The 65,884-nt window shown below is 39.6% G+C and overlaps 1 long non-coding RNA gene across 1 annotated transcript; it reads left to right on the top strand.

Moving 5' to 3' along the window:
- The first annotated feature begins 19,562 nt into the window (after positions 1–19,562).
- Positions 19,563–27,529, top strand: LOC143267588 (uncharacterized). Its single transcript, XR_013042870.1, has 3 exons — positions 19,563–19,678; positions 20,076–20,139; positions 26,374–27,529. It is a non-coding gene; the product is annotated as an uncharacterized LOC143267588 (long non-coding RNA).
- Positions 27,530–65,884: the final 38,355 nt, after the last annotated feature.

Below are 65,884 nucleotides of genomic sequence, written 5' to 3'. Positions count from 1 at the left end.
ACACTTAATGTCCTTTCCATCCCTTTACATTCAAGGTTCTAGAGTCAGGTGTTAGGACCAGCAGAAGTTTCTGGGGAAGAGACAAGAGACAGTTACTGTCACATCATGCTCTTAGTTTGTCTTCCTTCAATCAATACATCAACATGATTATGTAGAACAAGAAGCAATGGTGAGTCGTGTCAGCATTAAGAATTATATCCTGATAATGTCTGGGTGTAGTTTAATTATAATTTGCTCAGACTCCTCTCCCATAGAACTGAGAGGGGAAGACGCAACTTAAAGGGGGAAGTGGCTACATGTGCACCCCATAACCACCATTCAGGAGTGCATAGAGCAGACTTTGAGGAAATAAACCCTTAAATTCAGCAAGTTACCACTTAGATTCATCAAGCCATTCAAAAGTTCCCAAATGGATGTAGGGCCACTGCCATTACAGGGCATTTCAGAAAGAGACACAGTTGTCTTCACAAATGTCACAATAAATGAGGGCAACAGTGAGTTCAGCAGGACCAAATAACTGGACTCCTAAGCAAATTAGAGTGGATAAAGTAACAGAAGTGAATTAAAAGTCCAGAATAAGAGAAACATGGTGTATGTAGCAACCAAGTGGCTGCATTTAGAATACAGAAATATTATGAGAAATCGATAAAGACTCATAGTAGAGACTTTAGCATGAGATGAGCAGAAAAGGGGCTACAAGAGTTCAATGGAAAGGATGCTCCAGAATGGTGAAATGCAAACTGAATCAACAGGAGACTCTTTGTCACCCTCTGATTGGGTGAAAATGGAAAGACTGACCCTACTTAAACAAAGGGTCAAAGAGTACCCACTCCCCCACAGTTGGGCAGGAGCGACTACTGCAGTGCCCACTGCACATTGGCAGTACTCATGACTCTTGATAGCCATCCTGAAGAAACACTTACACTGGACATAGAGAATCAAGGGTGCAGATTCTCATTGCATTCCTGCTTATAAAGAAGAAACTGTTTGTGCAGTTTGGATGGATACCAATTAATAATGGAATAGTCATTACTCTTGAACATCACATAGACTGCCAGGTGGCTCTAAATAATGAGATAGGTTTATAATGACACTTAAAACTCTCCGAAATGTGTTATTTTTAAGCAAGAAATCTATTTTAACTGGCAAAAAAAGAGGTAAAATCAAAAAGTTCCACAAACAAAACTGGACCAAGATTCTAAACCCAGGCTGGAAAAAAGCAATGTGCTTCGTCTAAACTGTGGGTGGGAAGAACCTGCACAGAGAGTATGTGCCTGAGGCCAGAAGTCAAAACAATCTCATTTGGTCTGCAGAATTTGAATGAAATTCATAACAGAATTGGTATGTTGCAAAAGATTGGAATGACTTAAAGAAAGAAAATAATGAACATGCTGGAGTGACCTGGGCACTCTCCATGCTATACACAAAACCCAGTCTTCCAGAGAGGTAGCTGAGGAGGTAAGGAGTCTTGCTACCAATTCTGAAAAGCTAAATTCCATCCTTGGGACCCATGTGGTCAAGATATGACCCAACTGTGACAACTTGTCCTCTGACCACCACATACATGCTGTGGCATGAGAGAACACACACACACACACACACACACACACACACACACACACACATTATAAATGTGATAATGAAAAACATCTCACATGGGTGCTAATTACTGTTAAACTGATTTCTGTATTTAAAATATTAATCATAGAAAATATGATTACAAAAATTAAAAAAAGAATATAACATTTGCATACAGCCTGCCTTTGTAAACATGGAGTATGAAGTGGCCTTTACCATAAAACACAAGAAAGAATAAAATAACAGCAGCCATCTGGCTTGTCAGGCTGCAATATCCTGAATGTATAAATTATTTGTTATAAGTACAATACTCTATGTGTATCCAAGATGTCAATTGCTTTTGAAAAATTAAATAGGTAACAGAGAGCCGAGTTGTTGGATTTGCAGTACTAGGGTTTGGAATCTACCTACTTCACATCAACAGATTCATAAATGAATTCAAGGTGATCTGGAGTACAAGAAAAGGAGTTTTGGTGACAGGCAACAATGATCAGTTTGGGTTAACTAAAGTAAATATGGAAGGAATTGGAATTATGAAATGATACTTAGAAAAAGAGCAGCTGAGATGTCAGTGCTTCTGTCTGCATGCTGGTAACTCTGCTACCAGACTAGACATCACTCATCTGTTGCATCTACCAGTCAGGAACTGTAAAACTAGCATGGGGCCTGATGGTATAGATCAATGGTGGAGCACTGGGATAAGACCTTGGGTTTTATCCCCAGTGCACTTAATGAACAAATAACAAATAGCATGCATTCACTAAGTCATGCAATATTATCAATGCTGTTATGCCTTTTAAACATAAGTAGTCTTGTGTTTTATTTTAATACATATTATCATGACTGTTTCACAGGTAAGCAAACCACTAATGATTAAAATGGATAACTCAGGGTGGGGTGTCCAAGCCACATAATCGGTTCCAGGAGCCACTCTCCTTAGACCTCAATGCTCTGCTTCTGAAGTGGCAAGCGAGGCCTCAGTAGCTTTGGTGTTCAAGTCATGGTGACCCATTCTGAGAGCGTACATCCTTACCTCTCTGGAATCTGCTGCTTAGGACAGAGGGTCACATTCTACTTCCTACACTCATCTTTCAAAAACATCACCATGCTTGCTCATGATCTGTTTTTTCATCTGCCTGGAGAAGAAGATGACCTTGAAAAACACAGGCAGACAACATCCTGACTATACTGGCCCAGGTCCCTGGATAAATCTTTGAAGCACAATCTCTCCATATCTAATGCCATCATCATGTAAGGAAGAAACACCTCTTATGAAACAACACTGAGCTTTCAAAATGCATCTATTGTAACAACATAATGAATACACATAGGTGGGGAAAGTAGAGGACAAATCATGTCTGAGATCTCCCAATGGAGGCAGCACACCAACCTAAAAGAAGAAAGCAATTAAACCCATGTGGAGAATGTCTCCCCAAGCTGACTGCATTTTCAAAGGAACCTGTGTGTGAAACTGCAAAGTCTTTTAAGGAAGCAAACTCTCAGGATTTCCCAGGTCAATCAGTGTGCATAAACCAGAAAGGCCAAGGCCAGAAGCATGATGGTACCATCATCTTTGTTTCCAACACTGATCCAGCATGTTTTCCCAGTTACTTGCTGGTTACTCAGGACTATGTTAAAGCCAGTGGGGATGCAGGCAATTGAAATTCAGTCACGGGTGATTTTCTGAAGTTTTCAAAAACAGAAAGAATGGACTTTAGTCTTGAATGAGGTGATAGTTTAAGTTCATGAAAGTTCTCTTACCATCATTGGTATTTCTTATGAGTTTTTTTTTTTTAAAGACTTATTTATTTATTATGTATACAGTGTTCTGCCTGCAGGCCAGAAGAGGGCACCAGATCTCATTATAGATGGTTGTAAACCACCATGTGGTTGCTGGGAATTGAACTCAGGACCTCTGGAAGAGCAGTCAGTGCTCGTAACCTCTGAGCCATCTCTCCAGCCCCTCTTATGAGTTTTTAATTTGAACATGGGGCCAGCAAGATGGCTGAGAGGATAGGTACACTTGCTGCCAAGCCTGAAGACTTGAGTTCACCCTCTACTGTTGCTGGAGAGCTTCTCTCCAGGTTCCCCAAGCCCCGCAGTCCCACAATCCACTTATAAAATAATTACTCAGACGCTTATATCACTTATAAACTGTATGGCCGTGGCAGGCTTCTTGTTAACTGTTCTTTTATCTTAAATTAACCCATTTCTATAAATCTATACCTTGCCACGTGGCTGGTGGCTTACCAGTGTCTTCACATGCTGCTTGTCCTGGCAGTGGCTGCAGTGTCTCTCCTCAGCCTTCTCTTCCCAGCATTCTCCTCTCTCCTTGTCCCACCTACTTCCTGCCTGGCAACCTACTTCCTGCCTGGTCACTGGCCATCAGTGTTTTATTTATATATAGAGCAATATCCACAGCACTCTACCCCAAAACCTACATAGTAGAAGGAGAAAACTGACTCCAGAAGGTTATCTGTCCTCTGGTCTCCACAGGGATGCCACATGCCACGGCATAGCCACACACATGTGAAGTAAGTAAAAAGAAAACATCTTGAAGACACAGTGTGGAAGGCTTTGTCCCAAGCTGGTGGCACTACTAGAGTGATTGGACCATGAGGGCTCTGATGGTCGCATTGATTGAATGGACCACTAGAAAGTGGTAAAAAGTATGAAGGATAGGGCATGAGCAGAGGAAGTGGGTCACAGGGTGACAGGGATGCTTTGAAGGTATGACCTGTCCTTAGACTCTCTGGCACTTTCCTCTTCTCTTTTCCTTCTCTTTCTGCTCCATCCCGCTCTCTCCCATGAGATTCTGTTCTCTGTTTCCTCTGTTTTTCCACCATGCTTTTCTACCATTAGGTTTCTGTTCCGCCACAGGCATATATACAATGGAATCAGTTGACCATAGACTGAGGCCTCTGAACCTCCCAAGCCAAAAATAAATATTTTCTCCTTCAAGCTTTCTTCGTTACTTTTCACAGTGGCAGAGGACTAAAAACACAGTAACTGATGTGCCTATGATCCCGGGAACATTTGAGTATCTAAGTATCAGGTGTCAGAGTGATGGAGACATCACCATTCATATCCCAGACTGTTTCTTCTGCAACACTAGCTTGTCTGTTTACAGTTGATCCAATTCATTCATATTCAATGTTGCTGTGTGCTGCACACATTCATGTGTGTTCTTCTGTGTAAGGATCATGAAATGTTTCTAAGGTGGGAATTATAATTATTTACAAGGTTGGTTCAGAGAGTAAAAGTTCTTAAATCTTTCAATGAAAAAGATTTAAGCACAGAATTGAATTTAGCATCACACCTTGGGATCCCAGGCTATGTCCACACCCCCACAGCTGTCACTCACCATCTACTTCATGTCTTTCTGCTGAAATCTTTCTCACTCTTATTTCCCCTCCCCAAGTAGCTGTTTTCCTTCTGAAACTTGCTTCTTGAGATTGAAATCTCAAGCTGCAACACTCACCTCTTTCTGCTTCCACAGACCTGAGAAGGAGGGAGGGAGGGAGGGAGAGAGAAAACAGAAAATAGCTCAGCAGATGTTTCTGGATAAATGTTTTTTTTTTTAAGTGCAAGTTGCTAATGTGGAAGTTTATTTTGGGGCCTGCCAAAGTTAGCAGATGTTGGAGAAGACGAATACCTGTTTAGACAATTATAGGAATTTATAGCAGGTTGATACAAAGAGCCATTTTTTTCCACAAGATAATATAATCTGATTTCTTATATAGATTAATGCTTATTCTGGGTTAGTTCTTATAGGTGGATTTGGGCACTACATTTATTCTTGAACTTTTGTACTTACAAAAATGAGGCCATGCAAAAGGATGAGTCAAAATAGCCCACCCATACCTTCAGGTACAGGCTGGAGAATATAATTAGGTAACAGGGTGCTCAGAAACCCTGACACTTATGGCAGAAGCGCCTATTAATTGCTGGTATGTTGTTTTTGGGCATAAATATTTACACTTCATTTCTCATTAAAATTCTACTTCTTAAAATATTAAGCCCAAATGCTCTGATTTCTGGATAATTAATGACAAACTACTACATCAGACTTTCAGAGAACTGAAGGTGTGCGATTTTCACACTGGGCATACACGCCATAGGAACAGGGCACACCTAACAGTCTGTTGGGTAAATATACGCTGACCATCAACATGTGGTGAGCTCTGGAGTGCTAGAATTCAGAGGAAATAGGAAACAACTTCAGCTCTTCAGCATCTTTAGTCTTCTGAATCTCGAGCAGCAAAGCCGAGAGGTTCCATGCATCTTGTAGAAAGGTTTCCTTCCAGATCAGAAGAGGTTGTTGGAATGAACTTCAGACACATTTCATGGCTGCCTGACTCCACAGGAGGAATGTGTACCTGGGGAAATTGCCATTCGATAACAGGAATAGTAGAACAAGAAGATCATGATTTGAGATTATTCAAGATCAATGGGTATCACTGGCAACAAAAAGTGTATTTTGCAGATTTGGTGGACACAGAGTTGTCCCCTCCTGTTGCCCGCCCCCAAAGCTGAGGCTTATGGTTGGACAGCATCTGATGTTATTCACTGGACTTGTATCACTTCTTTGTACCTCCAGTCAGTTCCTAAGAATCACTAGAAACCTGAGTCCTCACTGTGCAAACCTCACATAGTGACCAGCTTTAGCATTTTCCTGCTTGAGGGACGGCATCTGTTCAAGTACCTGTCATTGGCAACCCATTTCTTTCACACTTATTCCCTCCCAACCTCAGCAACCATGTAAGCAGTCTACACAGCTACCTTAAAACCACATATTTACACCCTCTTCTCTCTGGACCATGGCTTCTACTTTTGTTTAAAAGTGTTTAGCTATTTTTGAGGAACATGCCCTGGTGAGCACAAATAAAGGAAATATTATCTGGCCTGTTTTTTTTATCTTCTAGGAGACCAGGTGTTTCATCTACCACTGCAATTAATTTATAGTATCAACTATACATTTGCATACACATCCATCCACCTAGCTGTGGCATCTCAATGGCACCATACATATTTTTGGAGCATCTTCCCAGCACATAACTTGCATATAGTTGTGTACCACTGCATATCATCTGTCCTGGATTAATCAGAGCACTCCCCTTCAGAGGAAGAGGCTCCAAGCTACTTTGAACATCTCAAACAGAGTGGAAATGCTGGGCTGGCTCTGTTCTGAGGCTGAATCCAAATTCCCATCTTTAGGTCTTGACATCTCAGGTCTTGTTTTACTCCTCACCAAGGCCTCATTTTATTCAATCACAATTAAAATGGACTTTTGTATTGTCCTGATGGTGTAATGTCTTGAGATTATATCCTGGTAGTTAATGACTTAAAGATGAGAGAACATTCGGGTTGGTTGGATGGCTTAGTGGTTGAGAGCACTTACTGCTCTTCCAGAGGATTCAAGTTCAGTTCCTAGCACCTTGTCGGGGAGCTCACAACCATGCATAATACCAATTCTAGGGAACCTCACAACCTTTTCTGAACTCCGTGGATAATTACACTTACCTGCACATACCTCAACACAAATGCACATGCAAACCACATGATAAAAATTTAACATGAAGAGAAAATATCCATCTCCAGCAGAAGCCTCTGGACAGCTAGGATCAGGTTCCAAGCCCATGTCTAAAACATCTACTGAGTTTGGAGGAGAGGTGAATATGGGCAGGGAGAGGTCTGGGTAAATCGACCTCTCATCCCAATGGCTATAGGGATGTCCAGGGTAGGGATAAGGAAGAACATTATTGTGTATGACCAAAAGGAAGCAGAGAAGGCATCCTTAACAGACAAAATGGCAATTGTTCATTCCAATTACCTAAGCATCATTTGTGACACATACCTAGTGCTTAACAGATGTTCATTGCCTGAACAGACTTGCAAAATGACATCTGTGATGTGAATGCTTACACAGTAGCCCAGCCCTGTGTGTTTCATGAGTCTTTTCTTAAGACACAGATGGGTATCCAGCTTTGACTGTGGGGTCTTCAGTTTGCAGAATGAAGTTTTCTCCTTATGCTAAGATCTTCTCTGCTGCAGTAATCTGAGGCAGGGGTGCTGCTTTTTGACTGCTGCCTAGAGATACAGACAGGAGTTTGCTTCCTGTAAAGTGTTGTTTGCTGTGATAAAATCACCTCCACTGAGTGTTCCTATCTTTAACGCCTGTTAGAAAATCATGTAGTGCAACTGCAGTGAAGACATGATCCTGAGCTGAAAGTGGCTGGCAGCTCAGGGGCACCTATTGAGGAAATGTGGGGTACACTGTAGGGATGTCTTCAACAGCAAATCACCATGGATGCACTGCGTCACATATATAAAAGCTTTCTGCTTTTCATCATTAATTCTCTACACATTTGGGTATTCAAAAAACTTTGATGTTATTCAAATCCCAGAACTCAGAAAACATCATCTCTATTGCCTATTCATTCCAAGTTTGCTGACCACCCAGGAAACATACATTTTCTTTGGGCTTTGTAATACACAATATCACACAACCCCTGCTGAAAATTTAAAGTCTAATTTTCTCTTTGCAGTTTCGACATGTCTGCTGTGTTTGGACGTGTTAGACATGCTCTACCTGCCAGCAGTTAATGTGCTTAGAAGCTTGGTCCCAGTGTGAAACTACAGAGAGGATCTTTAGATGGAACCTAGTTAAGGGCCATGGCTAGTGGAAAGTGATGAGACCACAGTAGGCCTACTTCTAGTATGGATTAATGCCCCGTAGTAGAGCTGAGTCAGGAGGTCTTATGGAGCTGCATTAGTTTCTAGAGCTGAGAATGAAGATGGAGTCAGTTTGGCTATCTCAGGTTGCTTCTGCTTTCTCATGAACAGCTTCAAAGTGTGTCCACTTAGCTGCCATGCTAAGATGCAGCCAGGAAGTCATTATCAGACATTGATGCCAGGCTGCTTTGACTTCCCAACACCAGAATTAGGAGCCAATAAAACTCTTTCCTTTATATCTTATCCAGTCTTGGATATTTTGTGATATTAGCAAAATTAGCCGGCTCTTACCAAAAGAACTTGTACAGTAGCCTTTTCCAAGAGCCTATTTGTTTTCTATTTCTAAGGGGTTTTGTACCCAGTTTCCTCCAGCAAGAACTCTTTCCTTCCACTTGAACCTGCTAGTATCCTACCCATCCCAGAAGGCCCAGAAAAGGATGGCTTGCTCTGTCAACTTGTCCTATTTTCCATCTAGTCTCCTTTAGTGAAAATACTTCCTTTCTTTGATCCGCTGAGCTCTCACAACTCTTTGACATACTTTGAATGGTGGTGAACGTGCTGTATTTCTGTGTTTTAGCTATTTGGGGATTATCATATCCCTCCCTCTGGAATGCAAGCACGTTCGCACCAGGACAGGCTGTTCTGTGCTGTGGGGCTTGAATGGGCTTTGCAGCAAGTCAGCCATGATCAGATACCGACCCTATTTCCTAAGACTCTGGGGAATCGAGTCTCTTCAGTACCACCAGGCTCTTCTCAGGCCTGGCGTCAGCTAGGTAGAAAGTCACAGTGAAATCGGCTAAGCAAAGCTTGTGGCACTGACCTTTGACTTCTGACAGTTTCATCTCTTGCCATTGGGTGACTAACCCGAAGAGGTGCTGAAGCTGTTTGCCTTTACAGCACTGCAAACAAAACCCCATTTTTACAAGGCACCCATGGCTGACGTCGACTGCTGCTTCTCTTTGGCCCCAATTTTGTCTGTTTTAAAGACTCTGTGGGGGCATTACTGATGCTTGCTAAGCTAGACATACTGAAATCTAAATCCACGTTTCATCAAATATTGTACCTAGGACCCCAATAACAAGGCAAGAATAATCAAGGTTCACCCAATCCAAAGTCCCTTTCCGCTTCTCTGAAATTCCTCTCTGCTACACACCCGTAACATGCCCATGGCCCGATCTCCAGGCAGCCTCCACACTGCCTTCTGCTGTTGTATATCAGTTTGTATGTCCTAGAATTTTACAAAGAGAATTTACAGTTTGTTTTCACTTCTGTCCTGTCTCCAGTCACTTTATGTATTTATTTTCAAATTATTTACACTGTACATGGTTCATAGCATATCAATAATTGATCAATTTTCATTACAAAGTATTACTCCATTGTACAGATATAACACATTTTGTTGATAAGTGTTTTATCTTCAGATTTTAACTATTACAAATAAAAATTCTAAGCACATTCCAGGCTCTGTGAACATTGTGTCCTTTGTATAATATCTAGGAATGACATTAGTAAGTCATATAAAAGAAAGAGCTTAACACTTTTTAGAATTTAGCAAACTACATTCAATTATTATACTACTTTTTATTGCTGCCAGTTGTATCTGAAATCCCAGGTTCTCCACATATTTGTCAACACTTGGGATCATCATCCAGATTGAATATTTTGGTAGATGCTTCCCTTATCCCATGGTGATTCAATCAATTTGTAGCAGGAGCAAATGATATCCAACATCTGTATGTACTCTTAGCTGTCATCCATATGTCTTCTTAAAACAGTTTATCTGTTCAGGTCTTTGTGTTGTGTTTTAAATTACTTTGTTGTTTTCTTATCATTGAGATTTAAGGATTCCTCCATATGTAAGATAAAAGATGTGTGTCAGATATATTTTTATCCCATTTAATAGCTTGTATTATTGACATTCATAAGCAGATTTTCCATTTAATGAAATTTTTATATAAGCTGAAGTTACAAAAGATTTGGCTTATCTTTTGGAATTTTCTGGTTATATATCTGATATTTAGGAGCATGCCAAACTTGCTTTTATTTGTGTGCATGTTATGAGGAATTGGTTAAAGATTATTTTTATATGCACATGCATTGTTTTCCATTTGCTAAGGATGTTTCTTCCTGAAAAATGTGCTTTTGTAACTTTGTAAAGCACACACATATGTGAATGTGTAGCTCACACTTCTTTTCTAATGGTCGACATGCCAGTTTCTATCTACTCTCCATAGGGCTTTTGTTATCTTAGCTTTGCTACAAGAACCAAATGAGCTATGAATATTTAGTATTTGTCTTCCAACTTGGTGACTTTTCAAAGTTGTTTTGTTTTTGTAGATTATTTATACTTCCACATAAGTTTGTCAGCTTCTATCAGCTTGTCAATTTGTGAAAAATACAAAGTTTACTTTGGATACTAGCAAGAATTGCACAGAATTCATTGAACAACTTTTGAAGCATCATCTTAATAAAGTAGAGAAGGGGACTGGAGAGATGGCTCATCAGTTAACAACACCATTTGTTGCTTTTGCCAAGGACCTGGATTTTATTTTCAGCACCCACATGTGGCTCACAACCATCTGTAACTCCAGTTAGAGAGGATTTTGTGTCCCTTTTAATCTTTAAGAGGCTAGGCATACCCATAGTGAGCACACATGTATGCAGGCAAAACACCATATGCATAAAATAAATAGTTATGAGTATTTTAATAATGTGGGCAACTAGTTATAGTCAGATAAGCTAGCATTCCCTAATTATCCAAGCTTGTTTGGATTTCCTTCAGAATGATTCCTAATGTCCCTTGTAAGATCATTTAAATCTCCTGTCATATTGTTCTCTTTAGGATCTTTTTATGCCTAAGTTCACTCAGTGCCACTCTTTGCCACCTTTCTTTCAAAAATTCTGTCTTGTCAAAACTTTTTTAACTTTTTTAAAAAACTTGTTTAAAACTTTTCATCTACCTGAACTATCAGTTGAGTCCTGGAAACTCCTGGGGAATCCACCTGGGATACTCGTAGAGATTCTTTGTTTCAAAGAAATGGAGAAAGAAATGGACTCATTCTCTCAATTGCTTGCTCCACAAAGTTCTACAAAGTGCTGCTTCTGGAACTTTCTTTTTGGTCAGTTTTGGTATTCCATACATATCTACTAGGTTGCCCTTTTCTTTCTCTTTGCATGTATCATTTATTCACATTTTAAACCTCTTTAAATATACTTTTGTCTTTATTTCCTGCATGAAATGTTTCTGCAAGTAACCTATAAGCTGAGTTGCATTTCTGAGAACTGGCCCTATGACTAAATGCTAGAGAAGAACTTTTTCAGCCAGATCAATCAAGTGTCCCATCACTAGGTTATCTCTATCCTAGCAACAGATTGCATCAGAGCGCTGGACTCCACTTATTGAGATGTTTATTACTGTATTAAAGAATCTCTTGCTAGAATGGCTAAGATCAAAAATACAAATGATAGGTCATACTGAAGAGTCTGTGGAGCAAGGGGAACACTCCTCCATTGCTGGTAAGAGTGTAAACTTGTACAACCACTTTGGAAATCAATATGGTGATTTCTCAGAAATTTGGGAATTGATCTACCTCAAGACCCAGATGTGCCACTCTTGGGTATATAACCAAAGAATGCTCAATCATACCACAAGGACACTTGTTCAACTATGTTCATAGTAGCTTTATTTGTAATAACCAGAACCTGGAACAACTTAGATGCCTCTCTACCAAAGAACAGATAAAGAAAGGTGGTAAATTTACACAATGGAGTGTTACTCAACTGTTAATGACATCATAAATTTGCAGGCAAATGGATAGAACTAGAAAAAAAATCACTCTGAGTGAGATAACCCAGGCCCAGAAAGACAAACATGGTATTTACTCACTTATAAGGGGATATTAGCTGTAAAGTAAAGGATAACCATGCTACAATCTACAGATCCATAGAGGCTAGCTAACAAGGAGGTCCCAAGGTGGAATGCATGGATCTCCCTGAGAAGGGCAAATAGAAGAGATTTTTGTGGGTGGCCTGGGGACAGGTAGGGATGGGAACATGAGGGATTGGGTTAGGGACTGTCTAGATGGGGAAAGTACTGAAAGAGCTGACTGGAAATGGGGACATTTGGGAGTCAGGTAGAAACCTGGTGAAAGGAAAACTTCTAGGAATCTGCATGGATGACATCAGCCAGGACTCCTAGCAATTGTGCATATGAAGCCTGACCTGGCAAACTCCTGTGACCATGTTAGACTTCAAGTGGAGTAATTGGGACACCAACCCAGCCACATAACCTTTGACCTACAGTCTGTCCTATGTATGGGATGTAAAAAGTGTAAGGTTAATGCAGATATTGTGGGAATAACCAAACAATGACCGGTCCAGCCTCAGGTCGATGTCATGAGAGTGAGCCTATGCCTGACACTGTCTGGAGTGCCAGAACCCAGAGGCTGGATGGCCCAGAGACCTAGAATAGATCCAAATATGATTGGAGGGAAAAAAGTCAATGTAATGATTTCTAAGTATATTCTGCTATCCTCATAGATTGATGCCTAGCCCAACTGTCTTCAGAGAAGCTTCATCCAGCAACTGATGGAAACATATGCAGACCCCCACAGGCAAACATTAGGCCAGGTTTGGAGAATCCTGCTAAACAGAGGGAAAAAGGAGTCAGAGGGGTCAAGGACATCACAAGAAAACCACAGAATCAACTAAACTGGGCACATAAGACCTCCAGAGTCTGAACCAACAACCAGGGAGCCTTCACAGGACTGACCTAGGCCCTCTACATATACATTACAGAACAAGTATAGCTTGGTCTAATTGTGAGACTCCTAACAGTGGGAGCAGGCGCTATCTCTAACACTTTGGCTGGCTTTGAGGGACCTATTCCTCATACTGGGTTTCTTGCCCAGACTTAATATAAGGGGAGGAGCTTGGATATACCACACTTTGTTGATACCCATGGGGGCCTGCCCCTTTATGAACAGAAACAGAGGAGGAGTGGATTTTGGGGATAGAGAAGGGGAGGTGGAAAGGGAATAGGAGGAGAGGAGGGAGGAGAAACTGTGGTTGCAATGTAAAATTAATAAATTCAATTTTTAAAATGTCTTGTTAGCCAGTGAAACATAAGTTCTCTGAGAGGGTAACTCCCGTCTCCTTATCCCCATCATATTCCAAACCTAGAACAGTGGCCTGGTGCCCAGTAATCCCACTAATATTTGTCAGATGACAGGCCATGCCAATTGTAAGAATTATTTAAAAGTAGGCTCTGTGTGTGTGTGTGTGTGTGTGTGTGTGTGTGTGTGTGTGTGTGTGCGCGCGCGCACGCACATAAGCAGAGTGACTTAGAAAAAGGACAAACTAGTTTCACTGCACCCTTCGACTTCTCTCAGGACTCCCAATCACACCTCCCTCCAAACTCCCTGTCCTACTCACATAATTTTTAATTAGTTAATAAAAAAATTAAATTCATATAATTCATTTTTGACTCACTGAGTCCAATAGCATTGCCTTTATGCACATGGACTTGGGGGTCTCCCACTGGAGTATGGACAATCCACCGGTGTCCACATTCTTCTCAATAGATGCTCCTTGTGTCAACTTGGCCAGTTACAGTAACCATTCCTAAACCAATAGATAGTAACGGGAATGAAATTACCAAGGCTGGCTTAAACTAGTCAGCCTATATTTTCATCCAAACCCTCCCTCCTCCAACTATGGGTTCCAAGAAAGCTTCTTCTCTACCCCTCCCAAATAACACAGAAATTGTCAGCAGTTGAGTTCTGTCATCATAGAACACAGGGATCATGCCACTGTGCAGGCCCCAGCAGGTGGTTTAGATAGGATGAGAGCATGTGTTCCAAAGCTGTAAAAAACTCACTTCAGTTCCCCTAAACAATCTCTATATGGCTCTACACATTTGCCAGAGTGTGAGACGAGCCTTCTGAAGCCATCTGAGTTAAGCTCCGGGTTTTACTTATATGTGTCTTCTTTTCCTGTGTCTAACATCTCTTATTTGCGGTCTTCCCTTCTGGTATCTTGCCCACCACACTGGTGGATGTTGTCAGTTGAAGTACTGTGTCTACAAACTTCCAGCAAGCTGGCAATAGAATTTCTCAAGTGCAAACATATTTCATTTTTTTTCTGTTTAAAAATGGAAATTTGATCATAGTACAGTTCTTGTGATTATGTATCCATTCAGAAGTATTTTCAGTTGACTCAATTCAAAATGAATTCACACATCTCACTAAATATTTTGATCAAAACGACTGTGATGTTTAATTTACCTTTCCTACAACTTTGAGTTCACATGTAAATCTATATTATTTTCTCCAGGAATGATTCCTAAAGATAACTTAAATAAATTTGGTGTGGATGATATAGAAAGCAGAATCTGGAAAAATTATTCCAAGTCAAATTCAGTGGATTAATTGGAGCTGACCCATTTCAGTCCACAAGAGATGACTGAGCATTGTCAGCTCCTGACTTTACATTCAGCTTGAAATTCACTGTTACGACAGGATATCCACCATGGAGACTGGCAAGATACTACAGTGAAGTGTCTGCTTCTTTTCTGAAGCCCTTCTTGTTAAACATTTACCAGCATGTTAAGTAATTAAAAATGTGAAGACAAGGCACCCTATACGATGTGGAGAAGATCTATAAAGACTAAGGATAAACACTACTGGAAGGTGATACCTCACATACTGAGGTGCATTCCTCCTGAAGTATGGTAGATGCTTGGAATTAAGACTCAAGCATGGTCACTCTGCCCAAAAGAAGTAAAACTCACAGGTCTGGAAATACAAAAGTGAGGGTAGGAATGTCCTCTTTCCCCATGATTCTCATTGACCTGTTTTCAGACATTCCTTCTTGCCACAGCCAGGAATCACAAGTAGAATGCCACTAGATCTTCAGCTATGACTATCCCCTGTGAACTTTAGAATCTTCATTCACATGAGCAATAGGCAAAGGGCTACCCGGCTTTCCATAATTGACCCAGATCTTCACAAGAAAGTGAGCCTGCTCCTGAACAGTAACAGGAAGGTGCACTTGGGGCTTAAGGAGCCATGCTTTTATGAACCCATGACTGGTGACCATAAGGACCATTCAAACACAGAAACCTGACCCAATGTATTAGTGACCTTTCTTACTGCTGAAACCAAAGACTTGACAAGATGCAAGCCAAGGGAAAAATGGTATATTTTGGTTTGCATTTCACAGTCCATCATGGTGGGGAAGATGCAGCTGCAGGAACAGAAGATGGGTCTCAGCTGAAGTCACGATCAGAGAGTGGACAGGAAGTGAGGCTGGGCTAAAAATCTCCATGTCTTGCTCCCAGTGAACAACTTCTTCCAGTGACAGTCCACTTCCTCAAGACTCTATCACCTTTCAAACTAGGTTGGGCCCATGTCTTCAGACACATAAGCCTCAGGAAGACATTTCATGTTCAAAGCACGCCACCAGCAAAGAGATCATCCTAGAGATGATGCAGTTCATTGTGTCTATACTGAGAGTATTTTACAGCCATGGCCTCTCCCCAGAGGACCATAGAGTACACCATGAGATGCTAATCTGTGAATTTGAAATATTACAAGTTATATAAGGCAGCAAGCTCAGTGCCCTGTGCATACTACTGACACCGGCTAGTTTCAGTGTTGTTGCTATTGTCATGGTTACCGCCATTATTACTTCATGAGTGCAGGTGACACCAGGCTTCTTAAGAAACCGAAGAGGGCCTATTCACAGCTATTTTTGCTAGAATTAGTTTATCCTGACCAAGATACCATGAGAAGAACTTAAAGGTGCCATCTCTTATACCCGAAATACCTAACCCTCAAGATTATTTCTCAAAGTTATTGGTAATAGTGTTTATTTTCTATACCGTTTTTATTACCTATTGTCATAATCACTAGGAAGACTATGATTAGCTCTGTTATTATTACATCTATTGAACCTCACGTCTGGAGCAAAGACAGAGTAGAGCTTTGACTTTCCTTTGCTTTAAACATCATGACCCAATTAAGAGTAAAAGTTTCATTTCCATTGACTTTAGTTGATAACTATCTGACAAGTCCATCTAAACAGGTAAATGGAGGGGTGACACTGGCCATTTCTGTGTTCTTTTTTTTTTTTTTTTATACAAAAATCAACAGTATGGAGTGCTTCATAGGATTATTTAAATGTACCACTGGGATGTATCCATAGGATAATATATGATGCAAGGGACCATGTGCTGTGTGGGATACTTCTTGTGCCCAGAACAGCTTTTGGCTTCCTATCATGCTAACATACAGGTGAGGCATTAAGTCACAGAGATTCTGAATTACCTGTGCCAGATCATTGACTTTCTATATGTCAGAAGAACTATTTCTCCAACATTAAATTAATGGGTTATAATTTACTGTATGTTTTATTCTTCATAAAGGGACTTTTTACACGGCTCAGAAAAAGAAAAGCACCTGTAATTCAAAGTCTGCTTAAGAGTTCTGAAGGTGACATTCAGACCCCATGGCATGTCAGATCTCAGTGTCTGCTCTAGTCCCAGTTAGCTGCTGTTCTCACTGTGTCTTTTTGAACAGCCTATTTTGGTCCCAAAGCCATCAGCAAACTTGAAATAACTGAAGCATGGGACAGGAGCTTAAGAACAAACCGGAATGAAACACTTCAGAGACAGGTGTCCTTCGTGTGATGGGACAACTTGCAAAAGTCTGGACTCCAAAGGGGACTTCCACCAGGCCCTCAGTTCAGGAGCAAATCAAAGGTTCAGACTAGTTCCTTTCTGCTTTGTCTTTTTATTGTAGGGTGAGTCATGCTGTAATGTGAGTCAAATAACTCACACGGGGTTTATTTTTACTGTTTATTTTTGGTTATGGTAGATCTTTTTTACTCAATTGCACACAGGAATGAAAGGCCAATTTTAAGCTGCATTTTGGAAAAAGCATGCAATTGTAGGATAAAAATATCGATTTTTTTTGAAGCCAAAATTTATGTGCAAGTCTGACTTGGATACTTTCTGTTTGACCTTCATTGAATCCCCTAACATCTTGGAGTCCCAGCTCTAGCTTACATTAAGGGATATGTCAGGGATTTCACAGGGCTAGCATGAGTTTTGTTTTAAGCTACAGAGTTCAAGAGTCTCAGCAGGATATTATATGAATATTGAGTCTTCTCATTTATCCCTCATTTTCTTTTCCTCAGTGCAGCCAATACATGGTAGGCTTTACTTTGAAAAGAGGCAACGGCCTTTGAGACAAAATATTTGGACTCTCTTCCAACCTCTGACTTTACCTAAATAGATTGTAGTAGCGAGATGAGATGAGATGTTTTACAACACACAAAGAATGATTTTGGTCCTTTAGAATGTTGAACATCCTCTTGACCTATTAGCCTGACTCTCATCCGGCTTCCATGATAATGGCAAATGATTAGGGCACCAGGCATGACATAAATAGCTCAGGATCTGACCCCCCAAACCAGCTTATGTGATCTTGAGCAAAAAGTCACATGCTGGGCACTACTGACAGTTTAGAGAAGTTCAGATAGTGCAAGTGATGTGGGCAGAAGCCATGAAAGTCAAGAGCCTGGAAGATGATGAAGACGTAGGTATATGCAGGATGTTATGAAAACACCCAAATTCAAGGGGAAAAATAAGCAAGAACTTGTCTTTTCCTTTCTCTCAGATGCGCAGTTAAGAAGGTCTGCTTTCACTGTAGAACACATTTACATTCTTCCTTGTAGCCTTAAGTGAGCCAGTGAGTGACTCAATTAACAGTAGAAACTGTTTTAATAGTAGATTTGAAGTTTCCACTGTCTCAGCCAGGATCTGACTCACCAAAGACTATCTTGGGAACATGGCCATGCCACTTGAACATAAAGAAGTATTAGGTCTGTAGCTGAATGGTATATTTTTATAGCCAACAGGTACCATTTAGCAGATATTCCAAAAAAAAAAAAAAGAAGCAAATTGTTTATCAAGACAATATTTTTTAGTAAAATCTAGAAAAAAATCCCTCCAAAATACAACTTAATTAAAAGTAAGTTGGGGGAATGTTACTAATCATTCAGGAAAGTATCATTTCTTCCTTTTTGCTGTCTCTGAGACACAGGAGCACGGGACTAAACTTCCAACAGGAGCCTTTGCTTTATATCAAATTAACCACATGCCCTACTGTCATTCAAAATCATTCTGGGTCTCAGTCTCCTCCTTAGTAAAAAAGAGACAATCATGAGACATTATGCTTTGAAAAACTCAGCAGTATTACACTAAGTAATACAAATTTAGTAAATAGTCTCTATTAGTTATAATGATGATGAGTAATATATATTATTTAACATCCGTTCTACTTATTTTAAATGAAGTCTGTCAGGAAGACTCGATGCAACTTGGCACTAACATGTGGTTATAAATTGGGTTAAGAAATAGGGCAGCTAAAACAGATATATGAGCTAATGGCCCAGGAGGAAAATGGAGAGGGTGTCTTTAATATTTTCAACTCTCACTATTCTCAGCACATAAATGCCTCCATGGACTGTAAAAAGAGTGAGCGGAACTTAAAAGCGTAACTATGGGACACTGAGGGTCAAATTGTGCTCCTCTGGAGGTCTTGGGAAGATGCTGTCTCTACTACATTAGGCAGGTGAGTCTTGGGATGCTAGTCAAGGCAGCTTATAGATGGCCTCCCTGAATTAGTGGGAGGATTTTTAGACAGTAGCTCTTGCTTGACATAATAAAAGCTTTCACAGATGTGGCAATCTCTATTAATCCAGGTGCCAAATTACACGTGGTTATAAGTGAATTCATGTTACTAAGATGTTGCATGCCAGATAAAACATGGAGCCAAGCTGGTTTAGTAACTCAAAGAAGCATGAGCTATAATGTACCCTGGATAAACAACAAGGACAAAACATGGACAAGAGCTGGTACTGCCTAGCTATGGACTTTACCTGAGAAGAGCAGAGGAAAGGAATATAAGGCTCTTACACAGCAGCCTTGGCAAGTATGAGATGCTTATCCAGTAGTGGTACTATGGTTGTCAACTTTGGAAATTCAATGTCTTTAGATCCAGCAATTCAAAAAATCTATTATTTGATTGCTCTATGCTTCCTCATAGTGTGTTAAAGAACTAAGGTGGGGAGGACTTAAAAAGACCTCCATTGTGATAATTCCTCGCCACTCTTTATCTAATTACTATCTTCAGTGCCGTCAAAAAATACAAATTTATCAGCTCACACACAGGTATTTTTTTTTTAGGATTTTGCTAAGTCTTCTGCTTCAGGCTCTATTAAGAATCTATAAACAAAGGATTCAAGAAAAATTAATAACCTACTCAGAAAATGGCTTTGGAGACCGGTTTCTGTCTATGAGGTAGGAGTAAAGGTGTGGCCTTATTTCAGGCAGCAGGCAGACTGAGAACTTAAGGATCTTTGACCTAAATTCATGACAAAAATGAAAGAATTCTGACAGGAAGTGCGTGTCACTGCATGGGCTTTCTCTCTGTCTTTGTGTTTGCTGCTAAGCAATGATACAAGACACATCAGAAGACGGCTTGCTTTTGGCTTTTCCAGGATACAACAAGCTGAATTTCATCTTAAAAGATATTTTTTTTTCCAAATTTAAGAAATCTCCCAGTTATTTTTGTTTGGACACACATCTAGTTAATTCTTATTGCCCAGCATATATGTATTAAGCAGTTTGGGTGACTGATATATCATGTGGCCCTGAAAATACCAATTACTGAGGTGTTTCTGTTTCCATTTTTCAGATGCTTGTGCCCAGCTATGATATTTCCCCCTTTTATTTTGTAGTCTATGTTAATGTGTGTGACAGTAAGTACTTATTTTTTTAACTTTACTTATGATGTTAAATAAAACAAAACAAAAGTAGAAAAATGAAGCGGTACACAGGAAGTACAGAAGAGTATGGTCACACCTAACTGTGAAAGTGTAGAAGGATCCCCTTCTAATTCACTCACATGTTTGCTAGGTAACTCTACAGCACCCATTGACCAGATGCCTTCCTCACATTTGCCACCTCCTTTTTTGAAAAGAACATTCAATAACAAGAAAACTCACTTCATGAATAAATAATAAGAAAATAAAAAGGAATATCAAAAAAAAAAAACTAAGAGTGCTGAGACAAAAGTTAGTGTTTTTAACCTGGTCACTGAAATTGTACCTACTACTTCTGATAGATCATATTCATTATATACAGATTACTATATCTTCCTTACCTGCAGCAGGAGGGAACAGATGAAAATTAATATCAGGAGTGGGGTTCTCAGGCATTAATTTAAAAGACTTTCTATCTTGATCCACTCAATGTACTGAATTATTATAATTAAACACATTTATTTTTCACAGCTTTGAGGATCAGAAGTCTAATATCAGAATTTGAGCATATTTGAAATTTGTTCAGCAGTAGTACCTTCTCCCTGAATCTTCATACAGTGAAAGAGCAATTTTACAGTCTGGGGTCACTTATTGGCTTTTGTTTGTTTCTCTGTTTTTTGCTTTGTTTTGTTTTTTAAAAAACAAGGTCTCATTATAGAATCCATGTCATCTTAGAACTCTCTGTGTAGACCAGTCTGGCCTTGAATTCGTAGAGATTTGCCTGCTTCTGATGCCTAAGTGCTGAATGAAATGCATGTGTCACAATACTTAACCCTGTAGGGTTTTGTGGTTTTTTTTTTTTTTTAAATGAAGTGCTTACTACTAATCCTGTTCTGAAGAGAAGAACCATCATCACAACAGCTACCCAAAGGTACCACCTTGGAGTACCATTGTTTCTGGGGCTAGGATTTAGCGAGAACATACCACCACCTACTGCATTTGATATTGGAAAACTGTAAGGATCAGGGCCTGTTCCCCACCCCCTGCCCCGTTATATGAATTATAGTACCTTTCAACAATTCTCATTTTGAAAATCTCTCAGCTCAACACTTTTGTCCCATTCTTGGCCATGGTGTTTATTATACCAACAGATCAAGCTAGAACAGTGGTATATCCACTTAGTGAGGCTGAATATCAACTCTGCTTTGTGGATAATGACACAGATGACCAAGCTGAGGAGCTGAGGAAGTCAGTCCAAGGCAATGTGACAGAGGAACAGCAGACACAAGAATTCAAATGCAGGAAGTCTGCTTCTGACCATAGAGCAATTGCCACTCACTGTCATTGACAAGACATACACACTCATACACAAACACACACACACATTCATACACATTCATACACACATATACACATACACACACATTTACACACACTCAAACATATACACACACAATTCATACACACATAGACACATATAGAAACTCACATACACACATATTCATACATTCATACATTCAAAATCACACACACATACACACACACACACATTAACACACACACACAATTCACACGCTCATACACACATATAGAAACTCACATACACACATATTCATACATTCACAGACACGTTCCTACACACACACCCTCACACACATATACATATATATACACACACACACACATATATATATATACTTCAGTATTCATGCTAAAAAAGATGACGAAATTAAAAGACCTAGAACTTATAGACAAAATATTCTTGCATAATATTTCTAAATCAGCTCTCAGGAGGAAATAGAAAGCCTTGAAAACTCTATTAATATGTATATATGTGTATAATTAATGAAATACACTTTCAAAATTAAAAGTGATGATGTAACTAAAAAGTTGATTGAAGGAAACAAAAACTATTTAATAAGAACAGTACAAAATAAAACCTAGAAACCCACCAAAACTAATTCTGGTGCTCTGAAAAATCCCTGGCAGCAATTAAGATAAGTTTCTTATAAGATTAGCCAGAGTGAGACAGAGCAATTTAAAATAATTGTAATGAAAAATTAGAATTGCAAAATAATCTAGCAGTGTAGAAATGACTAAAATTATAAACAGAATATATAAGTGCTAAAGAATATTAGGAAAAATATCCTAATGCAATTTTAAAATTTGGATAAAATAGGCAAATATTTTATCAATGGGTATAGGTACGTGCATATATATTAATATATACATGTGAATATATGCACAAATATTTACATGGAAGACATATCCAAATATCTCAAAATATATGTGTATACACACACACACCCTATGAAAACCTCACTCATTTCATTCTTTATAAGCATGATTATTTGTAAAAAATAAATAAAAACAATTTTATCACAGAAACTGCCAGCATCCAATGGTTTTACACAATTTTAACTAAATATTAACAAAGTGCATATGAATTTTGTAAAACTATATTATGACCAAATTAGATATTTCTGAAATTTAAGGCTAATTCAATATTATTTAAGTTATTATCACAGTTTGCAATATTAATATATTAAATGATAAGTTGTGGCTGTAACCACAGATGCAAATAAACATTTACTATATTAGCCTATGATATGAATCCTAATAAATGTGACTGATTTATAAATCTAGAATATCAAGCATTATTTTTATGACAATGATGAACATTTAAGCTGTGCTTACGGTATTCAGTATCTAAACAATTTGATACTTCTTTAAACATCATAGCACATAAGTTTCTGAATATGAATCTGATGTGTCCGTAGGTATGAGAAAAATATCACAGAGAAAAACATACATATAGCAGCTATGAAAATAAAGTTCTCAGATGAGGATATGGCAATGGTCAATGAACATTTCAAAAGATGCTTACTGTTGTAATCCAGGAAATACATACAAAGTGCAGTATGTCATATTTATCAGGTTCACAGATAAGTCTGTCATTATCAAGTGTTGATGGGAATGTGGTTGAGCAAGAAGTCTTCCACATTGCCTATGGATGTGGTTGTCTATAGGCACCTTTGTAATAACTGGATAGGTCTCAGTTTTAAGTTGTGGTGAAAGTAGTGTTACCCCAGTGAGCATCTACATCATGAGACACTGACATGTGTACAGTGATATAGATATACTGAGGCCAACACTGATGAAGGAATCCACAAGGAAAGCTGAAGTGTGCACAGTGCAGCAATCTTCAATCCTTAACTGCAGTCTCAACCAGCCAGGGCGCTTGTGAAACACAGCTCCTGGAGACTCGTGCCCATAGTGCCTGATTTAATAGGTCTAGGCAGGACCTGAAGACTCTTATCTTTAACCTTCTCACCCATGATGCTATTCTTGGAGGCAGTTCTGCACTCTGAGTACACAGGAATCACTAAGAGCCACCATTTAGTGCGTAGTAACTCTAGCAGTCTTCTTTAGGACCTTGTGGAGTAGATCCTTCTTATCATTTCCTGCTTACAGGAGAACAAGATCATAGAGTCTACTGTGAGTGGAAGCAGTGAACTCAAAGAGACTGGCCCTGGATCTGTATGACTGAGCAAAGATACTTTGGTGGAAAGGTGGAGAAATACATTTTAAGTAGAACAAAATCCTGGCAGTGTCAGCCCTTGCGACTTGGTCAAGAACTAGAGGCAAGGCCAGGGGATGCTAAACTAGAACACTCTGGGCAGGAATAAAGCCTGGATGAGTGGAAGGCAGCAGGGTTGTATCACAAAGAGTTTTAATTTCTGGATAAAACTCTTTGTATCTTATATTGAAAAGCACCACAGGAGGAATCAAGCAAGAGGTGGCAAGAGTTTCCTGTGCTTTTAAAATAGAGGCTTGTGGAATGGGCTGAGAGAGGAATCACGCTCCCCAGCAGTGTAGCTACTGATGTATTGTCTCAGCTCAAACAGATAATCATCCACCCACACTCATACACGCAAGGGGTCACAGGTCACAGCAAAAGGAAAGTCAAGAAAGTGGGGGGGTTTCTGGAATTAAGGGTTCGGTGGAAAGAGAAGTTATGAGAGCGTAATGAAGTATGCATTCTCTCTCTCTCTCTCTCTCTCTCTCTCTCTCTCTCTCTCTCTCTCTCTCTGTGTGTGTGTGTGTGTGTGTGTGTGTGTGTGTATGCCTTTGTCTGTCTGTCTATGTATCAATAAAAGGATAAATTCTAAACAAAAAGACAAGAAAGAGTGAACAGCCAGAAGCTATCATGGTCCTTATTAATATAGTTTGAGTTGAAATTTTCCTACAGGCTCCTGAAGTCAACGGCTTGTGGCATTATTTGAAGGTTGCGAAGTTTTCAGGGGGTCGCGCCTAGCTTGGAGAAAGCCTCACTGAGAGTGGGGGTGGGGGTTGACGGTTGTGCCTGCCTTGCCTCCCATCCTATTTCCTCTGCTTCCTCTTCCACCATGGTAAAAAGCTCCCATAACAGGCTTCTGAAGCAATGAAGTAGCCATGTCTTTCCCACTGTGTGGTGGACAAAAATCCCGCTGAAACCTTGAGGAAAAAAATAAACTCTTCTTGTCTTGTTTTTAACCTGGTATTTAGATCACAGCAGCACAAAGGCAGCCAGTACAACATGATGACTAGCAACAGAAGTTTGTACCACAGAGCTGAGAACACACAGAGAGATAGAGGTATACACAGGCACAGAATCAGCAGGATCTGCTGGCTGGCTTGGAACACAAGAAAGAAGGGCTTTAAGGTGCATGCCCAACTCCAGACTTGCACTTTTAGAAATGAGGATGCCAGAGACTGGAAGGAGGAGGCAGACGATTGGATAAACAGGAAACAGGTTTTGCTCAGTGCTGGATCCAAATTCCCAGGAGGTCTTGGAAACTCTTAAAGCCAGACATTGCTTTCAATGGCTTTCCATTCCACAACAAGTGGCACACCAGTTCACATGACAAATATGGAGACTAGCAATGGAAGTACACAAAATACCTTCTCTCGTGCAATTTACATTCTATTGGGATGTGACTGCAAAACCAAAATGGATGAACCACCTGTAGCCACTTGGATACCCTTGATTCCCAAACAAAACGGGAAGTTACGGTGATAGGGTGGGTTCACAGGATCTGCCTCCAAACCACACAGCTTGGAAGCCATGGCCCTCAAAGACAAACAGTAACTTTATTTATGTCTGCAGCTTTCAGGCTTGCGTCAGAGTCTGGTCCATAACTAGTATTCAATAAAGACTTGCTGACGATGCCAAAGAGTGTGTTCAGCAGTTTTCACTCATGAAAAATGCTGACTCTGAGAAGTGTTCTGTCTGTGCCGAGGATAGGGACAGTCCGAGGGACCTCATCATTGAGCTGGAATGGTTCTTCCACACTTAGGGACAAAATTCCAGTGACCTACTTAGCTTCTCAAGTCAAAATAGGAAGTCACCCTGCACCCTGCAACATACTGTGATATAAAATGCTAAGATTTCCCTCTCACCTACACACAAACCCAACTAAAATCAAGAAATATCATTGCAATTTGCACAATAACGTGATGCCTCAAAACTGTATAATTTCTTCATACATTTTGCTGATGACATGCATTTTTGACATCCTATTATTTTCAATCGTATGTTATCATCTGGTACGATGCCATCACAATTCTGTCATGGCTTACTTGTCAGAAATACGCTTAATTTTGCACTCCCTAAAGCTGTGAGTGTTCTCCTGTGGAGGAAGCTGTCCTTATGTGCAGCAGCATCCAAACTCCGAAGAGTAGTGATCTGATTCACTCTTGTGACAAGCCTAGAATACGGTTGCTATTATTATATCTGTTATGCAGATGGGGAAGGAGGAGTGTACATGGGACAGATGGGGAAGGGAAGGCATGCATGGAGCAGATGAGGAAGGACAGGGAATGCATGGGGCAGAAGAAGAATGACAGGGGGATGCAAGGGGCAGATGGGGAAAGGCAGGGGCATGAATGAAGTTCAGAGGAATAGCTCACACTGTGGGAATAAAATGCCACAAGGTTTGTTTTTGCTGTTTCCCAAACTTACAGCATTTTAACTTTCATGATTTCTTTGGTGTGTGTCTCAGTTAGGGTTTATATTGCTGTGATAAAACAGAATAACCAAAAAGTAACTCGGGCAGGAAAGGGTTCACTTCACCTTATAACTTATACATCCATCGCTGAGGAATCTAGGGCAAGAACCTGGAGGCAGAAACAGGTGCAGAGGGAATAAAGGAGTGCTGCTTACTGGCTTGCTCCTCGTGGATTTCTCAGTCTAATTTCTTAAGGAACCAACAACCACCAGCCCAGGGGTGGCACCAGCCACAGTGAGCTGGGTCTGAACCCTCCCACATCAATCACCAATCGAGAAAACACACAATATGCTTCCCCTCAAGCCAATCTGGTAAGGGAATTTGCTCAATCAGGGGTGCCTCTTTCAATACGACTTTAGCTTGTGTCAGGTTGACAAAAAATAGCTCTTGTTGCTTGCTCTGCAGCTGGGGTCCCACTGTCTCTGATCCCGGGGGGCAAGGGATGAACAGAACCAAATGACACGGGCTCTGGGAGGCTGTAAGCAATCTCGTTTATTAAACAAAGGACTGAATTATTTATGTGTGTATTTTTTGGTGGGTTCTGCTTCCAGTTGCCCTGTTTTTTTTCTGGTTGGCTGTGGGTCATATGTCAACTGTGGTCATCTTGAGGGTCCATTTTCAGGGTCCTCTGGGTCAGGATACTACGGCGCATGTCAGAGCACTTTGTTAGCTTAAGGCATGGCCCAGTGTTTAGGCCTTATCTGCCTCAAGTTCTGAGATCAGGAATGATTTTTTGCTCACTTGAGTCATTTGGGTTCGCTGTTGCTGTTTTGCTTTACTTATTTGAGAATTTCACGTGTGTGTATAATGTGTATTGATCAAATCCATCCCCATTTCCTCCCCCTCCTACTGCTTTTCACTCTCAACTTCATGCACAGTTTTTTAAGTTTCAGGAACTGTGCAAATGTTTATTATATGAATAAATACTTTATGAAAAATCAGAGGAAACATTTTGTCAACAAATAACATTATCAAACTATGTTATTTTAACCAAAGACGTGTCACCTGCTTAGTGCTCTTGCTTGTCCATGGTTAGAGGATTACCTAATAGAACATAAGGAGCCTCTCAGGGACTGCATCCCAGAAATAAACTGACTCCCTCTCTCCCCATAAGCCACCATTTGACAATGCTGTCTCATCTAGGGTGGGACCCCATGAGTCCTCCTCCCTCCATGCTGGAATTTTATCTGGCATGACCTTGTGCAGGTCTTGTGTATACAGTTACCATAGTGCTTCATTTTTAATGAAAGGGCCAAGAAGTGTTAAGAAACTATCTGTTGTTCTTTGAGCAACTGGTGCATGCATTGTACTTTACTGAGAAAACTCCATTTATTCCCCATACCTTACAGAGGTGCCGTAACAGTGTCCAAGCGTCCCATTTGAAGAAAAGTATGAAGAAGGTAAAAAATGCTCAGTGACTTGGTCACAGCTGACTTTCTAGATATGAGTATCACAACTCTCTAAAAATTGCTTTTCTCTAGATCTTTTTAATATCTCTAAAAATGTCACAAGTAAAAATGATGGTTACATTACTTCCTGTTGGATTTTTAAGAGATACTTTGCTCCAGTTGCGATTCTTACCATGGTAGCACCTGACATTTCTGTCTGGCCCCACTACAAGTAAAAAGAAATCCATGGCTCCTGTTATCCTCCTATTCACTGTTATCAGTGGTATCTCTAGGATTTGTTTAACTACTCCCCTTTCTCTGTTCACTGATGTATTCAGAACTGAATTAGCAGTGAGTACACAAAACCAGAAGGGTAGCAGCCTTTCTCTTAGCTCTGAATATCTAACCACTCTGAGTAAGCATGAACCGGTAGCTGGGGCTGTTTTCCCATCCTAATATTTCCTTTATCCCAATGTCCTCATTAAGAACATTTAAAAAATTCTCTATGTAGTTCTATAACCTACTTTAATATCATTTGGATACAGAACTGAGTTAAATACTAGAGAAATTATTTTTTTCTCAAGGAAAAGAGCCATCTTGAAAGGCAAATCTATTCGTTGGTTGACATTTCCCAGGTATTTTCCAAAATAGATAACCTCTAAAAGGCACTGCTGACAATAAGTGTCGAGGTAAACACCCACCTCCTGTTGTACAGATGCAAGAGATGATGAGGTCATGTTCAAGGTTTCCAGCTACAGACTATCTGCCTCTGAACACCACATCCCCCTCCCATTAGGCTAACCTCCCTCTTCAGGTTGAACATCTTAATTCCTTAAAAAAAGCTATGTGGGGAGGCTGTGAAGGAGAAAGAGCATTAAGCTAGGAATGAACAGCCACCAAGGGGGGTTCCTTGTAGGTTGAGTTTGCAGTTCTATCACATTCAGCCCCCTAAGATGGGTGCCATGACCCGATAATATGTGTTGTTGCATGGATGATTTAAGGAGGCAGGCGATTTCTGAGCTCTGTGCAGATCCCTTCCGTAGCTGCAGAATGGAGGCGTCCCCAGGAGGCTGCCCTAGAGCTGGGCCTTTTCTGTAGGATCAGCACACTTTCAAATGAACTGGCCCCACAGAAGAATGAATAAGGCTTGGCTGGCTGAATTGCATCAAAAGCAATTGTCACCAGTGCACAGGACAGAAGGGAAAAACTGGTGACAGCCTGGAATATAGCTCAAGTTGTGTTTCAGAGGTCACAAGAGTCGATTCCATTGCCTGCTCTGCCATTTATGGACAGTTCATCTCCCCCTTCTCTCTCAACTTATAGTTTATTTTCAAAACAGTAGAAGGCCATTGAAAGAAAATAATAATATTCAAAGAAGCAAAGTACATTAAAACACATAAAAATATAGTATCTAATCTTTCAGATGCTTACTCTTAACAGATCATAATTTTCTCAATCTTTCCCTATGTAATTAAAATTACAAAATAAAAAATGGAATACAGTGTACTCTTTTCTGCCCAAGGACAGCTATTTTTCTTTAAAATATTTTTTATTCAGACTACTGGTGGCTCAGCCCCTCCCTGGCCCCACCCATGATGAAACAGGCTAAATAACTGGAGGGAAATGGTAGACTCAGTATCAAGAAAGGAGCCCCTTATTGATTAGCTTAGACCAAGGTGGTCTCCTGATCAACTGCCTGACTACCATGGGCATCCAAGAGGGACAGTTCTGTAGGACCATGTGTCACAAGAAGTATTTGAATGTTGGCTCCCCTGTTATTACAGTAATAAATGACGACACTGAAGTCCGGTTTTACAGAGCTAAAGTCAAAGTGTTAACAGGCCTCCTCCAAATTCAAAGGTTATTTTCATTTCTTAGAATAGTGCCCCTCCCTCCTTTTCAAAGCCAGCAAAGTAGTATGTGAGTTTCTTACACTAACAATCTTTCTCTGACTTCTGGTGGAAAACTTCTTCTCTTTTAGAGGCTTATGAGATTAAATTGTGCCCACATAGATCATCTAAAACAATTACTCCATTTCAAGGACTTTAACCATAATCGCATCTGCAGAGTTACAGGTCGATGTCTTTAGAGAGCACTGTTTTGCCAACTGCAGCTGGCAAATGTCTTCTACTGTAAGACAGTCACGTCTATTGCCAGTCTCCCATTACAATGCACTGGGATGACTGTCAACATATGTGCTTCATAAGCCATTTAATTCATTCTCCAGAAAAAATTAGTCTAACTAAATTTTTGCAAAGGTTTAATTATTGCCTTGAAGGAAATTACTAATGGCAAAATGGCTAGATTAAAACATAAAACATTGTACTGAACAACACAGTTTCATTATGAAGAAAACAGATGAGCACAGCCCTTCTAAAGAGCAAAGTTTATGTCTTATGTCTGGAATTTGATAATAAATAATGTGGGAGCCATAGTTCACATATTATTGATACTGGACTTTTAGCTGTTTTCTTCAATTCATTTCTCATTTCTAAGACACTATCTCCTTCTCATCTGTCTGTCTTTTCTTCCTTTCTGTATTTTCCTTCCTTCGTTCCTTATTCTTCACTATCATACTTTGCAACATTTTACTTTAATACATGTAAGTGAATTGTGTAAATGAAGTTTTTTTACATGTAGAAAGGCAAAGCTGAAAATTAAGCTCCACCAATTAATAGCAATGCATACTTGGAAACAGCCTGGTCTTCATAGACTCATGTGATGAAAGCAGTGTACATTCCTTTTGCCAAACATCTTTCAGATTGCTTTAAACATACCATAATTTTAATGATTTCTAAATTCCCATGAATTACTCTCTGCTATATAATTAAGAAACAGACACAAAGAGGCTAGGTAAGCTGTTCAAGGTTACACAGCAGAGTAAGCAGTAGAGTCAGGATTCAGGCAACACAGTCCCATTCTGGAGCATCTTATTCTGATTTTCAAAATTTCATCCTTCCTAATCCTTGATGCATGGTGGCCCTTCATCCTTCCCTACACAAGGAAGCGTAATGATGTTCTGACCTTGAGTGACTCAATATATCACTTTATCTGGAAATAGGGACATTGTTGATATAATGTTTTAAAAATGAAGCCACACTAAGAGGAGGGCTCCTTAGCCAATATAAGCAGTTCCAGTGTAAAGGGGAAATCTGGACGCTGAGAAGACCATGTGAAAACAAAGGTTGATACTAATGAGATGTCTACAAGCCAAGGAAGAACAGAAATGGCCAAGAAGCTGCAAAGCTGGAGAGCCAAGAGGCAGGTTGCCCTCCAAGGGTTTCAGTGAGAGCGTAAGGACAGCCTGGATCCTAGAGATATCCCTTCTGAATTGTGATGGACAGTTTGAAATGACAGTGTCATGGAAGTTGGAAGAACCTGATATAGTCCTCATCTGCACTGTGCAGATACCTTGTTTACTTAGAACTCATGAATGATGGGAATTCCGCAAGTCAAGTCCTATCTTCATTTTTTTTTTTTTTTATCTGACAGGATGTTTGTGCCAGGATATCAACTGTAGAATCTTAGGGAGTAAAGTTTACCATCTAACCATTTCTACATGAACCCAAGCATTCCAGCTTGGGCAGATCTTCACTTCAATATCTTTATTTCACAATATCCTCCTGTATTACATGCAATTATTTTCATATGCTATTTTCAATTTATACCTCCTTGTTTACTAATATGCATAAGAAACATAGACTAAAAAAAAGTGCTAGATAAAGACATAACTTTGATAAAACCACCAGTCATGGTTGGTGGGTGCAAAGCCGGACGCTGGCTACATTATGTATCTGACATAGTGGGACTTCTTCCCCCCAGTGCCCAAGACAGGAAGCAGTTGTTTCCTCTCTCCATTTTTGTGCTAATCTTTCCTGGATCCTAGTACTATCTAGGCCAGAAGCCCCAGCATATGCCAACTGAAACTTATTCCTAAGTTAACTGACATGTCATGAAAAGTGCCACGGTACAGAGTATCTATTTCATGCATATGTGAAATTGTCTATGGACCCATCATCCTTCCCACATTATTATTTTGCAAAATATAAAGCCCACAAGGAACTTGCTGACTGAAAAAAACAACTTAGTGGGGGCAAAAATAGACCACAATCACACTTTACTAGTAAGAATATTGTAAACTGAAATGAGTTTAATTTAATTGGCCTACAGAAAATTGTAGCTTAGTTTATTCTTTCCTAAGGATGTTCTTGGTAATATCTTTGATAAAATTCAACATAGGTATGGAAAGATCATAATTCCACATAATAAAGGCATAGTTAATTTAAGTTTGCCCACAGAAACCACAACTACATTAAAAATTCTACCAGGCTGACTGACTGAATAGGATGTCAATGATTTTGGAGAGTGAGAGTGTTGTAGGTTCAGAGCCTAATTATCTTGGGACATCTTAGTCCTTAAATAGCAATTTATTGCCTACTTCTGTATGTGACATAACATCCTGTTGACTACTGCATAAACTCTTTTAGAGTCTATGAACTTATCCTATTTCTACTAACTTAAAAGCTAAGATTGTCATCATCAGGAAGCATCTTAGGCATGTTGAAGAGATTTCCTGAATTTGCTGTAACCCACCTGCCTAATGTATCAATATATATTTGAAATCCAATATATTTGAAAAGTGTTTCAATTTATTGCTTTCGTTGTTGTTGTATTACTGTGATGAATTCATGACTCTGGTACTATATTAGTGCATATTAGTGGTAACTTAAAACAGTATTCCTGGGCTGTGGTTACTTATATTTGGTTCTCAATAAATTATTCATTATTCTCATTAACACTAGACCTGTGTTTTTGCAGTGATTGAGAACAAACTCATAGACAATATCAAACTAAATTAGAAAAAAAACTGAGAAAATTCCTCTAAAGTTAGAAATGAAACAAGTTGTTTTTAGAAACTCTATCTACTTCAGCCAGAAAAGTAAACAGAAAGTATGAGCATTGGCAAGGGGAAGTCAAATCATCCCTGAATCGCAATGAAATTATTTTGTATTTTCAAAACTCTAAGGATTCCAACAAATAACTTTTAAAGCTGAAAAAAAAGTTAATAAAATAGGACATAAAGAGTTTTTTTTAAATAAATATAGCACATTTTCTAAACACCAATAATGAACTAAAGAAACAATTACAAAGAAAATTTGAGTTATAAAAGCTATAAAAAAATATGTAGAACTAAGCCTCCTCCCCCTGCCCTGCAGTGAGAATGTCCTCTACAATGAGAATTACTAAACACCAGAAAAAGAAATTGATAAAACTGAAATGTAGAAAGACCCCTGGAGCTCATGGATTGGTAGAATCAACATTCTTAAAATGATAGCATCCAAAGGAATTCAATGCAGTCTCTACCATAATACCAATGACATTCTTCAAAGAACCGAAATGAAATCATTCAATACATGAAAGGGCACAAAAGACCCTAAACTGTCAAAGCAACCCTAAGCAAAAGAACAGTGCCAGAAGCAGCATAATAACCTGATTTCAAAATCCACCACAGCACTGTAGCTGCAGCAGCTGCAGCAGCATTGTATGGGCAGAAATATAGATACACTGACCAAGGAAAGAGAAGAGTAGACCCAGAAATAAATTCACACACCTCCAGCCAACTCGTCAGCTGAGATGCCAAAAGCATGCACTCAAAGAAAAACTACATCTTTGGGAAATGGGCTCCGGAAAGTGGATATCCATGTAGAAGACTGAAACAGTCCCCTTTAGGGGTATTTGCTCCACCCATGACCTTGGGCTATACAGCCCTGAAAGAGGCAGTGCTTCTTGCCATCATACATTACCTCTTAAAAGGAAAGGAAGAGGGGTCATGAGGTCCCTGCTTCCTGTTTCCTGGAAAGATCGGACTGCCAGGTAGATTCACTTCCAGTCAGAACAGAGGACAACTTCAGGTGTTTACTCGATTCTGTATTCATGAGTGTATTTCCTCATTTTATATCCTAATAAATTCCCTAATACTCCTAAGCAGACTTCAGTGGATTTCTCACTTTCTGTGGTACCCAATGAGGGGCATGAATCCAGGACCCAGATATCAAGAGTCTCATGCTCTATAGACTTTAAACTTCGTGTTTTGATATTAGTAATATTCAAGTTTTTCACAGTGAAAAATAAATCTTTCAAATAGCAATTCCTGAGGTCTCCAGAAGGAAAATGGAGCCTCACAACAATGACTCTACCCAGTCCATAATGATGCCATTGAACCAAAAATCACCACTCAGTGATCAGCTTTGAACTGCAAACTCTTCAGGACAGTTCCAAGATGAGATGGTCCATCATATTCCACTGCTAGCCAGAACTTCAGGTAACCTTACCCATTATTCTGAGACTGGCTACAAACTTTATAGCTAGCCCTCTTGAGACTTAACCATTTAGCTTTCTTACAGGATCCCACAGAGGTACCATAACCCCCTAGACAGCAGGAAGCAATTTTAAGAAAACGATGCCTTCTCTCCAAAAATATTATGTTTTCTTAGTGTTATGGATAAGTTGTAACAGGGTTGGGGTTGGAACAATAAAATTTAAACTCAGGATTCTCTTTCAGAAAAGAAAACAGGATGGGATATTAATGTATAGGATATTAAGGTAGATTATTTTTCAACTAGTAAATTAATTTAGCAAACTATCAGCCTTAGATAATTTGCACTGATATGGATTCTTGTATATTGATACAAATGTAAACTACTTTTCTATTCTAATTTAAGATAATTTGTATATTGATACAAATTCAAAACTATAATTGTCATATTGTATACATGTTCCTACTCCTATTTGAAATATTTTGTATATTGATACAAATGTAAAATTATATTTGTCTTACTATCTGTATATTCTACCTCTGTTTAGGATATTTTGTATATGAATACATATTAAGGATATCGTTGTCATATTGTGCTATATATTTATACCTCCATTTAAGATATTTTGTATGGCCGGGCGGTGGTGGCACACACCTTTAATCCCAGCACTCGGGAGGCAGAGGCAGGCGGATCTCTGTGAGTTCGAGGCCAGCCTGGACTACCAAGTGAGTCCCAGGAAAGGTGCAAAGCTACACAGAGAAACCCTATCTCGAAAAACCAAAAAAAAAAAAAAAAAAGATATTTTGCATATTGTCACATTTTTGAGGTCATTGTCCTTATACTGTGCACCTGTTTACAAATTTGGTTACCTTGTTTATGTGAAGCATTTTTCCTCAGGTTATTTATGTAAATAAGACTTATAGATTAATAATCACCCATGCTTGTCACTCCTGTAGTTATGTTAGTTAAGTTTTCTAGATTTACAGAAACATATGTCAGATGGATAGGTAATCTTCAGACACTTCATAGACCTAGAGAATATGGCATTTAAATGTTTTGATAACTTAGAATTCTATTGATGTGGGATACGATTTTTCCTAGCAGCACTGATCTACTCCCAAGAGAGTGTTAGACTTCAAAGACACTCCATATGGGAGTTTGTCTTTTTCGTGGCAATAAATGGCCTGCTAGGCAAAGAACTTCCCTTGCCTCAACTGCTCACAATATGTATGCTGTCCTTTCTGGACAAGCAGGACATAAGGAAAAGTGACTACAGAACCTTGTCAAGACAGGGTAAGACAGTCTTTCAAAATTCCTGCTTCTGAAAATGGTCTGTCATGTATTCTAGGCCTGTAGCCAAAAAATGGATACCTCAACAGCATTGAGAAACGTTAGTTGACTGTCTAGGCTGCCAGCTGTCTCTGTCAATTCTTGCAATTTTCAGAAGTTGCTCGCTTGTACTTCCTGTTTACTCATAATATTACTTCCCTTCTCAGGTCTTTGAAGGGGTTGAAGACTAGATATTTACAATCCTCTTGTATATTAGCTAAGAACATATTGGGTACTAGAGTTCGATTCTTCAGGATAGAACAACTATTGGAGTAATCTCAGTAATTTGCCATTTACCTATGATTTGGACATCTCTGGACATTTAGCATGTGTTTCTTGTTTGATATTGTTCTTGTTGGTTATAGTTCCATTTTTGTCTATGTTATTACCTTACCCTTCTCCTGGATAATACTTGATAATCATTCTAATTGTGTGTAGTTTGCAGTAGATTTAGAACATTCTGATTTAGACAAAATAGGAAACTGTAGTGGTATTTGCTCTGCCAATGACCTTGGGATACATGGCCTGAAGGAGGTGGTGCTTCCTGCTCTCATATATGACCTCTTAAAAGGAAAGGAAGAAGAGTCACAAGGCCCTTGCTTCCTGCTTCCTGGTGTGATTGGACTGCCAGGTGGATTCACTCCTGGTCATAACAGAGGATGACCTTAGCTCTTTACTCAGTTCTGTATTTGTGAGTGTGTTTCCTCAATTTATGTCCTAATAAATTCCCTAACACTCCTTAAGCAGACTCCTGTGGATTTCTTGCTTTACACCCTATTCTTCAATCTGTGTAAAATTAACTCAGTGGACCAAAGGGTTATCAAAAGTGTTAGAAGAAAACATGGCAGACATAGTTGAAGATATTGGCACAAATAATAATTTCTTAGATAAAACTCCAATAGCTTACAAAACAGAACATAAATTTACAAGTGGGATTTAATCAAATTTTAAAAAGTTCTGCACAGCTAAGGAAATAATCTAGAGTAGAAGTTCTTAACTTGTGGGTGAGAACCCCTTTGGCAAACCTCAATCTCGAAAAATATTTGCATTATGATTCATAACAGTAGCAAAATTACACTTATGAGGCAGCAAAGAAAATAATTTTATGGTTGGGGTCATCATAACATGAGAAATTGTATTAAAGGGTTGCAGCATTAGGAAGGTTGAGAATCACTGATCTAGAGAGTGAAGAAATATTCTATTGAATTGTAACATTTACAATGTAAGCACATTTCCTGATGAAATTTTGAGTATCTTCTGCAATTTATCATGTACTGAAACAACAACAAAAACCCCACATTGGTTGTATGAATACACTTTCACACAATTGTGAACTCAAAAAGCTCAACTACCTCCAATTAAGACTGTAATGTAAAGACTGTCACAGGCTTTGAAACTCTGGGCAAGTCACTTAGCCACCTGGGGCTCCCACTCTTTAGCTGTGAAATGGGAATCTCTTCCCCATAGGAAGTTTGTACAGAAAGTGATTCAGTGTCTCCTAGAACCTGTGAGCACATGGTAAATGTTAGCCCTTTCCTGGTGCCTGGACTTTTATTGCCAGCTAATTGGCTCAGACTCTGAAATTGCCATCCCCCAGAAGGAACTCTGATGTCCCTAATGAATTAGAGTTCAGCATTTCTCCCTCTTCTGGCTCTGTAATTCACCATGACCTGAATGACAGAGCTGTGGGAACAAGAAGATAAAGGCTCTCCTAGGGTATGTGAGAGCAAAGCAGGAGGTAGAGATGATTCCTCTATGCTCAAATCATGTCTGTCATCTTCTTGACCCATCTGCTTTGATAAAAGACCTGGGAGCTCCAGCTGCACGAGTCACTGGTTCTGGCTGGGAAGTGTTCCTCTTTTCCCAACATGCCTTGTCTTTGTTGTTCTTGGGGCAGGGTGGGTGAAAATATGGACAGACCCAGTAACCATAGATCAGCAATTTAGCAAACAAAAGTGATGTTTTATTTGGAGGATTACATGCCTCTCTAAAGTGTCTTGACACAGAAAGCTCAGATAGCCAATAGTCACTGTGTATGGACGTTGACTCTAGACTTTATAAGCAAAGGTATGATGCTGAGCTGTGACACCCATAGTTCCTGGGATAGTGAGGGCAAGCAGCTGATATTCTCATAGACCCATGAGTCACAGACATAAGTTGGAACATCCTGTACTCTCCATGATTATCATAATTAGTTAGATGTGATTTCCATCACACAGTTGAGCATGGAGTCACTGAGATGGATCGTTCACTTCACACCTTCCTCTAGACAATGTAAAATGGGATTTAATTCCTAGTGCATCACATTTCTCTACATGAAATTCTTCTGAACTTAAGGCATAGAATATAGCTTCTCATCCTGTCTCCCCTGTAGATCTGAGTAAGCCCAAACCCACTCCTGAGATACCATAACTCTTCCAAAAGAAAGGTGTTAAAATTGACATGTTGATCATGGCTTCTAGCAGTGTCTGTGGTCATGTTGTAGTTCAGTCAGATAGAGAGTGAGTGGGACCTTGTCCATACATCATCCCCATTTCTGGTTTGCCAGCTGAGACACAGATGTCCATCCAGACACAAGAGATACAGTGAACACCAAATAAATAGGACTCAAAAAGGAGCTCTCCATGTCAGATAACAAAATAGACAGAAAAAGAAAGTTCATTGAATACTGTAATAAAGAACGGCCAAGACACATATAAATGTAGGTCTATGAGAATAACCACTGACTTCTCAATGGAAACCTTAAAAGTCAGAAGGACTTTAAAAGATGTATTTCAAATTCTGAAAACCCACAACTGCCAACCCAGCCTAATACACCCAGAAAAAATCATCTATCATAATTGACAGAGAAAGAAGAACTTTGCACAAGAAAAACAGGCTAAAGGAATTTATGAATACAAAGCCCACAGAGGTCACAAATGGACTGTTTCCAATAAAAGAGGAAGATAAAAACAAACCAGAGGCTTCAAAAACAAACAAACAAACAATGTCAACAGTTGTTAAATGAAAGAGACTTTAGAAAATACCAAAAAAACCCTACAAAAATCAAAATGACAGGAATTAATAAATATATTTCAATAATAATGCTGAATATTAGCAGTGGCAATTCTGCTATAAAAAGACACAGACTAACAGGCTGGACTGGAAAACAAGTTCCCATTTTCCTGCCTCCAGAAGGAAACCAGGATTGAAGAAGATCTTCCAAGAAAGTGGGACCAAATGTGTCACCATTCTAATATCTGACAGAATAGACTCAAACGAAATTTAATCAGAAGAGATAAAGAGGGCCACTTTACAATGATCAGGAGAACAATCTATCTGTAAGAAATTTTAGTTCTAAATATACATTCACCAAACAGAAGTTCATCTGATTTCATGAAACTACTAGATATAAAATCACAGAATAATCCCAACACAAAAGTGGTCAGTGACATCAATGCTCCATTCTCACTATCAGATGGATCGACCTGAGAATAAATAAAGAGAGAAACACTGGAATTAAATGATGTTGTACATCATTGGCCCTAATGAATCTCTGCAGAAGAGTCCACCCACACTACAGAATATGCATTTTCCTCAGCAGCCCATCAAACCTTCTCTAAAATTAACCAGATATTAGTGTACAAAGTAAATCTCTACAAATACTGGAAAATTGTAATAAGTATTTTTATTCTTCTGATCACAATAGAATATGGCAATTAACCAGTAGCAAGAGGATTGATGAATGTAATATAGAGAGCTTAAAAATTAAACATAACAAAAAACTAAAATGCATCAAACTACAGAGTTGTGGAGACCAGTGTCAACTGATACATTTACAACACAACTCCTGCTCCTAAGGTTCAGGGATCATTGGAGAAGAGGAGGTAGAAAAAATGAGACAGAGGAACAGGGAGATTGCTATGAGGTCATGTTTTCTATAAATGTTGGAAGCTACACTCATGAAGTACCACCAAAATGATTGTCTAACACCTGACCTTAACAAGGATAACACTAATAGACAAGCTAACATGATATGGGAAAATCTTACAAGGCCTCAACCCTGGACAAAGAACTATAAGGAGAAATAGTTTCTCCCAGGGAAGAGCATGTTTATCCAATACCAAATGATCAGGCCTGAAATTATAGACATATTAGAACATTATAAGCACTGAGCAGGTTGTATTGATGTATTTAGGAATATATATATATAAATTGTGTGTGTGTGTGTGTGTGTGTGTGCGTGCGTGCGTGTGTGTGTGTGTGTGTGTGTGTGTGTGTGTGTGTGTTTGGAGGTAAGAAAGGAAAAGGGAAAATGATTTAATTATACTAAAATCTCAAAAATAAAAATAAAATAACCCAAAACATTTAAAATTGGCTGTGGAACTGAACAGTTTTCAAAAGAAAAAAAAACTTTTAAAAAGTGCTCAACTTGCTCATAGAATCCCTCCTCTTTTTCTCCTACTGAACTCCTGGAGCTCTGCCTGGTGTTTGGCGGTGGATCTCTGCATCTGCCTCCATCAGTCACTGGAGAAAAGCTCTGTGATGACAGTTAGGATATTCACGAATCTGGTCACTGGGGCAAGTCAGTTCAGTTCAGGCACCCTCTCCAATATTTCTAGTAGTCCAAGCTGGGGTCATCCTTGGGGATTCCTGGCAACTTCCCTAGCACCAGGTTTCTCTCTATCCCCATGATATCTCCCTCCATTATGGTATCTCTCATTGCCTTCCCACTCCATCCCTGTTCCAGCTCAACCATCCTATTCTCTTAGGTTATCACCCCACATCCACTACCCTCCATTGCCCACCCTCATAGCCAAATCACTCATGGATATCTCATCTATTTCCCCTTCCCAGGGCAATCCATGTATTCCTCTTTGGATCTTCCTTGTTAGCTAGCTTCTCTGGAGTTGTGAGTGGTTGTCTGGTAATCCTTTGCTTTACTTCTAGTAAAGTAAAGTACCCCACTTATGAGTGGGTACATACCATGTTTGTCCTTCTGAGTCTGGGTTACCTCACTCAGGATGATATTTTCTAGTTCTATCTATTTGCCTGCAAATTTCATGATGTTATTGTTTTTCTCTGCAAAATTGTGTCAGGGAAACCTGCAGACATGACCAAACCAAACTAATGGAAATGCATGAAAGTTGAATCAATGGCTGTGGAGCCTGCTTGGGACTGGACTAGGCCCTCTGCATAGTGAGACAATTGAGTAGCTTGATCTGCTTTGGGGGGGGGGGCAGTAAAATTAGAATCTATCCCTGGTGCATGAGGGGGCTTTGTGGATCCCACTACCTATGATGGGACACCTCATGCAGCTTTGAGGCAGGGGGAAGGGCTTGGACTTGCCTCTTACTGGATGTGCTTCCCCATGTGAGGCCTTGCCTTCTTATAGGGGGGAGTGGGGACTGGGGGAAAGAGGGAAGAGGGGGGATCTTTGATTGGTATGTAAAATGAATGAAAATTTTTTCTTAATCAAAAAAGTGCTCCATATCTTCAGCCATCAGAATAATGCAAATTAAAACTATATTGAGATTCTATCATATTCTAGTAAAATTGTTAAACCCTTGTTCATTATTTGGGGAGGGTAAGTTTGTACAGCCACTATGGAAATATTTGTAGAAGTTCTTCTAAAGGATGAAAATAGAACTGCTATATGACCTGGCCATCCCACTCCTTGGAATGTACCCAGATGACCCTAGATGGCTCTAGAGAGACACATGCTCTTCCATGAATTGTTGCTCTGTTCATAATAGCCAGGAAATGGCAATAGCTTAGATGTCCATCAACTAAAAAATGGGAATTAAAATGTGGTACATATGCACAATGGGGTGTTATTTAGTGGCAAATGGTAATGAAATTGGTAGAAAAATATGGGTTCCCAAAGCCAGATGAGCAATGGTAGAGTATTGCCCTTATGCCTGACATCTCTCAGAGAGCACAGCAGGAGTGCGCCACTCCTTCCCTAAATCAGGCTTGGGCCACTCAACTCCATAGAGACAAAAGACACATCATGATAAAGTCAGTCAAGCTTCTGTTCATCCCCAGGGAACTAGCTTGGCAGAAATCATGTGACAGGCAGGCTACTAATCTGACACACTTGGAAAGCCCCTGCCTCTATGGAAACACTTCCTCCCCTGATCTCTTTCCTAGCCCGCCCCCATCCCTGCCCCCAACTGGAGCTATAAAGTAAGCTAGCCCTGCCATTTCAATAAAGGAGCTGTCCTCCAAAACAATCTCCTGGATCCTTCATACCCATGGTCTTCACCTCCAGTCGAGACCCTGTTCTCCAACTCCTCAGCATCCTGGGACTGCGAGTACACAATGGCCAATTGGGGTCAGGGACACACAGGAAAATATATACATCTGGAAAATACTATACAGAATGAGGTAATCCAGACTCAGAAAGATAAGAATCACACGTTCTCTCTTATTTGTGGATCCCATATTGTAGATGTAACCAACCATCTTTTTAAATAAGAAACACAGAACCAATGTAAAAGAGAAAGCCAAGAGGTCAGAGCTCAGAGCTAAAATCTTACCCTTCCTCCTGTGGTGCTCCTACCTCTCTGAAAGAGAGCTACTTCCTGTGTGTTTATCTTTAATATAGTCTTTCTGTTCTGCCTTCTCATTGGTTGTAAACCCAAACACATGACTGTAAGTACAGCCCTCCAGGTCTTAAAGGCATATGTCTCCAATGCTGGCTGTATCCCTGAACACACAGAGATCTACCTAGCTCTGTCTACCAAGCGCTGGGATTGAAGGCGTGTGCCACCACCGCCATGCTCTTGCTATGGCTCTAATAGCTCTGACCCTCAGGCAACTTTATTTATTAACATACAATGAAAATCACATTTCAGTACAAATAAAATACCACCATATTTCCCCTTTTCTATTTTAATAAAAAGGAAAAAAAGCAAAAGGTTATAACTAACATAAGAAAAACTACATACAAAAGTACAATAACTATATACAACATATACAAGTAATAAATACCTAAACAATGTCTAGTCCATTTGTATTTGACAAAACAGAGAAAATAATTCCATTATCTATCCTATTTTGGTAAGTCCAAAATGTATCTAATTCACTTTCTATCCTAATTAATCTTCAACTATAGCTAACTAATCTTCAACTATAACTAACTAATCTTCAACTCCCTCAGAGACCCAAAAAGGAAATAATATTAGCTAACAAAAATAAAAACAGGAAGTGCATGCAAGCAACTTCCAAAAAGTTTGTGAGTTGACAGAAACAGCCAGCTACCTGGACAGTCACCTGAGGTTTATCCTCAGTGTTGGGGCATCATCTTCAGCCTATAGGCTTAGTGTATCTGACAGACTCATTTGTGAAGTAGGATGTACACAAGGTCAACAGTTCAACCTCACATTGGGTGAGAGCAGTCCATGTACCAGAAACCCCTGAATTCCACTAGTGTCATGTCATGATTCAGGATTTTAAATTCTGGAAATTGTTGACGGTTTTTTTAATTCAGCTGTCCATTTTTCTTGGCTTCATCTCAGTATCCCCTTCTTCTCCACATCCCTCTATTAAATGCCAGTCTACTATCAAGAGGCGTGAGCTTTCAGCTTCTGTTCCATTGCACAACAGAAGCCATCGGCCCTCTGCCTGTTAAGCTGCCTTCAAAGAAAAGGGCACTGTACTTTTTCCAGATTGTGAAGGCCACTTCAGGGATGGGGCCATATTGTCCTGGCCTCAGAAGATGCCTTTTGATAAAGCCATAACCACACTTGTTTTGGCAAGAATCAGTAGTCCTTTGTTTTGTGTCCTGTCTGTCCATTTTGTCCTGTTGATTCGAGGATTCTTTGTTTTCCAGTGGCTAACTTTTGCCACAATGAAAGTTTACTCCATATGCAGTTTCTTCAATGCCCGTATTTTCTCTGAAGTAGATTGGTACTGCCAGGAGCCGACATGTCTCAAAAAAGAAAAATTTTCTAAGTTATTAAAACATTTTAAATGCCATATTCTGTAGATCTCTGAAGGGTTTGAAGATGACCTGTCTAAAACATCTCTGCTCAATTTTTAAACATATCTAATATGACTACAAGTTCTATTGTAATGTCTAACTACTAACTTTCATTTCTTTATATCCTAATAGTTGGTAATAATAACATTCAAGGATCAGAAAATTGCATTACATTGTTAAATGAATGGTATAAATACAATTAGAAATATACATATAGCATTTTCTAACAATATCAATTTCAAATTTGTATACAATATAAAACAATCCAATCCAATGTAAAGTATGTAAAGTATTTAAAACTAGTAATTGTCTTTTTCTTTTCTTTTTTTAAAACAAGAACCTTAAATCTAATCTCCTTTGCTTAGCCTTTTTTCTAACCCTTGACAACAACTTATAACCAACCCCCCTAAACAATGAAAATTATCCCAGACCCAAAACCCATTAAAAAGACCAAAAAACCACCCGCCCCACACCACCTCTTTGGGAATGTGGGTGTCGTATTCCTAAAATTGCTTCCTGCTGGGTATGGGTGAAGTTATCTTTATTCTGAAAGAAAAAATTTAGGTTAATTGTCATATTCTAGGAAAGGTAACTATATCCTTCATTATCCAGTCTGTGTATAATGCCAAAGTTCAGGGTTTATCTCAAGTCCTTATTCAAGTAGTCTTTGAGACTGGATCATCTCAGCTAGTCATCTCAAAATTGCTCTGAGCACCTTGTAGTTCAAAGTTGAACTGTAGATGATGTTTGTCAGCTTAGTGATATTATTATTGTCCACGTGGAATTGTTGTTGTTGTGGGGCCCCATCTTCTTTCTGGAGACTTCAGTTGATGTTAGGCCTGGCCTTGATTTCCTGCAGAAAACTGATAAGAAACTCGAACACAAAGACATATATATGCAGCTAATTGAAGCCTTTTTTTTCTAGAATTAGTTAGTACTCTATATGATCATTCATATCTTAACAAAGTTTAAAATGTATATATATCTATATATATATTAGTCTTGTAAATTTTGATATAAAATTCATACTTTAAGAAAAGTTTAAAGAATCAGAATAGAATCAAAGAGTTGAGATTAGTAATAGAATAGTCCCTTAATTAATTTGGCTTTTGTCCTGTCCCATAGCAGAAAATGGGTCTTTTATTCTGGCATGATACAGGGAGTTTGCATTTTCCTTTTAACAACATGTTTGAGTTTAAAGAAGGAGAGAGCCATTCTCCAACTCCAAAGTCAGCTTTAAATTTTAATTGAACTGGGACTATTAGAAGACCAATAGTGTTAAATCTTTAGAGAAAAGCAGAAACAAACATTTAGGAAGACATAAAATTTTTTAGATAATATATACCCATACACCGTTTCACTCTGTTTCCTGGGATAAATGATTTGTCTCTTTTCTTCAGTTGTCTCATTTGTCCAGTGTTCTTCAGATTCCTTAACTTTCATTCTCCTAAAAGACAAAAACAAAAACCTTTCCCCAAGACTAATTTTGGGGATGTTCCTTTTTGGCAAGTTATTATCTGATTAAATGAAAAGGCATGTGTTACTGGTACAAGTTAGTTTAAATTGGATGTTCATGCTGGTTAATGAACTATCAACTCCTGTAATTAAGAGGTCTCTCTTGTTCAAATCGAACCTTTATCAATTTTGATGGTACCCACAGCTTATCTTCTCCTGTACAATCAAAAGCAAAACCTCATCCCCAACGTAATACATACCCTGGTTTCCATTCTGAGGTCAGCACATCCTTAAAGTATATAGGCTGATTTAATTCTGTTGTTTTTTTCTATTATCCAATGTCTCTCTGCAGCTGTTGTTCCTTTCTCATTGGAATTGAGAAAATTCAAAGTTAATAGAGCATTATGCAGCCTATTTCTGGGGGTTTTTGTTACCCCTTTCTGTTTATTTAGCATATCCTTTAGAGTTCTGTTTGATCTTTCTATAATGGCTTGACCTGTAGGATTATGTGGTATACCTGTAATATGCTTTATATTATAATAAGCAAAAAACTGTTTCATTTTAACAGAGACATATGATGGAGCATTGTCAGTTTTGATTTATGCAGGTATACCCATGATGGCCATAACTTCTAGCAAATGAGTGATTACAGAATCAGCTTTTTCAGAACTCAAAGCAGTTGCCCATTGAAATCCTGAATAAGTATCGATGGTGTGGTGTACATATTTCAGTTTTCCAAATTCTGCAAAGTGAAACACATCCATCTGCCAGATTTCATTCCTCTGAGTACCCTTTGGGTTACATCCTGCTGGTAATGGCATTTGATTGTAGAAGGAACAAGTACGACATTTCTTTACTATTTCTTTGGCTTGTTGCCAGGTTATGGAAAAATCCTTTTTTAAACCTTTCCTATTGACATGATTTTTATGAAATTCTGAGGCCTCCAACACATTTCCTATCAATAATTTATCAATCTCATCATTGCCTTGTGCTAGAGGGCCTGGCAGACCAGTATGGGATCGAATGTGAGTTATATATAAAGGATGACTCCTTTTTCTGATTGTATCTTGTAATTGAATAAATAGTGAAATTAATTCTGAAGCATCAGGGATAAATTCTGCAGTCTCCATATGTAATACCACTCTTTCAGCATACTGATAATCAGTTACTATGTTGAGAGGATTTGAAAAATCCATTAATACCAACAGAATAGCATACAATTCTGATTTTTGAACTGAATTATAAGGACTTTGAACTACTTTACTTAAATTTTCTGATTTGTAACCTGCCTTTCTTTGTTTGTTGGCATCTGTATAAAATGTATGAATTCCAGATATGGGTTTTTGCTGTACAATTCAAGGCAAGATCCAATCAGCTCTCTTTATAAGATCAATTCTATCGCTTTTGGGATATTTGCTGTTAATTTCTCCAAAAAAAAAAAAAATACTGCAAGCTCTTTGCCAAGGTTCATTTTCTGTCCATAATTTTTCAATGTCCTCCTCAGTTAAAGGTACGACAATTTCTGCTGGGTTTCCTTGATGAAACATTGTTTCTAGGAATGACCTGTTTACAGTCCCTTTTCAAACGTCCTTGCTTTCCATATCCAAAACATCTAACATTCCTCAAACCTTTTGAAATTGCTTCTCCTACCCACATATCATCATGCTCATGAGCCTCAACATTAACCATGTCTCTAATCTAGTCTTCCAAAGGTGCAGATCTTGCCTTTAACAGCCTGATTATTCTTTTGCTTGCTGCATTTGCATTCTCAAAGGCCAAAGATTCAATTATTATCTTACTAGCTTCTGAATCTGAGACCATTCTCTTTACTGCTGAAGCCAGTCTTTGTAAAAATTCTGTGAAAGATTCTTTTGGGCCTTGCATAACCTTTGTAAATGACTCAGTTTTTTTACCTGGTTCCTCAACTCTGTCCCATGCATTCAAGGCTGCCATTTGACATAAAATTAGGGTTTGGACATCATATAAACATTGTGTTTGTACTGAAGCATATTGGCCTTCTCCAATAAGCTGATCCTGGCAAACTTGTATTCCTTTATTCCTCCATTGTTTTTCTCTGTTTTTAGCCTCATCCTTGAAACAAGTTAAAAACTGAAGCCTCTGGCTGGGTTCAAGAACAGCTTGTGCCAGCTCCCACCAGTCCTGTGGTACAATCCTATTATATGTTGAACAAGAGTTTAACATTTGCTTTACATATGGGGAGTGCATGCCATAAGATACTATTGCCTCCTTAAACCTTCGTGAATCCAACATTTCATTTGGAGCCCAAATATTTTGTGTAGTCATTTGATCAGGCAACTGCTGTACGGTTACATGATATATTAAGGGTGACTGTGTGAAAACAGGCTTTCTTTCTGTAACCTTATGATCCAAACTTGAAACAACTTCACTGTTAATTTCTTCTGTCTGAATTTTTACAGGTTTAACAAGTTTTTCTAAAGCTGTCATCCTGGCACTTAAATTGACTATCTTTTTAAATAGTAAAATGAGGATAAGCATAGTAATAAACTGCATAATTCAATCAATATTAATCTTCTCATATAGTTGTTCCATTGTCAGACTGCCTAAAATTTCAAACAAAACCCATTCTTCCAATGTATACATAAAACCCATTTTTTAAAAAAATGTGGAAAAAAATTCTCTTTTAAATAGTTCCCTTTAAAATATCTGATATGTTGTGACTTAACAAATCTGTGTAGAACAGTAGAAATCCGAGCGAATTTCAAAACAGCCACCTAGTGTCCAAGGTATGAATCCAGAGAGAGAGAGAGAGAGAGAGAGAGAGAGAGAGAGAGAGAGAGAGAGAGAGAGAACACAAGAAAGCATAGCTGGCTTAAATCCAGCCACGTGTTCCCTCTTGAGCCGAGTCAAGGCTTGGCTCTGGCTTCCTTAAGCTCCCACCATGTGTGTTGGCTTTACAGGCAGGGGCCCTTTTCGGCAGGGCAGGCCTGAGTTGTTTGTAGCACCGGCTTTAAGCAAGTAGCTTATGGTTAGTCCAGCCTGAGCCCAAGTCAACCTGGGCCCGGGCTAGGGAGCTGACCGCCCAGGCTAGGGAGCTGGCCGCCCTTGCGTGAAACTGGACCTGCCGCCAAGCCAAGCAGTTTTTCATTGATTCTTGTCATGTTGGGCACCAGATGTAGATGTAACCAACCACCTTATTAAATAAGAAACACAGAACCAATGTAAAAGAGAAAGCCAAGAGGTCAGAGCTCAGAGTTAAAATCTCACCCTTCCTTTTGTGGTGCTCCTACCTCTCCAAAAGAGAGCTACTTCCTGTGTGTTTGTCTTTAATATAGTCTTTCTGTACTGCCTTCTCATTGGTTGTAAACCCAAACACATGACTGCCTCGTCACTGCCTATAAGTACTGCCCTCCAGGTCTTAAAGGCTTATGTCTCCAATGCTGACTGTATCCCTGAACACACAGAGATCTACCTAGCTCTGTCTACCAAGCACTGGGATTAAAGGCATGGACCACCACCACACTCTTGCTATGGCTCTAATAGCTCTGACCCCCGGGCAACTTTATTTATTAACATACAATGAAAATCACATTTCAGTACAAATAAAATACCATCATACCATATACAAGTATTCAGAATAATGTACATAACATTGAGTGTGGGTAAAGAATAGAAAGAAAAGGGCCATGAGAAGGAGGAAGGGGGTAGAGGAACACATTGGGCATAAAAAGAGAAGGGATGAATACTATAAGTAGAAAGATCTGCATAAGAAGTGTGTGGAAAATAAACTAAGAGGCTAGAAGTAGAAAAAAAACAAAGTTAAAGATACTTTAAAGAATCACATAGAAGCCGGGCGTTGGTGGTGCTCGCCTTTAATCCCAGCACTCGGGAGGCAGAGGCAGGCGAATCTCGGTGAGTTCAAGGCCAGCCTGGTCTCCAAAGCGAGTTCCAGGAAAGGCTCAAAGCTACACAGATAAGCCCTGTCTTGAAAAACCAAAAAAAAAGAAAAAAAAAATCACATAGAAATCTACTATGCTATAAGCTTACTAAAAATATAATTGAAACAGTTTGAATATGAGTGCCTTCCATGGGTGGATAATGCTTCTTTCAGAATCCATTTAAATAAAAATCCCAGTGTCAGCTGTGACATGTCTCCTAACAAATTTTGTCTAGGAACATCCCAGAAGCCCCTAAAACAACACAAGCTATTTTTGTTGCACTTGGTTGTCCACTAGTAATGGCTTTTCAGATAGGATGTACCCTCTACTCCAACAATGGCATGACTGTTATGGGAGCAACCAGATGCTTTCTGATTGATTTGACACACTCCACAGAAGGGAACTTATGCCTAGTCAGGTAAACCAAGAGTCTGATGCTTAGGAGAACATAGACCTTAGGTGGGAAATATAATTATTATCATTTTTTGATGAATTGTCATGTTATCAAACTGCCTTACAAATGCCAATTTTTATACCCAGGAAGCAATGCTGAGCCCAGCCCCCATCAGAGAAGAATCTTGCAGCAGTAAGGAGAAATTAATACAGAAACCCATAACTAAAGCATCAAGACAAAATGATGGTAGATTGCTCAGCCCAGTGTGGGATCACCCATTCCATTGCTTAGGGAATGCTTCGGGCCGCAGGAATATATCATAAGAACTCAGCTGGTTATGGCAAAGTCACTACCTGGAGGGATCAAGGAATTCCTTCAGAGGAAGCCAAATTCCAAGGAGTTTTTGGTGTTATTTGGCTTGTTATACATCAGCTGTATTCTGTTATGAAAATAATTTGTGCCTTCATAGTTTTCCCAGTTGACTTTTCCTTTATAAGGGCTAACAGTGTGGACTGATCACTCTCTGGACATACACACTGCAGGAATTTGGAGAACAGCCTCAGGAAAGGCTTTCTCTGGAATCAGAATATCTCTCTTAGCCACTTTCAACGACTAACAGGAGACATCACCTAGGTGGGCGCCAAACTTCCAAGGACTAACAGTGATAGTAGTGATAGTAGCCCACTTACAAGTCTCCTGACTTAAGGTAAATTCCACAAGGAGACACTGCCTAGGTGAGGTGGACGTTAATTAAATAGCTTTATACAATTTAGCTCAGACCCCTCCCTTTTTATACCTGGACTTCCAGGGCATGTAGGGGATGGAGAAGAAAAAAAGAGAATGGAAGAACTAGATGGGTAAGAACTTGAGAGGATCAAACTGAGATGGGGAAGCACTAGATTGAAGGGCTAGAAGAGACGACTAGAGGAATGAGATGGAAGATGAGGAAGAGTCCTAGCTGGGTAAGAACAAGGTGAAAAGTACCTAGATGAGGCAGAATCAAGATGAGAGACTTAAGAAAGAACTTAAGAGGGAGCAGTAGATAAACAGAAATCAGGCAAGAAAGGAGCTAGGCATGAGAATAGAACTGAAGCTGTGTATAAAGGATGTTATGCCAGAGGAATTAAAGCAAGTGGACTATAGAGCTCGGTGTGCTGAGATTCTATTTCCTAAAAATAGTCCTCCCCATTAGTAGTTCTGTCTCCTGAGCCCCTGGGATGTATAATATTAAGGCTGGTCCCGCTAATATTATACAAGAAGGGAATTTTGTAGAAAGGGGAGATAAAATGAATGTAAATGCCAGGAAATGTGGATATGTGCAGTCAGAAAATGTCTTCTGGATATGATATAGCTGTTGCACTCATGACCTGGCTGCTTCTGTGAGTATCTGAGCAAGACTTGTATAAGATTTGCCTATACAGATTTAATCATGGATAGAAAAGGAATCCATGTGTCCTTACCCAACACTTTCCTGAGAGAGTATTGGCAGCTCATGGTTATTTTTGTTGCTGGACGGTCATTTTCTTCTTCAACTGATGAGTTGCCCTTGTTCCAGAAAATAACCTCCTACCCACACTTAGACCAAAAAAAAAAAATCTAAATTAACCCTATGGATCACACATAAAAAGATGACATAAAAGTAAGAAGAGTCATCTGAAGGAAAGGTGCCCACAGAGAAAGAAGGGAGAGGGAAGAATGGGGGTGAAAGTGACTAAAATCTATTAGACAAATGTATGAAACTGTCAATAAAATAGAGAGAAAGTGGACATGGTATCTATTACTGAACACTTGCCTACAGGGATTGATACAACCATCCCACCATCACAGTGTTCTTGGCACTCAGCACATACAGTTCTGATTTCTTATGGATATACAGTAAAGAGTAAAGACAAGACATGGTGAGTTTATTGAAGCCACATGGAGTTTTCTTGTGTTGTCTCTCTCCCAGGAACATCATTCAGATGCCACCTATCCCAAGTAGTGCAAAGGGAGAGACCTTTGTATAATGACAAGTCACTTGAGGGATCAGGTATCAAGGTATTCACTGGACATTTGGTACACAGTCCTCCTTTTCCTGGACCAGGTTAAAATTGACATTGCCAGAAGGAAAACCATTGTTTGTACCAAAAATGCCACCACTAATCAGGTAGAGAAAGTTTCATGTCTGTTCAGGGAACTGTTCACCAGCCAAGTTCCTATGCCCATCCAATATGGATGGATAATATAGATAACAGTCCTACCTGATGTACACTCTCCTACCAACCAGGACAGTAGGAAGAGTGAGTAGATGGCTTTTATATAACCCACAAGGCCATAGGAATGAGCCAGGAACATCTCATACAAAACAGGATTTCAATCACCCAGAATTTTGACTCAAGAGCTGTTCAATGAAAAATTGCCTGGCCTGTGAGGTCCCAGATCAGTGTTTTTTTTTCATTAGTACAAGCTAATTTATATCCATTAGCAATGCCATTTTCAAAATCAAGTTCTGACTCCATGTGCATGTTTCTCAGAAGAGAATTTCAATGCCATGTATTTGGACAGAAGCAATATACTGTTATGGGTTAAAGGGGTCTTAAGAATTGAGGTATCAGTGATAGATTGTCTTTGTTATATACTTTGCATTTGCAAAGCATCTTTATATTACATAATCTAGCAGGTTATTAATTAGTATTTCTAGCTATCTATGCCCCATTAAATATTTTCATGGTTGAGGACAATATAGTTTCAAGTTCAAATGTCTTATAAATAATGAGTAGAATTCACATTCCTCTCATTGATATCATGGTCAGTGTTCCTGGGAAGATGTCAATGCTGGACATTTTACTGTCTTCTAAAGAAGATGCCAGGCACAAGGAAGTCCCATTCCTGGACTCAACACTCTCTATCCTTGGCACACCTCTCAGCAATGTTTTCTGATCTCTTAACACTTCTGTTTTAAGTAAAAGTGCTTGAATAAAAATATACTTATTAGATTTTATTTAAGTAGACATAATGACTTACATTGCTAGAAGCCTTGCTCACATGGCTCCCACCATTACAGAAATTCAAATTTCCATACAAGATCTTTCATTAGAAATGTATACAGGCTCAAATCACCTCCAGTGGAAGTGGAGCAGTTGAGCTGTAGAGCAGTCTTATTCTTCTACCTGAGTGATGCAGATCGACTCCTAAATACCTGGACCTGCTTGAGGGGGTTAACAACTGTAGGAGGGGCCACCAGAATGCACACTTCACTCCTTTGTCAGCGATGGGTAATGGATAAAGATGTGCTTTACCCATCTCTGCCATCTCAGGAACACTTTGTGAAGGTTAGGAGAAACTACACCTAAACTATGTAATAAGGTATGTGTGTATACATGCACACATGTGTATACATATATACACAGATATTTATCTGGATGCATATGAATGAAGACTGAAAAGTAAGCCCAATGCAAACTATGTGCTTTCATTCTCAGATCCTGTGACAATGATCCTATTTAGAAAAAGTAGATTAGAAGATTTGATTGAGTTATGGATCTCAAAGCAAGATCCTCCTGGATTATCTGGTTGGGACATAGAATTCAATTATCAGGAGCCCTTACAAGAGAAAACTGGGGATAGATTTGAGGAAGAAAAGTGAAAGCATAGAAGAAACATACAAAGGTGAGGATGATGCAGCCACAAGCCAGGAAACCCAGGAGCCACACAAGGCTGTAAGAGTGAGCAGAGGTTCTCTTCCAGTCCTCAGATTCGGAGCCTCTAGAGAGGGATGAGAATACATTCCTGCCAAGCCAGAAAAGTTGTAGTCATTTTTCATTGCAGGCCTTGGAAATAAATTAATACATTCTGCATACAAATGTATGAACACAGATGCATAGTTATATATTTCATTATGTGTGCTCATATCTATACAAACAGTTATAACTTTCTATGAATTGCACATATACAAAAATGTATGTATTCCCAACATATGCCTGGGCACTCTGCTTATATTCAGTTCATATTGTGCCTTAATTGTCTCTCTATCCTGACTTGCCCCAGTTCTCTGAAGCAATCATGGCCATGAAAAACCAGCACCTACCATTCAAAACCAAGTGCCCCCCATTCAATCCCATTCTAGTACTGAAGGATGAAAATGTCTCTCACTCTTTGAACCAATATTTGAGAAATTTATCTAAGGCCTATCAAAGCTTTGCACTGAACTTGTCACACAAATTCTCAGAGAGCATTCATCTGTGAGATTATGATGGTTAATAACAGCTGTCAACTTGATGAGCTCTAAAATCACCTGGCAGACAAGATTATGGGAGTAGGTTTTCCCAAACGACCCTAACTTGTGTCAGTTGTCAAAAACCTAACTCGTGCAATTGAGCCTTTGTAAATCTGACACAAATATATCAAATTAAACAATAACCTTTCTCTTCTTATTTGTTCCCAAGGTCTTGTGAAAAATCACAATATAAAACATAATATAACTTTAAAGTCCCACAGTCTTAAAAAATTCAAACATTTTAAAAGTTAAATCTCTAAAATAACCAAAGTCATTAAACTGTGGGCTCCTGTAAAACAAACAAACAAAAAAGTCACATACTTTCTCATTTCAAGAAGGAAGGACCAGGGCACAGTTACGATTAGATCAAAGCAAAGTCTAAATCCAACAATATATATACCCCAGTACCTAATGGCTCTAACTCACTCATGATCTATTGAGCTCCTAAAGACTTATTCAGTGCTACTTTTCTGACTCTGCAATCCAGAGCACATATAGCCAGTCTCAGAGGCTCAGGTTAGCTCTGCTCCACACCTGCCACTGTTCTTGGTGGTTATCCCATGTTACTGGTATCTCCAACAGGTCAAGGTATTCACTATAACTGCACAATCATCAGTATCTTCCTGTCCTCTCTTCAGTGAACCCAACGTTGCCACAGGATGCCAAGCATCAGCTTCCCTCCACAACACCTTCAACCACAGGGTCTCCACACAAGCCGATGCTGCACCTTCACTTATAGCCTCTTTTGACTCTTATGGTATCAGCCAAGCCTCAGATTCTTTCTGTGACCCCTTGAATCCTACAGCTCACCTGTCAACAACATTAGTGATACACAAGAGACTCTTCTTGTTCCCTTGGGCCACATGGCTTCTGTATGCTAACTCTCAAGAAATACTTCCTAGAAGGGTCTTACACTCAAAATGCAGATCTCTTCATAATCACAGATGATTTTTCAGCTTCAGCTTACCAGAATTGATTTTCCCAATAAAGTAAAGGTTTCACTTTAGTAGCACTGGTCTTTTGTTAATATTAATGGAATCTTAGTCCTACCTGACCAGCAACCACAGATTCATAATTCAAATCACACAAATATACGGCCTTAATAGCCTTTGCTTTCCTTTGAAACTACATAAGTGGTCCTCCATTGCTTATAGCTCTCTCAACATTATCTGCCAAGTTCCCACAGAATAGCTCTAATCACTTGAGGGATTTTCCAGCCCCAAATTCCAAATATTTCCACAACCCTCCCTAAAGCAAAATATATCCCACTCCTGGTACCAACTTCTGTTCCAGCTCATTTCTCCATTGCTGGGATAAATCACGGACCAAACCTTCTTGACAGGGTTTATTTCATCATAGAGCTTACAATAATCATGAAGGGAAGTCAGGGCAGGAATTCAAAGCAGGGCCCTGGAGGCAGGAAATGAAGCAGAGGTCACAGAAGAGTGTTGCTTACTGGTTTATTCCTCATGGTTTATTCAGTCTGCTTTTCTTATACAGCCCAGGAGCACCTTCCCAGGGTGGTACCACCCTTAGTGGCCCTCCCACATGAATCAAGAAAATGTCCCATAGACATATCTACAAATCAATAATATGGAGGCATTTTCTCAATTGAATTCCCTCTGTCCACATGACCCTAGCCCATATTAAGTGACAAGAAACTACCCGCACACATATTTATGTCAGGCCATAAAGCCATTGTGTGTATAATTCTCAATTTTGCCAGAAACTATGACTAAGAACATCTGTAGCATATCCCAGCCCATTCTTCCTCCTAAACTCCTCCAATGGTTTCTTTGATGTTTTCTTCTCTTCATCACAAATATATGCTTACTTGGGAGCTAGTTTAAGAACATCAGATATTTATTTGGCATCAAATGATAAAGCAACATCATCAGATAGGAGGGATTATATTGGTAATGATGTTCCCTTCGTGGGAATCTGAAAAGCTTTGAAATACACTGAAATCTACAGTGGCTTTACCAAAGTCCTCCACAAAAATAAGAAGAGAGAAAATAGAAATAGAAGTCTTTTTACCATATTGGATATTTATCACCTTTGGGTTGGGCTTTAACTTGGTCTTGTCTGGGTGACTCAATGAAGAAATCTACATCTTTTTACTGATTTCTATACACCTTGCAACAGAAACCCAAAGTGATAGGGAAGGGTGGATAGTTTATTCTACTCATAAATTTCATGAACACAGGGTATTTATATGCTTGTTTACCTAAATGAATTTCAGGTTTCTCTTTGACTATTTTAAAGGCATTTCTCACTGAAGCTGTGGAGTGACTCACCAGGTTAGCTGATTTTGAAAAACAAACTCAGCTTACTTCCATCCCTTTGTCACCTGCTGCTGTCTCTGGTGAGCTCTACCAGCTACCCTCTGTTCCAGCCTTACCTGGTCATGGGCACCTGCAGCAGCCTGCCAGGCCCAAGGTTTCTAGTAGCTGCCATTCTTGCATACTCAGGTCCCATTTTTGCAATCCATATTCAGATAGGAAAGGAAGAAATTCTCCTGCAGGGCACATAGCAAATCTTTCCACTTGGTTCTTCTATCTTTCCTAAGGAAAATGAACCAACCTGGCTAGCACACTCGTGCAACAGAAATGTGTGAGAGTTACAGCTTCACAAAGGTTCTTCATCAATGGGGAGAAGAGTCAGGAGTCCTTCTACTCCAGCCTATCTTCCTGTGGGTGATGGTTCTGCAGGGTGTTTCCTATCAGTAAGGAAGCACTCTTCATTATTAACAATGGCCTCAATAAATATGCCAGCTTTTCCTCTCTCCTAGCCTCATTCCCACCATGTATGCAGCCTTAAACCATCTTCTAAATAACCCAACTGTATCTAGATCCTTTCTATATTCCCTGACTGGGAAAGGATACAACTCTAGGCCATGCCTGATTCTTGACTCAGTTGGTTTCATGGAAGCTGTCTTCCAGCCTCTCTTGACAAGAAAGCTGAAATGGTCTCCATATGTCTGTGGATTTATTCTATTGTCTCTTGGAGTAAAGGAATTCAAACCTTTTGTGAGGCATTTGAAGATCTCATCATAGTTTGTGACCATTTGCAAAGTGACCTTGTATCTGTGCTTTTAATTAAAGAAAACCACACACATGCACACACACTCACACACATGCATGCCAAAACATATGCCAGTATGTGTGCCAACACACATGCATATGCACACTTACATGCAAGCATACATGCAAACTCACTTGTGCACACACAAACACACACATTCACACACAGAGAGAGAAGAGAGAGTCTCAGCAAAGCAAATAAAATCCTTTGCAACCTGAAACACAAAATATGATAGATTAGCTAAGAGAGAATTTTGCCTTCAAAACATTCACTTTGAACTAGAATATAATGTAGATAAAAGTATGAATCATTAGGAAATAAATGTTCTCTGACTCTAGGGCCCTTTTGTTATACCAACACAATATCAGAGATCACTCCATTCCCTAGTCCATGAAGCCACCTTGAATTTTGGCTTTCAATGTATAAGCTGTGAGTCTTTGATAAAGTGCTTAACATCTTTAAATTCTGGTATTCACATCTGAAAAATGGACATAGATTTCGAAATACTTTGCTGAAGTAGACAGAGGATGGATATGTTATGAGGGAGGGAAAGCAATTAGCAGAGTGCTTGGCATGCATTAATCTCTAAGTACTAGGCATTTATGTCACTGATTGATTGTTCTGTATATGTTAGCACAAAATGTAGTGGCTTAGAAAAATATACACTGCAATTTCTGAGCATGAAGAGTGCAGACTGCTTAGCTAGGAGAGTGTGGCTGAAAGCCTCCCACGAGGATTCAGTCTGATATGTGCCAGAACCCTTGTCACTCAAAGTCTTGAGTGGACCCAAGTCCTTACAACAGAAAAACAAGAGGAAGCCCTGGATTTGCTGGAACATCCTCATGATAGTCCATTACTTCATATGCTCATATGAATACATAAATACAACATATATTTTTACATATATTTGTTATCTGTATATTTGTATATATAGTTTTCTTTTTTAGACAAGTTCTCATATTCCACATGCCGGCCTCAAACTCACTCTGCGGCTGACAAAAATCTTGGATTTCTCATTCTCCTGTGTCCATCTCTCCAATGCTATGATTACAAAAATGCAATCTGCCTGGCTTTTGCAATGATTTGGATCAAATCTAGGGTTTCATACATGCTAGCCAAGCACTCTACCACCTAAGCTACATCTGCAGCCTCTAGTTCATGGTAATTTTAATTCCCCCCCAAAGTATACACTTCTCTCTCTCTCTCTCTCTCTCTCTCTCTCTCTCTCTCTCTCTCTCTCTCTCTCTCTCCTCTTTCTCTCTCTGCATCTGTCTCTCACTTTGTGTGTGTGTGTGTATGTTTCCATGCTGTGTATGGGGGTTAGAGGACAATTTTCAGGAGTTAGTTCTCTCCTTACACCCACGAGTTGTGAAGCTTTGTTGTGGAACAATCTTTTTGTATACTGTAAAGATGTGTTGCTGTCATTGGTTTAATAAAGAGCTGAGTCAGGCGGTGGTGGCACATGCCTTTAATTCCAGCACTTGGAAAGCAGAGTCAGGCGGATCTCTGTGAGTTCGAGGCCAGCATGGTCTACAGACTGAGATCCAGGTCAGGCACCAAAACTACACAGAGAAACCCTGTCTCAATAAATAAATAAATAAATAAATAAATAAATAAATAAATAAATAAATAAATAAATAAAAAGAGCTGAATGGCCAATAGCTTAGCAGGAAGAGATTAAGCAGGACTTTTGGACAGGAAGAAAGCTCACTGTAATGAATGAGAGCAGAGTCATCAGGAGAGGTAGGGATGTTGGCAGAAGCAAGATAAAAATGCTATGCTGAAGAAAGGTACCACCACATGGTAGAATGTAGATTTAAAAATGTGGGATAATTTGAGATGTAAGAGCTAGTTAAAAACAATACTAAGCTATTGGCCAAGCATTTATAATTAATGATAAGTCTCTGTGTATTTATTTGGAAGCTGGCTGGTGGGACAGAGAAATTCTGCCTACAAAGCTTGAACTCTGGTCTTCTGCCTGGGCACTAATCAACTGCACATGCTGAGCCACCTCACTGGGCCCATAGCAACCCTTAAATAGATTAGTTCTCACCTCAAGAGCAGTGAAGACTGAGCTGTTGCTGAAGACTTTTCATGCTACTTGAAAATGAGCATGTTAAGTATGTAAACACAAAGATGTGGCAGCATGAGTTGTCACAGAGGAGGAAGAGACACACATTTGAAAGACAAATGGGAGGACTGGTAGGATGAAAGTGCTGGATATGAGAAAAACTATCTTAGAAAGAATTTAGGAAGAGGTGGAAGACAGATGGCAGTGGACAAGAGAGCAAAGAGGTCAGTGACAGGCATATGAGCCTGGGCACTAACCTGACCACAGAGGGAATGACTAGGATTGCTTTGAGCACAGCATAGAGTAGGGCAGCATGACAAATCCCAGAGACAGGAGACTGTTCAACATTTTGATATACATTCACTCTGAGCAAACTGCATGTCAATGGACAGTAATGGGTACTAATATATTCAAAAACCTCTTGACGGAACACATTATTCCGTACTGTCCTTAGAATAGACAGTCGAATAAGAGTGTGCTTGTAGAAAAGAACTCAGTGAGTTGCCACCCCCCAGACATCTTCCAAAGATGTGCTGTCCTAGCCATGGCTGGCTACATTTAAGGCTATGGTAGCAAATACTTTTCTAGTTTCTTTTGAATTATGCTATCCCATCATTATGAGAGCTTACATCTACACAGCTAGGTGCAGTAACATATGGCGCACAAGAAGCCCTGAGTGCGTGAAATGCAGAGTGAATATGAGCGGTTTACATGGACACTGTCCTGACCCTCTAATCCATGGAGGTATGACAAAACTCCCATTCCCCTGATCAATGTGTGGATGAAGATAGTGTGTGCAGAAAATGTTCACCAAGTTTATTTCCCTGTAGCCAGAAGTTTTCCTGTGTCCTGCCTGGATCATGGTCAGGAAAAATCTCTCACCCACTGGTCCCATAACTGCTAAGACCCAAGTAAGCACACAGAGGCTTATATTAATTATAATTGCTTGGCCATTAACTCAGACTTATTACTGACTAGCTCTTACACTTAAATTAACCCATAATTCTTACCTATGTTTAGCCATGTGGCTTGGTACCTTTTCTTGGTTCTGCCTTCACATCTTGCTTCCTCTATGTCTGGCTGGCAACTCCTGACTCAGCCCTCCCCTTCCCAGAATTCTCCTCATCTGCTCACTCTGCCTGTACTTCCTGCTTGGCTACTGGGCAATCAACATTTTTTTAAGCCAGTGTACAAGGGCATTATTCCATAGCACTTCTCCCTTGATACTTTTGGCCTAGAGACTGCTCTCCTATAGAGACTGCTGGTACTGAGATTAGCTAAACCCATCTCCTTGATCCAGCTATGCCATGAACCTTGCCTCCTTGTTCATTTCTATGCCATAATTTGCCTCTCTGTTCACCTGTATATAACATACATGATGATCTTCCAGGGTACTATAGCTTCTCCAGTAGAGAGGCCTATCTACCCATTCTAGGTTTTTTGTGTGTCCATCTGTCTGTCCTCTCTTTTTATTCCCTTGCCTTGCCGGTAATGTCCAAAACCCAGTCAGTGCAATGATGTGGCAGAATGATCCCTGCTGTCCTCTTACAGCCCATCCAGGGGCTCTGAACATAATTGGCTAGTAACCCAGTTTTATTTCATAATTCTGAGAATGGGACACAGTGTGGTAAGAGGAACAGAGATTGTACCATGGAGAATCAGATCGACTAAGGCTCAAAACTCCAGTTGGTGCCTCTGATTTCCATGAACTTGTGTTCAGTTGAACACAGAAAAAGATAAGAAAAAAAAAGACTGTGTAAATGACTACCAAGAGGATGGAATGAGATTCTAATTGAAAATAAATAAGCTCAAGGCTTATTGCAGCTTCCTCCCCCATGCTTGAGCTCACAAATCATATAAGGAAGAATGTGAACGCCGAAAAGATTCAGAAATTGTTCTCTAGGGAGGGTGACTTTGAAGCCACAGTGGTACCCTACTGGGTAGGTATTAACACAGAAGAGTTCTATTAACCAAGTGAAGTTTCAAAACACCACAGGGGCTGGAGAGGAGGCACAGTGGTTAAGAATACTTGCTAGTCTTCCAGAGGTCCGTGGTTCAATTCTCAGTACCCACATGGCAGTTTAAAACCACCTATAACTCCAACTCTAGAAGATCTAAAGCCCTCTTCTGGCTTCCTCTGAAACCAGCATGCACATGGTATATATACATATATGCAGGCAGTCACATGTACATGTAAAACAAATCTCCTTTTAAAAAGCCCATCACAGATCATCTACTCCAGCGTCTCCTATTTTCCCTTCTTAAGCAGTTCACTGACTTATGTAGAATTCATCCCATAGAGTCTAATTATAACAGTATCAGAAAGATGCCTTGTGTCTAATTCTGCTTTCAAAAGATAATTTTAATCCTTCTCTGTTGCTTATTATATATCTTACTGGGGGTTTACCTTATTTGGCTTCCTCACTCCAAGGTCTAGTCTCTCAGATAAGCTGAAGAAAGCCTATTGTCCAAACATACTACATGACTCGGAGTATTAGTTTTATCTCTGTCACAAATACCTGACAGAAACAATTAAAAGTAGGAAAGGGAGATAGGGTAGAATTAATGAACCAGTGGCTTATAGCACTTGTTACTCTTGCAGAGGACCTGAGTTAGATTTCCAGAGCCCACATGGTGACTCACAACCATCTATGGCTCTAGTTCCAGGGGATCTTCTACATGACTTTGCCTGGCCTCCATGAGCACCAGGGCACATGTGGTATAGATACATATATGCAGACAAGTGACTCATATATATCAAACATGCTTCTAAAAGGTAGGAAGGATTAATGTTGGCTCATGGTTTCAAAGACTATTGTTAAGAGTCTGCAAAGCTCATTGTTTTTAGGCCTGTGGGGAAACAAACTATCATGGTAGGAGTGTGTGGAGGGGCCCAGCTGCTCATCTCATGATGGATAGAAAAGTGACACCAACCACAAAGACACATCTAATGATCAGACTCATCCTTAAAAGTACAGTCTTCATGTTTATCATCTAACAATGCTATCAAGTTATGAATCCATAAATGTGTTAATATAATGGCCTCTCAATAGTTGATTCTACTAGCTAGGACCAAGCTATTACCCATGAGAACTTTAGGAGCACACAGACTATCCAAACTGGAATACATAGGGACCAAATCTATAATCTTCTCCTCAATAATATACAGGTAAGTAAGGATTAAACACTTGCTAATCAAATATTCAAGAGAGAGTGGTTGTTTCTTTGCAGCAAAATTTTGCCTGTCCTAACTAAAGTAGACAGAGGGTCTGAGATTTAATTATTGTGTTACAATAAAAAAAATAACCAATTATAGATACTAAGGTCATAGATCAGCTACATGGAGAGGCATTTGACAATAGCCTAGTGGCCTCAAGGTGACTGAATACTGGTGAATGGAGTGTAAGACCATGATGAGTGTAGTCAATGCAGGTCAAAGGAAACTATTTTCACTGCTTACCCTGAAGAACAAAGAATAACTGAAAGTGTTAAACATAGCTAAAATAATGACAAAATCATATATATGAGGGAAATAGCTGGACAGGCAGGGCTGAAATTATGGGTTGTTCAGGAATGGCTTCTTGAATCTGGAATCCCTCCATCTTTGTATAACATCTTGAAGATTATATTTGCTTCTTATTCCAACCTGTCCCTTCCCTTCTACTTTCAAGACAGCTGGATTTATGGGGCAAGGAGCTGAACCTAGTGGAAAATTACCATTTTTAGTCATGGTTTCTTATTTTTTAAAATGAAAATAATCATACTTCTTCCATAGTTATGGTATACATAAGGGAGTTAGGTCTAAACATGCACAAATTGTTTATGAGACAAATTCTACTTGAAGTTTAACCCTAAGCAGATGGTGTGATCTTCAAGGACTTCTGTGGGATAATTTCCTTGTCATGTGAACATACTTACAAATGTTACAGTTGTTCCAGCTGCTTCAAAGTCCACATCTAGGTTGGCAGGCAGTCAGAGATTACAGTACATTCTGACTCCAGTCTGTGCCCATTCGAACCTTCCACCATCAGCAGAGACTCTCTATTTTAAGGACTCATTTCAAGGTCCAGGAATAAAATATTCACTTGTGGTTATGTGTATAAGCAGGATATTGCTCTGATATTTCCCAGCATTAGAAAGTCAAATTGGTATATAAAAGTGTACCTATTTAACGTATCCAATTTGTGTACTAATGAAGTGTATCAACTTGATGAATGTGGATCAAATTTATGTTATATCAGATTTATGTTATCACTGCCTGCATCAAGGTAATAAACATACCTATCAGTTCTAAAAGTTTTGCTGCATCCTTTGTGTCTGTGTGTGTTTTGCTTGAATGTGAAATGTGTCTCATAGGCTCATGTGTGTGAACAATTGGTCCCCAGTTGGTGGTGTTTAGGGAAGGGCATGGCCTCTTTAGAAAGTGGAGCCTTATGTGAGGAAGTAGGTCACCAGGTCTCTGGGAAAGGGCCTTGAGGATTTGCAAGCTAGATCCACTTTCTATTCACTGTGTGCTTCCTGACTAGGCATGCAATGTGACCAGCCAGTCTCCTGTTCTGTCACTATACCTTTCCTGCCTGCTGCTTTTTCTCCCTGATCACTATGGACTGGACCTTTCTGGATCTATAAGCTAAAATAAACCTTTACACCTCTAAAATATTTATTTCATTGTCCAGGGTACTTTATACATCAAAGAAAAGCAATCAAACAGTGTCATGATTACTTTTTAGTGCCAACATAACGTAACTTAGAGTCACATGAGAAGAGAGAAACTCATCTGAAAAATAACCTTGATCACATTAGCCTGTGGGCATGCATATCTGTGGAACACTGTCTTGATTGCTAATTAAAGCATGAGGGTTCAGCCTACTGAAGGCAGTAACACCCCTGGGCAGGTGGGCCTGGTGGACTATATATAAAAGCTAGCAGACCACGAGCAATAAGCAAGGTTCCCTCATTGTTCCTGCTTTAGTGTCTGCCCTGACTTCTTTCAGTGATGGAGTATGACCTGGAAGTGCAAGCTGAATAAACGCTGTCCTCCTCAAGTTACTTTTAGTCATTGTGTTTATCCTAACAACAAAAACCAGGCTAGAGCAAGCTGTATACAGGAAGAATACTTAACATGAAACCTACCTTGTTGTTTTAGCTGTCATGGGTAAAAGAAACATCTGAAGCAGTCAGACGAACAGGAGGGGCTATTGTTGGTAAACTGGTCTCTGCCTACAAAGAGCCCAGACTGGATTCTCCTTGGAAGATATACTTTCTCTTACCCTTTCTGCTGTAGTGTGGTGGAAAAAATCAATTACTGGGACTTTCAAGAGCTAGCTATGTTCTAAGTGACTTCAGTTTTCTCAACAGACAGTTAGACGACCATTAATAATTTGAATGTGAAATATCCTCCATAAACAGACTTTAGCAAGAATTTCCAGTAGAGTCCTTGTTCACATCTGAAACTCATGAGCAGAGATTTTGCTATTTACAGTTCTGCATTCCAGCCTTTGTGGTCATATATTGTGCAGCCTAATAAAATTAACCTGAAGATCAGAGGACAGAACAAGCCACTAGATTATTTTTTTATAATAAGACCATTCAGCAATTCATGTTACATCTGGTGCCCAACACTGGACACTGAATTCATGAAAAAGCCACAGGCTCAGGCTGGAGCTACATGAGACAGGAATCTCCACCCCACATGGGCGGGAGTCCCTATTCTGCTGGCTAAGGTTTTGTTGCAGCCTCTCTGCAGCAAACTCCATAGGTTTTGGGGGCTCCAACAACTGCAGGAGTTAGCCACTTTCATACATTTCTCCCATGCAGACAGCTGGATATTTTGCTTCTTTCCTCTACTAGTGGGTTTTGGCTTTCTCTGTGCCCCATCCTCAGGGTTTTGACACAGCTTTAATCCTAGCATTCAGGAGGCAGAGATCTGTCTGGATCGATGGGAGTTCAAAGCCACCCTGGACTACATGAGATTGACTCAGTCTAGGAGAGAAAACAGAGCCAGGCAGTGGTGGCACACACCTTTAATCCCAGTACTGGGAAGCACACAGGCCTTTAATCCCAGAAAGTGACAGCTGGATGGAGGAAGGTATATAAGGTGTGAGGAGACAGGAACTAAAGGCTTTTCAGCAGAAGCGTCCCTTTCAGCTAGAGGCTTTTTTGGCTGAGGCCTTTTTAGCTGAGGAAGCTCATTCAGCTAGAGGCCTATAGACTGAGGCTTTTTTAGGCTAAGAAGTTGGTGAGGTAAGAGGTGGTGGCTGTGGCTTGTTCCTTTGTCTCTCCAATCTTTTAGCATTTATCCCAATATCTGGCACTGGGATCTTTTATTACAAGACCAATTTAGAATTTGAGCTACAGGCCTTCTGAACTCCCACCAGAATCACTTGTTTGAAGCATCCCCAGACTTATTTAGCTTACAACTCCAAGACCTTCTATACCCATCTCTAAAATTCAGGCTCTAAACACGTAACAAGTAAATGTTCAGGTTTAGCACAAAAACCCTACTTCTTATTACCAACTTTCTGTATCATTTTCCTCCTTGTTACAAAATGCATGGCAAAAGAAATTTGAGGAATGAGGGGTTTATTTTAGCTCCAAGTTAAAAGGGATACATTCTACCATGACAGGCAAGGCATGGAGGCAGGAATAGAAGGGCGCTGGCCATGTTGTCTCAGCAGTCAGGAAGCAGAGAGAGAACAGGAAGTGGATCCAGGTTATAAAACCTCAAGGTAAGTTCACTTATCTATTTCACCCAACAAGGTTCTATTTCTGAAGGTTTCATTACCTTCCTAGAGCCATCAGTAAAGGACTAAGTGATCACATACATGAGCCTTTGAGGGGCATTTCATATTTCAACCACAACACCAGGTGTGTGAAGCTGCTGAGGAAAGCTGGAGTAACCAGTAGAGCTGACTCAAGAGAGAGGTTCAGGGAAGGGCCTTCCAAAACTCATTGGACTTTATGCCATGACATCAAATACCCCTGTTTCCAGACTTGGAGTTGTGGGATTTAACATTTTTTCTACTGAACTTCATAGTGTTGCCTTGGTTCAGTCTTTCCTTGGTATTCTTCTATACCTTCCTTTTGGACTCGGATATTACTCTATGCCATTGTAAATTAAGAGTATGTAGCCATTCTGATTGTACAGAGGTTTACAGCTTAGCAGTTACCCTGAGCAGTCAAAGAGACTTTGGGTATTCTGGACATTGTTGGGACTCTTGAGACTATAATGATTCTCAATGTTGGACTAATTACATTTTGTTGCATGAAATGGTCATGAGTCCTTGTCGGTCAAAGGCAGAATGTTATGGTTTTAATCTGAATTGTCCTTCACAAGCTCAGGGTTTTTTGTTTGGTCAGTTTTTTTATTTGTTTTTTCTTCTTTTTGTTCTTTTGTGTGGGAGTTGTGGTGGTAGGGGGTTAACTGTATGGCCATACAAGTTCCAGGCATTTTTCCACTAAACTATAGTCCCAGCCCTTGGATTATGTTTCCAACACCCAGTCCCCAACCTGTAGG

This window comes from Peromyscus maniculatus, chromosome 10 (genome assembly GCF_049852395.1).
Source record: "Peromyscus maniculatus bairdii isolate BWxNUB_F1_BW_parent chromosome 10, HU_Pman_BW_mat_3.1, whole genome shotgun sequence".
NCBI classification, from domain to species: Eukaryota; Metazoa; Chordata; class Mammalia; order Rodentia; family Cricetidae; genus Peromyscus; species Peromyscus maniculatus.
This window is presented reverse-complemented; position numbering and strand designations above follow the sequence as displayed.